Raw genomic sequence first — 71,026 nt, forward strand, 5'->3', positions numbered from 1 at the left:
TGTTGTTAGCATCGTATAGGTTGCTCACCTAGTTGCATATCTAGACAACCTATTTGTTGCTAAACTTAATTTGTTAAAGAAAAGCTTCAAATTGGTAGTTTCCTATTCACCCCCTCCCCCTCTAGTCAACAATATTGATCCTTGTTTTCTCGTAGAAGTACTCTCTGGCAGCATTAGGATCATTGGACATCTCCTCCAAATATTCAGAGTCTAAATAAGAAGCTAATGCATGGTGTAATATGTCTTTCATTGATATAGCGCCCACAAGACACCGTCTTATGAACCTTATATCCCTCAGAGTTTACAACATAACAATATTGGGTCCAAATCGTCATTATATTATAAACTTTATTGAAACAAGATTCAACGTTCGAATGAGTCAAACTATTGGTACCGGAAAGAAGGGAATCCATCATGGAGGCCATCTTCATCAACCTTGTTGCCTCCCACAGGATGTGTGAGTAGTTCCTATAGGACCTACGGGTCCATAGTTGTAGCTAGATGTCTCTCTCTCTCTATCTCTCTATCTCTCTCATGTTTCATGTTCAATAGAATGATCTCTTTGAGGACCTATTCCATGTAATCTTTGCAGTGTGTTTATTGGGATCTGATGAATTACGAGTTTATGTTCAAATTATTCATCAAAAGTAATTCATCCAATTTGAGATTTATTAGATGTGATTTTCATATAGCTATATATGATTTCCGATCTATAAATTTGCTTTGGACAAGTAGATGAGTAGATCATCACAGGGAATGGTGCATAGTAGTAGTTTGAATCTTGCGGTGTCCTCACTCCATGACACGAGGAGTAGCGAGGCATGTATTTGTATTGTTTCTACTAAGGATAAAATGACGAGGTATGTACATATTATTTGGTCCTATTTTGTCTACATTATGTCATGTTGCTTAAGGTGTTACTCTGTTGTCATGAACTTAATAGCATAGATGCAAGTGGGAATCAGTCGATTGGTGGAGTAATAGTAGTAGATGCACGCAATAGTCGGTCTACTTGTCATATACGTAATGCCTATATATTGATCATGCCATGAATAATGACATAATTATTTGCTTTTCTATACATTGCCCAATAGTAATTTATGCACCCACCTCTACTATGCTTATGAGAGAGATGCCTTTAGTGAACGATATGGCCCCTAGTTTCATCTTTATATTTTATATATCAAAAACATACAAAAATATTTGTTGTTATATATTTACTTTTTATTTGCATGTATTTATCCTTTACTATAAGATCCAATCCTTGCAATTAACGAGTACAAGGGGCTTGACAACCCTCTTGCTCGCGTTGGGTGCAAGTATTTGCTCTTGTGTGTGCAGGAATATTGTACCAAACGAAGTCCAAATACGCCAAAATGTTTTCTACATGTTTTTGACTTTTCAGGAATACTGTACCAAACGAAGTCCAAATACCCCAAAATGTTTTGATGGTTTTTTCTGGACAAAAATAAGACCTGGAAACTTTGGAGGAAGACTGGAGGGCACACAAGGCGCCCCCAAGCCAACAAGGAATGCCGAGGGGGTGGCTGCACCCTGATGGCTTGGGGCCACCTCCCAGCTCTCCTGGCCTCGTTCTCTTTTATATAAATTCACATATATCCCCAAAACCCTAGAGATCCCTGAAATACTTTTTGTCCTGCCGCAAGTCTCTGTTCCGTCGTGTGCCCATCTAGGCCATGTTCTGGTGCCCTACCAGAGGGGGGATCGATCACGGAGGACCTCTACATCAACCTTGTTGCTCTCATGGTGATGTGTGAGTAGTTCACCGCATACCTATGGATTTGTAGTTAGTACCTAGATGGATATATCTCTCTCTATGTTCTTCATTTCCAAGATCATCGTGATTCCCGTGGCGATCTATCTTATGTAATCACTTTTGCGGTGTTTTTGTTGGAATCCGATGAATTGTGGGTTTATGTTCAGATTATTCTTGTATGAATATTTGAGTCTTCTCTGAATTCTTATATGCATGATTGTTATAGCTTTGTAATTCTCTCTGATCTATCGGTTTGGTTTGGCCAACTAGATTGGTTTATCTTCAATCGGAGACGTGCATTGTAGTGCGTTCAATCTCGCGGTGCTCAATCCTAGTGACAGAAAGGGACATGACACGTATTATATTGTTGCCATTGAGGGTAAAACGATGGGTTTCATTCATATTAATTGGATTTACTTTGTCTATATCATGTCATCATCATCCAAGCATTACTCTGTTTTTACTTAATACTCTATATGCATGCTGGATAGTGGTTGATGGGTGGATTAATAGTAGTAGATGCACGCAGGATTGAGTCTACTTTCTTATGGACATTATGCCTATATACATGATCATTACTGTGAATAAATATGGCTTGACTACTGATGTCCCACAAGCGTATGGGATCGCAGCAGTTTTCGAGGGTAGAGCATTCAACCCAAATTTATTGATTCGACTCAAGGGGAAGCGAAAGAATATTCTCAAGTATTAGCAGTTGAGTTGTCAATTCAACCACACCTGAAAGATTAGTGTCTTCAAGCAAAGTATCAGTAGCAAGGTAGTATGATAGCAACGGTGCCAGAAAAAGACTTGTTGACGGGATGTGAGTGTCGCTCACCTATCCCCGGCAACGACACCAGAAAAGAGCCTTGGAACGAGTAACAGCGGAGTAGTAAGGAACAGTAATAGTAGCAGCAGCCAAGTAACAGCAGTAGCAATAGTAGCAGCAAAGTGACAGCAGTAGCAACAGTAGCAGCAAAGTGGCCCAATCCCTCTTGTAGCAAGGGACAAGCCTAGGAAAGGAACGTAGCGAGAATCAGTAGTAAAAGACTCGTAGGCAATGGATCGGTGATGGATGAGTATGACAGATGTGATTCATCATGTAACAGCTATAATACGGAGTGATATGTGGCTAGCTCCCGTTCATCAATCTAATGTAGGCATGTATTCCGTATGTAGTCATACGTGCTTAGGGAAAAGAACTTGCATGACATCTATTGTCCATCCCTCCCGTGGCAGCGGGGTCCTAATGGAAACTACGGGATATTAAGGTTCTACTTTTAATAAAGAACCGGACCAACGCATTAACACGTGGTGAATACATGAACTCCTCATACTATGGTCATATCCGGGAGTGGTTCCGGCTATTGTCACTCTGGGGTTGTCGGGTCATAACACATAGTAGGTGACTACAACTTGCAAGATAGGATCTAAAACACACATATATTGGTGACAACATAATAGGTTCAGATCTGAAATCATGGCACTCGGGCCCTAGTGACAAGCATTAAGCATAGCCAAGTAGTAGCAACATCAATCTAGAACATAGTGGATACTAGGGATCAATCCCCGTCAAGAACTAACTCGATTACATGATAGATCTCATCCAACTCATCACCGTCCAGCAAGCCTACGATGAGATTACTCACGAACGATGAAGAGCATCATGGAATTGTCGATGGAGAAAGGTTGATGATGACGATGGCGATGATTTCCCCTTTCCGGAGCCGGAAACGGACTCCAGATCTGCCCTCCAGATGAAGAACAGGATGTGGCGGCACCTCCGTATCACAAAACGCGATGAAACCTTCTCTCTGATTTTTTTCCAGGCGAAACGGAAGATATAGAGCTGAGATTGGGGGCGGTGGTGCCACGTGGGCCCCACAAGCCTGCATGGCGTGGCCTAGCGGGGTGGCCGTGCCGTGTGGGCTTGTGGCCCACTGGCACACGCCCTCTGGTGGATCTTTGCGCAGGTATTTTTCTTTTATTCCAGAAAAAATCTCCATAAATTTTCAGGATGTTCCGAGAACTTTCATTTCTGCACAAAAACAACACCATGGCAATTTTGCTGAAAACACCGTCAGTCCGGGTTAGTTCCATTCAAATCATGCAAATTAGAGTCCAAAACAAGGGCAAAAGAGTTCGGAAAAGTAGATACGATGGGGACGTATCAACTCCCCCAAGCTTAAAGCCTTGCTTGTCCTCAAGCAACTCAGTTGACAAACTGAGAGAGACAAAAGAAAAACTTTGACAAACTCTGTTTGATCTTGTTGTTGCAACTATGTCTAACTCACAACCACAATTTCAGCAACATCACAAGCAAACCACAGAAGCAAATGACATCTAGGTCTCACGGTAAACTCATATCAATGGCATAATCAACTAGCGAGCAAATAATAACAAGCCTCAAATGTCAACACTTCAATCAAAACAACATGAAGCAGTACGAATAGATGGCATCTCGCTAGCTCTTTCTGAGACTGCAAAACATAAATGCAGAGCACCTTAAAAGACCAAGGGCTGACTAAACATTGTAATTCAAGGCAATGAAGATCCAGTCATAGTCATACTCAACACAGTTAAAAGCAAAGCATAAAAATGATAGAGGTGCTCTCTAACTGGTGCTTTTGTAAGAAGAGGATGACTCAACAGGAACATAAATAGACAGACCCTTCGTAGAGGGAAGCATTGATTTGCAGAGGTGCCAAAGCTCAAGCTTTTAAAACAGAGATGATAATTTTGGGTGGCATGCTCTCATTGTCAACGTAATGACTAAGAGTTCTCAATATCTTCCATGCTACACATGCTATAGGCGGTTCCCAAACAGAAAAGTAAAGTTTTGACTCCCCCACCACCAATCAATCACACTCCACGGCTAGCTGAATCCTCGGGTACCGTCCATACCAACATTAATCCTGGGGAGTTTTGTTTGCAATTATCTTTTCGATTTGAGTATGGAACTGGGAATTCCAATTACCGGCCCCTTTCTCGTGAATGATAGTGAATAAACACATATCGAGGATAACACGCCTAGCATGGAAGATACCAATAGCCCCATGTCACCACATGAGCGGTTCAGGCATGCAAAACAGATTATTTCTTGAAGATTTAGAGAGTGGCACATGCAAATTTACTTGGAACGGCAGGTAGATACCGCACATAGGTAGGTATGGTGGACTCATATGGAACAACTTTGGGTTTATGGGAGTGGATGTACAAGCAGTATTCCCACTTAGTACAAGTGAAGGCTAGCAAAAGACTGGGGAGCGACCAACTAGAGAGCGACAACAGTCATCAAAATGCATTGAAATTAACTAAGCATTGAGTGCAAGCATGAGTAGGACATAAATCACCATGAACATGAACATCATAGAGGCTATGTTGATTTTGTTTCAATTACATGCGTGAACATGCACCAAGTCAAGCCACTTCAAACATTCAAAGGAGGATACCATCCTACCATACTACATCACAGTCATCTCAACATTCACGTGGGCATCCAAGACAAACCATTATAAGATCCTAGCTAAGTAAGCATGGCATAAGCAACTATGATCTCTAAGTTGTCATTGCAAACATGTTTCTCTCGCAACAAAGCTGAATCAGGCATGATGAGCTAGTCATATTTACAAAAACAAAATAGATCGAGTTCATACCAGCTTTTCCAGGCCCAGTCACTTCCTCATATATCGTCATTATTGCCATTCACTTGGACGACCGAACGATGTGAACAATAAGATGAGTGCTCATACATTGGACTATGCTGGAATCTGCAGGCAAACACAAAGGAGAAGACAAAGTAATATGGCTCTTTGAAAGCTAAACAGGTATGCATGCAAGGGCCACTAAACATTGTAACCAATATCTTCTACCTTGACCCAAAGAAAAAGAAAACTATCTACACGGGAAAGCTCCCAACAAGCAAAAATAAGAAAAAGAAAATCTTTTTGGGTTTTCTCAAAGTAGACAGACACACGAAAAGAAAACGAGAAAAAGAAAATAAACTAGGATGGATGATACAGTGGCAAAGTGTGAACACCGGCTAACAAAGTGAAAGCATAAGCAAGAATGTAAAGTCGGTGAGAACACGTACTCCCCCAAGCTTAGGCTTTTGGCCTAACATGGTCTACTCCCAAGGAGGGAAATAACCAGCTCCGGGGTACTCCAGAGTGGACTGTGGATGCCAGTGTTGTGTGAGCTCCTCTAGCTCCCACTGATAAACTGGCGTTTGGTACTAGACTGGCGGCTCGGGCACAGGCACCTGTGGTTGGGCCAAGCCCCAATATGCGTAGATGTCCGAGGGCATAATAGTGTACCTGCATGCATGAAGATTGAACAAAGAAGGAGCAGGCAAAGTAATAGTCTCACGAGTACCCTGACTAAATACCAGGTTATAAATCATCCTACCACCCATATCTCTATCAAGAAAGTCATGGCGAACCATGCTATCGTAATCTAGATATTTCTCGGGAAGAAGCATCTCTTCTTCCTCCTCGAGTCTAATGGGTATTTCAAAGTGTGTGGTAAGATGGGTAGCATAGATACCTCCATAGACAACACCTTTAGAACGGTTCAGGTTCAACCGTTGAGCTACTATAGCGCCCAAGCTATAAGTTTTATCGTTATAAAGGGCATCACGCAAGACCGCAAGATCTAGGGAACTAAGTGACCCAGCTTTCCCACGGCCAATCAAACATTTTCCCACAAATAGTGAGAAGTACCGAAGCACGGGAAAATGAATGCTAGCAGCTCTAGCACAAGACACTCCTCTCTCTTCTCCTACAGCAATTGTACCGATAAAAGCTTCCAAGTCCCATGGACGAGGTTCATGAATATCCCCAACGTAAGGTAATTTGCAAACATTGCAAATGTCCTAGAGTGACATGCGCTGGGGGACATCATAAAGTTTAAACTCAACCATAGGAGGATTCTTCCTCGGATAGAAGTTAAAGCTTTGAACGAAGATATTAGTGAGGAGGAGGTATTGCGAACACTTATCTTCAACGAAGGCGGTGAGGCCTGCGTTCTCCACCAAATGATTAAAGTCCTCATAAATTCCAGCGGCGCGTAAGAACACGTCGCTTGTCCACTCCACGCTCGAACTTCCGCGACTCGAGGGACCGGATACTTGGGCTTCTTCTCACTCCCATCATCCTTGGGGTCACGGCTTAACGAGCCTCTCAAGAACCTCCTCATCTTTTCCCTTTTCTATCTCTGAAAATTTCTGAAATTTTTAGTGATTCTAAGGAAAAGTGAATAAGGCTCAACGAAACTCATAGCAACTACTCCCACAAGTGCCTAGAGACCATATTACGCATCAAAACTACTTGGGATCAGCTAGAATCAGCATGCAAAGCTCAAGAACATGGTCACCAAGGCAGCAAAAATACGCGGAGTATAAGGCACTAGAGCAAAAACTAATTGGACCAATGGAGGAATCACTTACCAAGGAATAATTTCCCCAAAACAGTTCGGAGAACGGTGATTTGAGCAAAGAGATCGAAAATCCCAGCAAGAGGAGCAAGAACACGGGTTTAAGCTGCGAAACGATCTTTTCTGGAGGAACGAGAAGTGGATGGGAGCAAGAATGAGTGGAGGGGGTGCCTGTGGGCCCCACAAGCCTAGGTGGCGCGGCCAGGGGGTGTCCGCGCCCCTAGGGCTTGTGGCCCACTGGTGTGGCCCCCATACAGACTCTTTGTCCCGGTATTTTTCAAATAATCCAGAAAAAATCATACTAGATTTTCACAGCGTACGGAGAACTTTTATTTTCGGGGTACTTTTCTACCGGACACTAAAACAGAAAACAGGGAAAACTAAACTAAATCTATCATTTTTCTTCTAAGAAACCTAAAGTGAAAGCTTGGAACAGAGGTTTGTGACTCCTCAATTCATCCATCTCATGGTCATCGAAAGAAATCCGTCAACGGGGTTGATCAAATCCCCTTGACAAAACTTTCTCGAATCGCAAAAGAGAACGGAGAATTTTTGAATAGTCACTAGGTCACCTCAATGGGGATGTGTATCTCCCCAACAAGCAAATCATACTTCATCTTGACACGAGGAATGGGGCATTCAAAGCTCCCAATAAGAATCGATGAAGTTTTTTCGATAGCATTGATGCAATGTACTCGATATTGTTTCTTCAGAAAGTGCACCGTATGCTCATTACCGTTGACATGGAAAGTGACATTGCATTTGTTGCAATCTATAACAGCCCATGCAGTGTTTAAAAAGGGTCTTCCGAGGATGACAGCCATGGCATCGTCCTTGGGAATATCCAAGATAACAAAGTCTGTTAAGATAGTGGTGTTAGCAACCACAACAGGCACATCCTCACAAATGCCGATAGGGAAACAGTTGATTTGCCGGCCATTTGCAGAGAGATTTCAGTGGGTGTCAACTTATCTAGTTCAAGCCTACGATAAAGAGAGAGAGGCATAACACTAACACCGGCTCCAAGGTCGCATAACGCAGTTCTAACATAGTTACCTTTAATGGAGCAAGATATAGTGCGCACACCGAGATCACCTAGTTTCTTAGAAGTTCCACCCTTGAAGGTATAGTTAGCAAGCATGGCAGAAATCTCAACCTCATGTATCCTCCTCTTATTAGTCACAATATCTTTCATGTACTTAGCATACGGAGACATTTTGAGCATATCTGTCAAACGCATCTGCAGAAAGACAGGTCTGATCATTTCAACGAATCGCTCAAAATCCTCATCATCCTTTTTCTTGGATGGTTTGGGATGAAAGGGCATAGGTTTCTGAACCCATGGTTCCCTTTGTTTACCATGCTTCCTAGAAGTGAAGTCATTCTTATCATATCTCTTAGTCTTAGGTTGTGGGTTATCAAGATCAACACTAGGTTCAATCTCCACATCCTTTTCATTGCTAGGTTGAGCATCAACATGAACATCACTATTGATATTATCATTAGGCTCATGTTCATCACCAGATTGTGTTTCAGCATCAGAAACAGAGGCATCGTTTGGACTCTCAGGTGTAGCAGCAACAGGATTGCTAGCGTGCAGGTTCCTATCATCTTTGTTCTTCTTTCTAGGATGACTAGGTGCATCAGCGCTAACTCCTTGAGAATCTTGTTCAACTCTCTTCGGATGACCCTCAGGATACAGAGGTTCCTGGGTCATTCTACCGCCTCTAGTAACGACTCTAACGGCATTGTCATTCAACTCATAGAGCAAGTCATTCTGAGCTTTAAGTACTTGTTCTACCTGAGTAGTAACCATAGAGGCATGTTTACTCAGAAGCTTAAGATCATTGGCATTTCTGTCCACACAAGCACTTAAATGACTAAACATACGAGCATTCTGTTCCAATTGTCTGCTAACATAATCATTGAAACTCTGTTGTTTGGCAACAAAGTTATCAAATTCATCCATGCATAAGCTAGCAGGTTTATCAAAAGGAATATCACTGTCATCAAACCTACGCAGAGAATTTACTTCTACTACCTGTATTGGGTTATCGAGACCATGGATCTCTTCGACAGGTGGTAGATTTTTGACATCATCAGATTTAATGCCTTTCTCTTGCATAGATTTCTTGGCTTCTTGCATATCTTCAGGACTGAGGAATAGAATACCTCTTTTCTTCGGAGTTGGCTTAGGAGGTAGTTCGGGAATAGTCCAAGCATTCTCATTGCACAAGATGTTGTTCAGTAGAATCTCAGCTTGTTCTACGGTTCGTTCCCTAAAAACACTACCGGCACAACTATCTAGATGGTCTTTGGAAGCATCCGTAAGTCCATTATAGAAGATATCAAGTATCTCGTTCTTCTCAAGAGGGTGATCAGGCAAAGCATTCAGTAGCTGGATGAGCCTCCCCCAAGCTTGTGGGAGACTCTCTTCTTCAGCTTGAGCGAAGTTGTATATTTTCTACAAGGCAGGTTGCTTCTTATGGGCAGGGAAATATTTTTTCAGAGAAGTAGTAGACCATGTCCTGGGGGCTACGCACACATCCAGGAGCAAGAGAAGTGAACCAGGTCTTAGCATCATCCTTTAGCGAGAAAGGAGACAGCTTGAGCATATAGTAGTGGCGGATCTATTCCTCACTAGTGAATAGGGTGGCTATATCGTGCAGTTTGGTAAGATGGGCTACAACCGTTTCGGATTCATAACCGTGAAAAGGATCAGATTCGACCAGAGTGATTAACTCAGGGTCGACAAAGAATTCATAATCCTTATCGGTCACAAAGATAGGCGAAGTAGCAAACTTCGGATCGTATTTTATCCTAGCGTTCAGAGATTTTTCTTTCCACTTGCGCAGAAGTTTCTCAACATCATAGCTATCCTTACACGCAAGAAAATCCTCAGCTATCTCTCCCTCCATAACATAGCGCGTATCAGGCAATTCAGGCATAGTAGCAGCTTCTACTTCAACAGTATCAGCAGTTTCGAAAATATCATCACATCTAGCAGCAGCTCTAGCAAGTTGTGCATCAAGGAATGCACCTAGTGGCAAAGCAGTATCAGGCATAGCAGGCATAGTATCAAGCATAGCATCATCAGGCATAGTATCAAGCATAGCATCATCAGGCATAGTATCAAGCATAGCATCATCAAGCCTAGTATCAAGCATAGCATCATCACGCACAGTATCAAGCATAGAATCATAAGCATCATGGGCAGCAAGAGTAGCATCATCAAGCACAGGTGACATATCAAGATTTCTAGCAGGAGGTGATGTTGCAAACTTACTCAAAACTGAAGGTGAATCAAGTGCAGGGCTAGATGGCAATTCCTTACCTCTCATCGTAGTGGAAGGTAGGATTTTAGTTCTTGAATCTTTCGGATTGCTCATAGTGATCAGCAGACGTCAATCCCAAGTGACTCAGATAATATAGTTGTGCCTCCCCAGCAACGGTGCCAGAAAAAGCCTTGATGTCCCACAAGCGTATGAGATCGCAGCAGTTTTCGAGGGTAGAGTATTCAACCCAAATTTATTGATTCGACTCGAGGGGAAGCAAAAGAATATTCTCAAGTATTAGCAGTTGAGTTGTCAATTCAACCACACCTGAAAGATTAGTGTCTGCAAGCAAAGTATCAATAGCAAGGTAGTATGATAGCAACGGTGCCAGACAATGACTTGTTGACGGGATGTCAGTGTCGCTCACCTATCCCTGGCAACGACACCAGAAAAGAGCCTTGCAACGAGTAACAGCGGAGTAGTAAGGAACAGTAGTAGCAGCAGTAGCAACAGTAGCAACAAAGTGACAATAGTAGCAACAGTAGCAGCAAAGTGGCTCAATCCCTCTTGTAGCAAGGGACAAGCCTAGGCAAAGTAACATAGCGAGAACCAGTAGTAAAAGACTCGTAGGCAGTGGATCGGTGATGGATGAGTATGACGGATGTGATTCATCATGTAACAGCTATAACACGGAGAGATATGTGGCTAGCTCCCGTTCATCAATCTAATGTAGGCATGTATTCCGTATGTAGTCATACGTGCTTAGGGAAAAGAACTTGCATGACATCTATTGTCCATCCTTCCCGTGGCAGCGGGGTCCTAATGGAAACTACGCGATATTAAGGTTCTCCTTTTAATAAAGAACCGTACCAACGCATTAACACGCGGTGAATACATGAACTCCTCATACTATGGTCATCTCCGGGAGTGGTTCCGGCTATTGTCACTCCAGGGTTGCCGGGTCATAACACATAGTAGGTGACTACAACTTGCAAGATAGGATCTAAAACACACATATATTGGTGACAACATAATAGGTTCAGATCTGAAATCATGGCACTCGGGCCCTAGTGACAAGCATTAAGCATAGCCAAGTAGTAGCAACATCAATCTAGAACATAGTGGATACTAGGGATCAATCCCCGTCAAGAACTAACTCGATTACATGATAGATCTCATCCAACTCATCACCGTCCAACAAGCCTACGATGAGATTACTCACGAAAGATTAAGAGCATCATGGAATTGTCGATGGAGAAAGGTTGATGATGACGATGGCGACGATTTCCCCTTTCCGGAGCCCAAAACGGACTCCAGATCTGCCCTCCAGATGAAGAACACGTTGTGGCGGCGCCTCCGTATCGCAAAACGCGATGAAACCTTCTCTCTAATTTTTTTCCATGCGAAACGAAAGATATAGAGCTGAGATTGGGGGCGGTGGTGCCACGTGGGCCCCACAAGCCTGCATGGCGCGGCCTAGCGGGGTGGCCGCGCCGTGTGGGCTTGTGGCCCACTGGCACACCCCCTCCAGTGGATCTTTGCGCAGGTATTTTTCTTTTATTCCAGAAAAATTCTCCGTAAATTTTCAGGATGTTCCGAGAACTTTCATTTCTGCACAAAAATAACACCATGGCAATTCTGCTGAAAACAGCGTCAGTCCGGGTTAGTTCCATTCAAATCATGCAAATTGGAGTCCAAAACAAAGGCAAAAGAGTTCGGAAAAGTAGATACGACGGAGACGTATCAACTATCCGTTTTTCTATCAACTGCCCAACACTAATTTGTTTTCCCACCGTATGCTTTCTTTGAGAGAGAAGCCTCTAGCGAAAACCATGCGCCATGGTTCTCTTCACAAATATATTTAAAAAAAATCTAAATACCTCGCTGCCTTTTATTATTTGTATTTACTTTTTATATTTATATTATCTATTTATTAGTACTTATCGCTTGCAAATAACGAGTTCTAGGGGATTGACAACCCTCTGCCTGCATTTGTGCAATTGTGTGCTCTTTTGTGTGTAGGCGTTGAAGACGGGTATTTGTGTGGTCCTCCTATTGGTTTGATAACCTTGGTTCTCACTGAGGGAAATACTTACCTTTACTGTGTAGCAGCAACCCCTCCTCTTCAAGGAAAATCACAACGCAGTTCAAAAGTATCATCTATGTCGACAACAACATTAGTACCAAGGGTAGGGGAAGAAGAGAACCATTTTCCTACTCATTAAAGTGAGGCGGACCAATAGGCAAAGTTCTCGTCCATCGGTGGTTACCGGAACATTACCATAAATAGTAATAGGGTCTTACTGATAGAGTTGTACACCAAGGTGTTTACATGAGCAGGGAACTAATAATGCTTAGATCATATTTTTTAAGAAAGGTTGAAAAGAGACCAATGGAAAGGAAAATGTGACTACACACAAGTATTAGGGGTTTATCCTTCCCAATGTAAAGGAGAGAATGGTATACATGACAAGACAATAAGTATGTAACCATTTAGACGAAGGGGCAAGGAAATTTATGATGTTTACCCACACAACAGTGTTTGGATAATTTATCAAGACTCATTTAGCATGGCATGTGTGGTGTTCTTGTTGATGTTCGGAGTACCACAGTCATACCTCGGGGTAGCATCGACATGCTCATCTGGTAAAGATCTGACTTCCGGAACAAAAAGAATCCAACAAGATCAGCTTCTAGAATAGGTCATACAATTTTTTCACATGAGAATGGATAATCTTGTTTAACAAGATACTATAACATTAGATTCTTCGACCAAGTGTGCTAGCCATGACATCATCTTACCGCGTAACATAGAGACCAAGGTTACAATTCTTTAATAAATTTTCCAACCATCATATCTGCTTGAGATTCAAGTCTATTTGGTGTTAAGATACTTCAGACTCAGCATGCGTGAGAAGAACAAGGGTGCAACACAAATCGATGAGATGATGTTGCAAGATTCTAGGGAAATGAACTACGGAAGTAAGCTCCAAAACATGAGCTGGAATGCAAAACACACATGAACACATTGTCCAAGACAATCATGGCCACATGCAAGTTTTACAACGAAATGCAACCGAGTTCTAGTTGGGAACCATCATCGAGGATATCAAAGTCCTTGTGTAAGTCTGTACTAGCTCTTATGAAGGAACTTTCCTACAATAATTCAACAATCAATGGCATGGTGTGCTAGGAAATACATATGGAGTGAAGGTAGCAAATCTATCAAGCCATAGAACACTTCGCACATGCATTAATGAGTTGGGATGGTTCTAGAGGAAGCAAAACAAACTTTTCTCATACTCACGATGGCAACTTGCATCAAATGCACGTGAACGTTTAGGGAAGACACTTCTTTCATCCAACATATACTTCCTGGTCTAGGCACAAAGATAGTGCTTTCAGAAGTTACCAATGCTAGCTTAAATGTTCATCATGAACCATGGATAAGATGAGGATGTGGCTGATGGGATCAACAACAATTCATCGAGATTTCCACAAAGATGGAGTTACACAATTATGTGAACAAGCTGATAGAATTGGTTAGACCAGATGATATAATGTCGTATGCTCGAGGAAAACATCCACAATTAAATACTGATCGAAAAGTGCAGTCGAAAATATGGACTAAGCAGCATGATGAATATTAGGATGGAAATTCAACAACCAACAGACTACGAATAAATTACCATTCATTAACTACATAGTATTAGGGTTGCTTGAAGTATTGGATTCACACAACATAGTTCACTTGTCGGTACTCAGGGTCAAAACAACACGGGGACCAAGAAATGAATGGTACGGTGAGAAGTATCACTGCATCAAGAATTCATAATATGTGGTGCGATTCTCATGACATTCTTTGCATAAAAGATGGTAGTACTCCAAGATAGAACATAACACAACTTGGATAGTACGGAACTGAAGGGACAAACAAAACAAGACCAAGTCTATGTCTGGAAGGAAGGTAAGGATGTTGTCAATGACAACACAAATTATTTAGGGGCAAGGATGGTACTTCTCATTATGAATTCGATTCAAAACTTGGAAGAAGGTAAAATTTTGACGATGATCATGACACGGTTTCACGGGGATGTAATCGATTGGTGACGGCATCAAACAAAAGGGATGGTTAAGCGAAAGGTTATTGAAACCACGAATAGGATGCAAGCTCGGAATCAAAGTTGCCTTTGAAGACAAACAATATGATGTTGAATGCTCGATGTAAGCTTAGTGCACTATCGAAATTATGTGTGGACCTGTAATCTATCTCTCCATCGTCGGAGGAGAATATCATAGTCCTTGAACTATCGAGCACCATTGTATACTTTTCTCGTATACCGGTAAGTTACCTTTATGATCACCCATCTATGATGTGACGTTTGGCAACCCCAAATTAGCCATTCGGTGTGCAGGACTACGATGTTCACATGGTCTAAGGTTTTAAGTAAACATGAACACTTCATAAAAAAAATACTGACAATAGTTTAGATTATGTGACCTTGCAATATTTCATAAGTTGGGTCTATCCAACACCATTGTTCTGTTCACAATGTGTTCTCATTGTTGTTATCATCCTTATTACTCTAATAATGCTCGTGATTAGGAAAACAGGACCATCATCAATACATAAGCTAGTCCTAGAGACAAGACTAGGGATGTGTTTGGTGTTTATATTTTTCACACGTGTTTTCCTCTAAATCGCATATTTATGAATCCTCGCAATTATAGCACATAAATATAAAATTAATTATGTACATGGGAATAAGATAATAATCACTTTATTATTTCTTTTAAGGCATATTTTTAAGAACATCGTTGGGTGTGAAAAATGGATGAATAAAATAAGTAGGATATATACCATATGGAGCTTTTATCATCATGGGCGTGAAGAAACTGCTCCCAGATCGTGGGATGCGCACAAAGCGTCATCATCGGGCATCAAAAACTAACGTCGGTGGCATATGTTCCCATCACCAAAAAGCCCCTCTTGTTTACATCTATCATTGGGTACTCGGCTTCAATCAAATGCGCATATGTTTTATATCGAGTTTTTCTGAGATATAACAAATGGTGGATAATATCTACTCAAATCATATGGGAGAAATAAGATAAAAGATAATTATTCATAGAAACATTATCACATACAAGCATGCATGATACTTCCTCCGTCTCAAAATAAGTGTCTTAACTTAGTATAAATTTATATTAGAGTTAGTACAAAGTTTAGACGGTTATTTTAGAACGAAGGAAGTATATGATATCTTCTAACATATTCGTTACCACATTGTCACGTATAGCATGCATTAAACACACTAATGTGCCCGTGTAGGCCGGCCAACCAACATGTCCATGTGGCGCGTGTTGGTTGGTCATGGGAAGAAACTTTTTTGATTTTTTGAGTTTTTTAAAGATGAAAGTGAGACCTTTTTGTTTATTTTGAGAAAAAGAATTTAGATTTTTTTATGAAAGATGGATTAAACACAATAACATGCGCGTGAAAAGCGGCCAACCAGCATGTCCATGTGTCGCGTGCTGTTTGGCCATGAGGAGAAACTTTCTGAATTTTTTTGAGTTTTTTAAAATGAAATTGAGACCTCCTCATTTCTTTTTTTAAAATGAAGACTTTTTTTAAAAGATGGAAGTGGTAATTTTCTTTTTTATTATTCTGAGAATACCACCCTCCAAGAGCGAACTCGTGGGAGCCCTCTCAACCATGCCATGTCGCGGCAAATTTTCGTGTTTTGACTTTTTTAAGTAAGTTCAGCCGAATTTGACCCCGGCTGAGATTTTTTTCGGATCTGATTATTTTGCTACCGCCGGAGCCCTTGACGGTATGGTATAACAACCTACCGTCAAGACCCCTGACGATAGGGTTGCACGCCTACCGTAAAAGTATTTTTAAGTTACGGATCCGGTACGCACGAGTGCCTACCGCCAGCATGTGACCCTTGACGGTAGGGTCACATGCGCTACCGCCAGCCTCTCCGGCGGTTGACCATTTTCCTACCGTTAGGGGTCTTGATGGTAGGTTTTTATACCCTACCATCAAGATCTTCAACGATAGCAAAATGTTCAGATTAAAAAAAATCAACCAGGGTTAAATCCGATTAAACTTATCAAAAAGATCAAAACAGTGAAATTTGCCCCGTGTCTCAATGCTACTACTAGACAAAACGTCGAGCCCTTGCTCTGTCCACGCACGCGGCCCCTTTCCTCTCCCAAAATTCTCTCTCGTTTCCTTCCTCGGATGGATTTCTTGGTCGCGGCCGCCGCCCCGCCTTCTTCCCCGTCTACCTCATCTCCCCGTTGCAAGCCGTTGCTGCTGGACCTCCTCCCCCAGCCCTGGTCGGCATCCTACCCCCTCCAGCCCATCTGCACCGGCGGAGAAGGAGGCGCGATAGCAGCGCCGCCAGGAGGTAGGCGGCGAGGGTGTGGCCGACGAAAATAGATACCAGACCGCGAGCACAAACAAGCACCTCATCATAGGGTCCGTCGTGGGCCACCTTCAGCGAGCGCAGCGGTGGACTGCTGAAGGAGGCGCATGAGCTCGTCGTGCTGTGCGAGGCGGAAGTCGGCGCGTCTTCGACAGCGATGGCAGGCAGTTGGACTACTGCAGCCCCCGCATAAGGTCCGTCGGTTCCGTCGTCGATCTTCTTCTCCCAATGTCGATTCATTCCAGTTGTACACTGACACTGATTACTGATATTCTGTCTCACCCATTTGCGATTTGATCCTACAATGCGCTTGTTAACTTTATACTCTTGTGTAAATGTGTGTGGTCATTCGTTCTGGACAAGCAAAATTCTGCACTATGTTTTGATGAACTTGCCAATTACTGAATCTACATTCCTTGCAAGTGTCAACCAATCTTGCCGTGTACAATTGATTTGTGTGAAATAGAAGATGAGAACGAATTTTGCATGCCATCGTAGCTACAAGCATACAATACTGGGATGTTCTCATCGTGTTTCATGCGCAATTTAGTCAGATGATATGAGTGTGGCATAATCAGATCAGGATTCATGGTCAGATTCAGATATAATTGTACCCACGTCAGTATAAACGAAGCACCTATACGGTGACACTGGTACGGCGATACGGTATACGGCGATTTTTTAAAACAACAATACAGCAATATGGCAAGCATATATAAATAATGATAAAATGACATATACTAAAAAAACTAACAATATAAAATGTATGAGATGAAATCAAAATACCACCCTGGTTGCCTAATTGCTTCCATGCCTACTTGTTTCTTATTTTAAAGATCTCACTATCATCAAGAGGTAACACAACCATAGATTGCCCCAATCCAATTTAGACTGTAATACCTATTAACATGACAACATAAAATTCACAAGCCTTTTAAAATTTAAAACTTGAGATTATTAAATGACAAACATATATAAACAGCAACCTTGAATTTCACGAGTGAGCCAAATAATGAAGGGGGTACTACTCTTTTTCCAACGTTTTAAAAGTTTTTTCTTAATAACGATATAGAGAACGCAATCTTCATTGAGCTCCTTATTCTCATAACGATAAATAGGAACTTTCACCTATGAACATGACGATGATTAAAATTAAAAAACAATACACATCGATAATGCTCAAATAATGACAAAGAAAGCTAAAAGATGCCATGATTTATAGTTGTATCTTCTTCCATAGCAATAGGAGACAGCAGCAAAATCAGCAAGTAATTTTACGTCATAAAAATCAACAAGCAGCAAGCCAACAACATCAACAAGTAATTTTATCCAACAAGCAGCATCCTTAGCAAGCATTTTTATCCAACTACTACTTCAGTACAGTACACGTCCAATACCTATATGAACAGATCAACGATACATCAAGCCATGAGCAATACTGAACTGCGATACTTCGGGGATACCCGTATCGAAGGCGTATCTGGCGCATCAGAGTATCGGCGAAGTACTGAACGGTGATACACAGATTTTTGAAGTATCGGTGCTTCGTAATAAACACCTAAAAATCACACATGTCATGGATCAATAATAAATAATTAGCCGTTGATTCGTTCTTATGCAATCACGCACATCCTTGAAATGTAGTTTTGATTAGCTGAAGCAGAACGCAACCAAGGTCAAGATACCTTTTTACGGAGGGTACCTTACATTAACAGAATTACTCATATATGCATTAAAAGCTTCTCCCCAAGATCTGTGCTAAATAAAATGTCAGCCTTTGCAACAACATGGAATCCGAGATACTGTGAAGAAGATTTCCGTTGAGGGCCTGAAAAGGTTCGGGGAAGTGAAATATTGGCCCTGTTTGGATCCTAGGGTTAGAGTTAGATTGGGTTAGAGTTGAGCTATCTAACCCTCAAAAATCCAAACAGGTAGGGTTAGATTGGGTTAGATGCATCTAACCCACCCAAAAACTCTAACCCTCCCAAGAGGTGCTTTTTTGGGTTAGAGTTAGGTGAGGACAAAAAAAAAGAAAAAGAAAATCACTTCTACTGCATCCAGCCCGCACCAGATCCCACCAACCCCGTCCCTCCCGTCGCCCTCCCTCCCGCAGCCCCAGCCGCCGGCCGCTGCGCCCTGCCGCGGCCAGCCCCGCCCCGCCGCCGGGCCGCCCTGCCCCGCCCCGCCGCGCACCGCCGCCGGGCCGCCCCGCTCCGCCCCGCCGCGCCCTGCCCCGGGCCGCCCCGCCCCGCCCCGCCCCGCCGCGCCCTGCCGCCGGGCCGCCCCGCAGCGCCCCGCCGCGCACCGCCGCCGGGCCGTCGCGCCCCGCCGCGCCCTGCCGCCGGGCCGCCCCGCAGCGCCCCGCCGCGCACCGCCGCCGGGCCGCCCCGCAGCGCTCCACCGCGCACCGCCGCCGGCCACACAACGATCGGCCACACCAAATCCGGCAGTGAATATGGACAAAAGTTACCAAATGATTGAGAAAGGCCAATCTAACCCTCTCATCCAAACACCTCTTGGGTTAGAGTTAGTTTAGGGTTAGTTGAGGGTTAGAATCTAACTCTAACCTCTAACCCGGTTAGAGTATCCAAACAGGGCCAAGATCTCATTCTCATCATTGTCGACACGAGTGGGCACCATAAGCAGGACGCTGCGCTTTTCAAGGAAATGCGTCAAGTTGCTGAAGCAATGATATCTACACTATCATAGTCTTCCACTGTTATTGTTATCCTCTTTTATTGAAATTTTCACTGACCTTTTTATGGTTTTTCCACAGTTATGAGATCTGGTGATATTTGTGATGGATGGCAGCATTGGTCAGGCTGCTTTCGATTAGGCACAAGCATTCAAGCAAAGTGCTTCAGTTGGTGTTGTGATTGTCATGAAATTGTATGATCATGCGAAGGGAGGCGGTGCACTGAGCGTGTTAGTATTACTCTTTACTTTCTTGCTCCTATATCTTTAGGGAACTGCTAATCACAAGGATTCATTTGGAACCGTTATCTTGTACTCCCTCCGTCTCAAAATAAGTGTCGTTGACTTGGTATTAAATTTATACTAGTTTAGTTATAAATTTGTGACACTTATTTTGGGACGGAGGGAGTATTAGTTATCTCATATTTTTTTAACTATCCCATGTGCATATGGTACAGATGAAACTTATCCGTGCAGCTTATGATAGGAGTAGGCCCTTAAATTTAGAAGTATGATGACAACACTCTGAGGTAGAACAAAGATGTTGGAAGTGAGGTGGTTATAAATTCTTGTTTTGATTCTGTTATGACCGATACAACGTACCAACGGAGGAGGCCCAATGGGCAGGGTTAATTACGGGCTTAGCCCAAGTTATCTTACCTATCTTAGAGTCCAAGTTATATTAGAGTCCAAGTTATATTAGAGTCCAAGTTAGAGTCCAAGTTATCTAGGGTTTAGTGGAGGCTGTCCTCCTATATAAAAACATGTACCCCTTCGATATTAAGCAGACAATAAACAGTATATTCTGTTGTCGTCTCCCTCAGGAGACGAGAGCCCCAAACCGTCCCCAACCTCGCAGCCCGCACTTCCACCCCTACAACCTACGCCCGAGACCTGGTAGAACCCTAGCCTCTACCAATTTGGTATCAGGTAGCTTGGGTTCGATGAGTTTGTCGGACCTTCCCACCACCACCGCCGCCGTCACCACCGCCTTCCCCGCCACCCGCAGCAGCAGCAGCCGCTGCACCACTCTAAGCAGACAATAAACAGTATATTCTGTTGTCGTCTCCCTCAGGAGACGAGAGCCCCAAACCGTCCCCAACCTCGCAGCCCGCACTTCCACCCCTACAACCTACGTCCGAGACCTGGTAGAACCCTAGCCTCTACCAATTTGGTATCAGGTAGCTTGGGTTCGATGAGTTTGTCGGACCTTCCCACCACCACCGCCGCCGCCACCACCGCCTTCCCCGCCACCCGCAGCAGCAGCAGCCGCTGCACCACTCGCCGCCGCCGGCCACCTCAGGTCCGGCCGCCTCCGGTCCCGCGGCCCTGGCGGCCGAACCCGCCCCCGTCCTCTCCCCGGCGGAGATGTCCTCGGCGATCCGCGACCTCAACCTGGCGGTTTCGAACCTCCGGACTTTCCTCCAGGCTCCATACGCAACCCGGCCACCACCGCCTCCGCCGGCAGCGCCCTTCGCGCCACCGCCCCCGGCCACTGTCGCGCCCCAGGGCCTGCCGATCACCCAGGTCCGGTGGCCGCCGTCGCCGTCCCCGCTACCGACGTGGATTGACACGCCGACCTACACGACGGCGCCACTACAGCCGACGGTGTTGCAGCCACCCGCCCCCACCTTCGGGGGGTTCGATGGGTACACTGATCCGTACGCCGGGAGCTCTGTGGTGCCACAGCACTCTCCTTCCGTCGCGCTGGGTCGTCACGAGGGCACCTACGCGGCCTCGCCACACGTGCAGCAGCCACCCCGCTTCACCAAGCTGGAGTTCGCCACCTACGACGGCACCGTCGACCCCTTGAACTGGCTCAATCAGTGCGACCAGTTTTTCAGGGGGCAGCGGACCATGGCGTCCGACCGCACGTGGATCGCCTCCTACCACCTCCGTGGCGCTGCCCAGACTTGGTACTACGCCCTCGAGCAGGACGAGGGCGGGATGCCTCCGTGGGAGCGCTTTCGCGACCTGTGTCTCCTCCGGTTCGGCCCCCCCATACGTGGGAGCCGCTTGGCCGAGCTCGGTCGCCTTCCCTTCACCACCTCAGTGCAGGACTTCGTCGACCGCTTCCAGACGTTGGCCTGCCATGCGCCTGACGTCACGGCTCGCCAACGCGCCGAGCTCTTCGTCGGCGGCCTTCCCGACCACATCCGCATCGACGTCGAGATGCGCGACCCCCAGGACCTGCAGACGGCCATGTATTACGCACGCGCTTACGAGCAGCGCGCCAACGCCCTGCAGCAGGCGTTCCCGGGCCGCGGCACGCGTCCCCCGACCCGCCCCGCCCCAGCGGCCGCCACCCCGACACGCCCCGCCTTGCCGGCCGCTACTGCGGCTGCCCCCGCGCCGACATGCACCTTCCGGCGCTTGACGTCGGCCGAGCAGCTCGAGCGGCGCCGCAAGGGCCTGTGCTTCAACTGCAACGAGCCGTATGCGTCGGGTCATACGTGCGCCCGCCTGTTCTACTTGGAGACCGTCGACGACGCGGAGGTGGAGGCCCTCACCGCGGAGCTCGACGCCACCACACTCTCCGAGGCCGGCGTCACGACCTACGGGCCGGTCGACGCGACCGCCTTCGTCGTCTCCCTTCATGCCATGGCTGGCATCAAGATGGCAAAGACGATGCTGCTTCCGGTGACGATCAACGGGGAGCGTCTCACCGCGCTCGTGGACACGGGTTCGACGTACAACTTCCTGTCCGGGGACGCCATGCGCCGCCTCGCACTCCAACCGGCGGGCTCGGAGAAGTTCAACGTCACCGTCGCCAACGGGGACCGCCTTGCTTGCCAGGGGGTGGCGCGGCAGGTTCCCGTCCTCATCGGCGACGAGCCGTTCTCCATCGACTGCGTCGGCATCGACCTGGGCTGCTACGACTTCATCCTCGGCATCGACTTCCTGTCCACTCTCGGCCCCATCCTTTGGGACCTCGATGTGTTGTCCCTCATCTTCTGGCGCGAGGGCGGCCGTCGCGTTCAATGGACAGGCATCGGCGGCTCCGGCGCCGTGACTCCACAGCTCCAGTTGATGGCGGCCGCACTGGACGAGGCGCATCCCCTCTTGGACGACCTCCTACAGCAGCACAGCGACATCTTCGACGAGCCATAGGGGCTCCCTCCCGCGCGGCCCTGTGACCACCGCATCCACCTGCTGCCGGACACGGCACCTGTAGTCGTGCGTCCGTACCGGTACCCTCAGCTGCAGAAAGACGAGCTCGAGCGTCAGGTGGCGGTCATGCTCGCGCAGGGCATCATCCGGATTTTGACATCGCTGTTCTCCGCCCCGGTGCTCCTTGTGCGCAAGCCCGACGGCACATGGCGCTTCTGCATCGACTACCGCGCCCCCAACGCCCTGACGTCCAAGGACAAGTTCCCCATCCCCGTCGTGGATGAGCTCTTGGACGAGCTACACGGAGCGCGCTTCTTCACCAAGCTCGACCTTCGCTCGGGCTACCATCAGGTGCGCATGCACCCTGACGACATCGAGAAGACGGCGTTCCGCACTCACCATGGCCACTTCGAGTTCCTGGTGATGCCGTTCGGCCTCTCCAACGCGCCGGCGACCTTCCAGGCCCTGATGAACGACGTGCTCAGCCCATACTTGCGCCGCTTTGTGCTTGTTTTCTTTGATGACATTCTCATCTACAGTGCATCTTGGGCGGAGCACCTACAACACGTGGCCATCATCTTCAACGAGCTTCGAGCGCATCGTCTTCACCTCAAGCGCTCGAAGTGCTCGTTCGGCACGACCTCCGTCACGTACCTGGGGCACGTCATCTCGGCGGACGGGGTAGCGATGGACGCGGACAAGGTCGCCGCCGTCGCCGCGTGGCCGATCCCGCGGTCACCGCGGGCGCTCCGTGGCTTCTTGGGCCTCGCCGGCTACTACCGGAAGTACATTCGGGACTTCGGCCTCATCGCCGCGCCACTGACGCGACGCCTTCTCCTGGGACGAGGAGGCGACTACGGCATTCGAGGCTCTCCAGCGGGCGCTCACGACGGGACCCGTCCTCCAGATGCCGGACTTTGATATGCCATTCATGGTGGACTGCGACGCCTCTGGCATCGGCTTCGGCGTCGTCCTCCACCAGGGCGAGGGACCGCTCGCCTTCTTCAGCCGCCCCCTCGCCGCTCGCCATCACAAGCTCGCGGCCTACGAGCGCGAGCTTATTGGGCTGGTTCAGGCGGTGCGCCACTGGCGGCCTTATCTTTGGGGCCGGTCATTCTGTGTGCGCACGGACCACTACAGCCTCAAGTTCTTGCTGGACCAACGCCTCTCTACAGTTCCGCAACACCAGTGGATCAGCAAGCTCTTTGGCTTCGACTTCACCGTTGAGTACCGCCCCGGCCGTCTCAACACGGTCGTCGACGCCTTGTCCCGCCACGACACTGAGGATGTCGCGGACGACGTCGCCATGGCTGGCACTATCATGTGCATTCGCTCCGGGCCATCTTTCGCCTTCATCGACGACATTCACCGGGCAACTTCGACGGCCGCGGACGCCCAGGGCCTGCGCCAGCGCCTTGACGCCGGCGAGCTGGACGCGCCCTGGCGCTTGGACGAGGGGCTGCTCCTACATGGCCGCCGCATCTTTGTGCCCGACCATGGCGACCTGCGCCACCAGGTCCTGACATTGGCGCACTCTGCAGGGCACGAGGGCGTGCAGAAGACTCTCCATCGTCTCCATGCTGATTTTTACATCCCCGGTGATGGCGCGATGGTCCGCGACTGGGTGCGGTCATGCGTGACGTGCCAGCGGAACAAGACGGAGACACTACAACCCGCGGGTCTACTGCAGCCGCTGGACGTACCCTCCCAGGTGTGGGCGGATATTTCCATGGACTTCATCGAGGGCCTTCCCAAGGTGGGCGGCAAGTCCGTCATCCTCATGGTGGTTGACCGCTTCTCCAAGTACGCGCACTTCATCGCCCTGGGTCATCCATATACAGCCGCCTCCGTGGCGCGGGCCTTCTTCGACGGCATCATCCGCCTCCACGGTTTTCCGTCGTCCATCGTCAGCGATCATGATCCCGTGTTCACGAGACATGTCTGGCGAGATCTCTTTCGACTAGCGGGCGTGAAGCTCCGCATGAGCACCGCGTTCCACCCTCAGACAGACGGCCAATCCGAGGTGGTCAACAAGGTGATCGCCATGTACCTGCGCTGTGTTACTGGTGATCCTCCACGAGCTTGGGTGGACTGGTTGGTGTGGGTGGAGTACTGCTACAACACCTCCTATCACTCCGCCCTGCGCACCACGCCTTTCGAGGTGGTCTACGGGCGCCCACCTACGGCGATGCTCCCTTACGAGCCTGGGACGGCTCGGTCCGAGACGGCGGGAGACTTACTCCGCACCCGCGACGACATTCTGGCTGAGCCACGCCAGCGTCTTCTCCAAGCACAGCAGCTGGCTCGGAAGTACTACGATGCTCATCATCGCGAGGCGGAGTTCGCGGTGGGCGATTGGGTGTGGCTGCGCCTCCTCCACAGGACCACGCAGTCTCTGGACCCGCGCTCCAAGCGCAAATTGGGACCTCGTTACGCCGGTCCCTTTCGTGTGCTGGAGCGTGTCGGCACACTCGCATACCGCTTGGAGCTGCCAGCTGGTTCTCGCCTCCACGATGTCTTCCATGCCGGCTTACTGAAGGGCTACCGCGGGGACCCTCCTGCAGCGACGCTGGCCCTTCCTCCTACTTCGGATGGCCGCCTCCTTCCAGCTTTCGCACAGGTGGCGAAGGTGCTGCAGGCGCAGGCGCGTCGCGGCGTCTGGCATGTCTTGGTACAGTGGACCGGCCTGCCAGAGGAGGAAGCGACTTGGGAGAAGCTCGACAATTTCCGCCAGCAGTTTCCAGATGTTCAGCTCGAGGACGAGCTGTTTGAGAAGGCGGGGAGAGATGTTATGACCGGTACAACGTACCAACGGAGGAGGCCCAATGGGCAGGGTTAATTACGGGCTTAGCCCAAGTTATCTTACATATCTTAGCGTCCAAGTTATATTAGACTCCAAGTTATATTAGAGTCCAAGTTAGAGTCCAAGTTATCTAGGGTTTAGTGGAGGCTGTCCTCCTATATAAACACATGTAACCCTTCGATATTAAGCAGACAATAAACAGTATATTATGTTGTCGTCTCCCTCGGGAGACGAGAGCCCCAAACCCTAGCCGCCTCTCTCTCTCTCTCACGCCGCGACGGCGCCCAACCGCCGGCGCCGGTGTCCCCAACCTCGCAGCCCGCACTTCCACCCCTACAACCTACGTCCGAGACCTGGTACCCTAGCCTCTACCAGATTCTCTTTTGCTTTAGTGAATGAAAAAATTGGGAAGCTATTTGATGTTTAAAGCTTATAAGAAGTTGCAGCCCTTTTAAATTATATTTATTCATTTTATTGACTACAAACATCGTGTAGATGCTTCAAAATATTTAGCCATCTCTGTCTAGCTCGGATCTGATCGTACAGGCTTCTTTTTTCGATGGTGACTCTATCATGTTGGGTTAGGCTAGGGTAGCGTTGCACCGGTGCCGATTGCCCTGTGCAACTAGCGATGAAATTACAAAATAATGTTAGGTACCAATTAAGGAACGTCGAGAAAGGTTCGTTTTGTTAGCTCCAAGAATGAGATGTTAAAGAATAATTGAGTTCTCATCTTCGGTAGAAAACTACAGGATGATAACAAAAGATGAGTGATAGAATATGAGCTCGTTGGTTCGTTAAGTTTGCCCCTCATGTGAATAATTCAGCATCTACACAGTCTTTTAAGGAAAGGGCCCTCCGTATCTCTCATAGGGCTGCACATGTGAACTATGCAAGATGTGTTGGACCATATTTTGTCAAATGGGAGCATCTACACAATCTTTTAAGGAAAGGGTCATCCGTATCTGTCATAAGACTGCACATGTGAACTATGTAAAGATGTGTTGGACCATATTTTGTCAAATGGGAATAATCAATGTATATCAACTACAGCCTCTAAAGAAGCTAAACTGATATGATTTCTTTTTTGGTGAATTCTTTCAGAAGGTTTGTTAGGAAATTTAGTGAGCTTGCTTTTGTGCTAAAAGTCTGTGCAACTAGGAAACAATGGTGTACTCAAAAATTTGTATTCAGTGCAGACAATGTACAGCTTGTAGATTTTTAGAATGGTATCCTGAATTCTTTAAGTACAGGTTCAGAAAGTTCATGGTGCATAGTTTTAACATACTCCCTCCGTCCCATAATATAAGAGCGTTTTTGACATTATACTAGTATAAAAAACGCTCTTATATTATGGGATGGAGGGAGTATATTCTGTCTTTAGTGCACATAATAAGAGAAGAATATGACCATCCATCATATTTATATTTGACACCGCCATGCTTGAGGATATATACTATTTTACATGTTAGATACATTCAGGACATAACTGTTATATGATTGTGATATATTTGCTTTGTTTTGTATTATCGACAGCCCCAAATTTCTCACTTGCGGGTTCATTACCATGAAAAGCTCGGTGAATTGTCGGTACATCAGGATTTAGATGGCTGGCCCAATCTTCTCAATTGTCGGTACATCAGGATTTAGATGGCTGGCCCAATCTTCTCCTCTTGGACCCATGCTCCTGGATACGCGAGTTCTGATGTTTGGATCTCCCATTAAAGATTTAGGTAATGTGTTAAGATATGCTACATTACCGAAAAAGGGTTTCTCCCTTCTTTGTATACAAAGCAACCAACACCGTACAGAGATCATTGCCGCTGGGGCGAACAGCACATCAAGCCCAAAAAAACAAAAAAGAAACAAATGCCAACAGCGTCAGCTCGACAAAGAGCGGATGATCCGCCATCGCTGTGCCTCCCGGAGACAAACCACCACAGCCCGAGGCTCCGATCCGCCGCGTGCCAAGCAGCACCTCCAAGAAGGGATGCGACGTCGACGACGCTGCTGCCCGGACGAGTCCTAGGGTTCCCCCCGACACGTGAAAGGACGTAGGGGATGGCTACACCGACACCCTCCAGGAAGTAATGGTGGCACCCGCCGGTGTCACCGCATCGGAGCCGGACGAACCGGCAAGGATTTCTCCCGCACTCCACACCCCACCGCCCAACCGGTACCGACGAGCCAAACCACTGCCAAACCCCACGCGCCAGCACGATTGCGCCACCATCCATGCAGTCTCAGCGCGAACACCAACATGAGGCCAAGGAGACCGAAGAGCTGCGCCAAACGATGGAGCAGCAGCCCGAAAACCGAGCGGGAGGAGATCCACCTCCACCGCCGACGTGCGGGAGACCCACACCTCCGGCGCCGCCACGGTCACCGACCGGACACGGCAGTAGGGCATGCTAGGCCACCCCTGGCCCATCCAGGCCCGAAACGGGCCCGCTAAGCCTTGCCGGCCATGCTGCAGCGGGCTGGCAACGGGGCCGCCAGCACCCAGCCGCTCGTCGCTGCTCCCCCGTCTCCCGGAAGTTCCGCCGCAGACCCGCTCCGTCGTTGGCCCGCCCAAGCCCAGATGGGCCCTAGAGGGCCCAGATCTGGGCCGAGAGGCCGCCGCCAGATCTCGCTGCAGTGTCATCCCATCGCCAACAACTCGAGCAATGTAGGTGTGAAGGCTACATGCTGCACATACGCTATTTCTTTCAGATCGGATATGTTACATTCACAATGCTGCACATATTCCTATTTCTTTTCATTAATTTAGAGCAAGGTAGGTGTGTAGGCTATCGATTCAAGGCTCAACTCGAGCAAATCTTGATTTCTTGATTGTTTTTTTCGATGTAGCATCTGAGACTGACTGACTTCTCAAGCCAGTTCTGCTCTGTAATTTTAGAAATATGTTGTCATGTGCTTGCTTCAGCTTTCTGTGTCCGTATGACTATATGAACAAGACTGACCAGGTCCTGCATTATCAATTAACAACCAACTTCTCTGTTTCATTGTTCGTGTGTGCCTTCTCGTCCATCAGGTATAGTTGTGCTTCACCTACCTTCCGTTGACAATCATCTGTCTATTGCATACTATTGGTTGGATGTTGCTAACTACGTTTGGCTTATAAACAAGCAATGTTCTATCTAGTGTTTTCTTCTTGCTTTTGGAATAGCTGCATGTGTTTCCAAATACCAAATGATTTCTTCTCGCTTTTGCAAAGTTTTAGTTCGACCAAGTACTCCTTTCAGCATATACCAAATTCTGAACTCAACCAAAAGATAAGAAGATGGTGGAAAAGACCAAGGGAAAAACATCACCACAGGGGCAAACCATTGCTCAAAGGTTGAAGATCTGCGCTGGCCAGCTGCGCTTCTGGCCATCTGAGCTGATTCCCATGGTTTCGATTGATATGTCTATGCTGCGGGCCGGTGTCGAACCACGAGACAATGCCATAGCACCAGGTTACTTCTGGTACAGCAGCTGCACCACTTTCAGAAATCCTTAACTCCAAGCTCACGGTGAAATCCATTTCACTTTCCTTCATAGCTGCCAGATCAAAAGACTGCATAAAGAAGAAATCAAAACCAACATGTCAGAATACAGATACCTGCATCGTAACGATATATGAGGACACAGGATGGAATGTTGTAAATCTTGACTCTTCAGCACATTTATTTTTACATTGAATCTACAGAGAATTGAATACATGCTACTATATTGCTATGTTCCTTTTAGGGACACGCAGATGAGACACAGGATGGAATGTTGTAAATCTTGACTCTTCAGCACATTTATTTTTACATTGAATCTACAGAGAATTGAATACATGCTACTATATTGCTATGTTCCTTTTAGGGACACGCAGATGAGAAGGTAATTGCCTTCTCCCCTCTCAACAAGGTGCTCCGTGACACAGTATGCACATTTCTTGAATATCTCGTCCAGCAAGGATTCGCCGAAATGGCTTGCGAGTAGGGGTCCTAACACCGCCCTCAAGCTCTTTGCGATGTTAATCCCGCTCTGAACGGTATTATGGGCATCATCCCCTTGTGAGTCATCATGAGGATCCCAGTTGGACTCGAACAATTTGATGTGGCTGATGTTGAACAACTCGCTTTGCGCAACTACTTCCTTCACTTCGTTGATCGATGGCGTGTAAATGGGAAGATTGAAGGAGTCAAGCTTTTCCTTCTCCACCAGGCCCTGTTAAGTACATTAACAAATGGTTTAGAGTCTTGCATTTTTCAAAAATCAGTCCAATATTTGAGGTAAATTAAGCTAAAGGCTTACACACTTCTTCGACAAGAGATTGCAGAGATTGTGCAAGTAATCCGCAAGGATGGTTCAGATATCCTTTGTTGTATATGTCCTCATATTTCCTCCCAAGAAACGTCAGCACCATTTGCCCACCAACCACTAGCTCTTCATACCTCAACTTGAGGAACAATAACATGTCATTCTGAAATTGCCGTCGGTACAGTTCCGCAACACCTGCTGGCGTAGTCCTAGCAATGTAAATGTTTCCCTCGTTTAGGTATTTTCTTCCTCCTCCTTCTAATCCAGCAGGAACCTGAATGAAAACATTGATAATTAAGGAACGCTTACAAAGACATACTACATGAATGTAAATGTTTTCTGCATAATTTTGCTACCCGAGAGCGCCAATGGAGGCAAAATGACGAGTGAAATAGGTGACAACTCTGGCGAGGGAAAAGCCTGGTGTAGTAGGAGCCCGGCAACCCGGCGATATAGAAAGACGGTACCAGCGTATTTTCTTTATGTTCTGCTGCTGTCAACTCCTTGAACCGTTCAAGTGAACCGAAGACATGGTTGAAGTCATTTCCCGGTAGATCATTGAGAAAGAACTGGAGCTCCACGGGATTGCGCCCTGATTCTCCGCCAATGTCACGGCCTATCACTTGGATCACCTTGGATACGAAGGTGAGTGTGTTCTGACCAGAAGAGCACCCTAAATCAACAGCAGTCATTGTTGGGTGGTGGAGATACTTGAACACTTCTCTCACGGCCTTCTCAAGCACCGCCTCGGTCTCAAGCAAAGCTTTGTGCTAGCATAAATCAACAAATGGAAGGGAAATTCTGGTTAAAATTACAGTGCAATCTACCCGAGCAAAGATCGTAGCTGCAATGGAGAGTTTAACTAATACTTTCATGAAAGATGTACTCCTTCCGTCCCATATTATAAGAGCATTTTTTACACTACACTAGTTTCAGAAACGCTCTTATATTATGGGACGGAGGGAGTAGATCTTTTCAAAAGTAAATGAAAGAAGTACATGTTGATGTTCAAATATTGTTTACGAACCTGAATCCTTGAGTTATTGACGTAGCTTGTCTCTCCTTCCCCTTTGGCCATGTGGAAACGGTCAATATTCATGGCTACAATCTACTAGATCTTTGGTTGCCCTAATAATGCCTGATGTAGCACTCGCCCTTGTGCAGAACTATTTACAGGGAAAAGATTGCCCAAAAGTGTGACTTGTTTCTCTCGATCCAAAGGGTTTATGAAGTTAGAAGATAAGCAGCAAGACAGCCAAATAGTTAGGTGCCACACAAAATCTATCCACCTTTATGGAAGCAACCTAGGAAGGACCGGACTAGGGAGCGGCCCCGCAGGAAAGCCTTGCCGTGCGGCAGCTCCAACAGACTAAGCACGACCTGCCATATGCAAGATTCACTTTGATGTTTGAAATTCAAAAAGTTTTATCTACAAAACCGTTAATTCAATCGATGATCCGTTTTCACCATTGACTTTCTCGCGACGAGTTCTTCGAAACTAGATCCCATGTCGACATGTTCCGTCAACTATTTTTTTCGTTCATACTTGCCACATTTTTTGACTCACTTGCCATATTATTAATCACTTACTTGTCTAAAAAAATAACTTGATTGTCACTTTTTAATATTGTTTTGTACAAAGCCTTGTAGTAGTTTTCATCATACATGATATAAAAAGCATGTAGTAGGTTGTGTTTGTCAAATTAAATATGTCAACTTGTCATATTTACATATAAATTTGCCAGAAAACTATTTTGTGTGCTTCTTAGTTTTACTGTGCCAAGTTGTCATATTTACAAACGATGACCAAAAAAGATTTCTTGTGGTCATCGGTTTTAAATATGTTGAGTTGTCATATTTTTACGCGCGATCGCCTAAAAAAAGTTGTTTGTGCTTGCTCGTTTGATTATGTCGAGATGTCATATTTATACGCAATTTCCAAATAATATGACGATTAAGTTATTTTTATCACACAAGTAAGTACTTACTAATATGACAAGTAAGTGCAACAAATGTGGTAAGTACGAGAAACAAAAAAGTTGTCGAAACATGTCGACATGGGATCTAGTTTTGAAGATCTCGTCGCGATAAAATCAGTGGCGAAAACGGATCATCGATCGAATTAACGATTTGAAAGATAAATTTTTTTAAATTTCAGTCATTCAAAACAAATCTGCATGCATGCATGCATGACGAAGAGTGTGCCAGCCGCCGCACGCTAATAACAATATGCAGCGCGGTTAGTTAGATTTTCCCAAGAGAAAGAGTAATTGTAAAAGTACAAGTAAGAGTATAGTCTGGCTTTGTGCATCATGTCGCCGGGGTAATCCCTTTTTCGAAGAAAAAAAGACTGGTAATTAAAACAGAGAAATAAGAAACAACAATAGCAATAATAATAATCATAATCATACCCATCAGTAGGGAGATACTGTTCATTTTAAAAAAAGGTGATTGCACTATGACGACATTTATTCGTAAAAATCTGTACTGGAAACAATTGATTTTTATACTGATTCAAATTTTCATTGTTCCCAACTTAAAGTTATGATATTTTAAAATATTATAGTACTTGAAACATTTGCAAGTATAAAAATGATAAAATATTCTCAAAGTTTAAATTAAAATATCGAAACGTCATATATTTAGGAACGGAGGGAGTACTGTGCTCCTGCAAATTCGCAAGCTGACCCTAAGCAATCCTAGCTGTCCACTGGATTCCTCCGGAGAAATTTGGTTCGGATTGCAGAACTGTTGCACTGCAATTCTTCCTGGTTCATGATGACGTGGTTGTATTCTCTTCAAACACATTTACAGTGTAAAACTCATTGTTCCGCCATCACAGATACAAATAAATCCAAACTTATCGTATGATGCAGAAAAAGACACGGTACGTACGACCGCATTACGTTGTTCTACTACTCCTTTCGTTTCAAAATAAATATCTCAAGTGTGTACTAGTCTTAACACAAACTACAAAATTGTACTCCCTCCGTTCCTAAATATAAGACCTTTTAGATATTTCATTATGAACTACATACGGATGTATATAAACATATCTAAAGTATAGATTCACTCATTATGCTTTCTATGTAGTCCATAGTAATAAAATATCTAAAAGGTCTTATATTTAGAAACGGAGGGAGTATTAAACTGAAGACACTTATTTTGAACGAAGTGAGTATGATTTTGACCTTTGAAGCTAAACAACGACCCGCCATCCTAGCTAATCTCAATGAGAGAGAGAGGTGAAATCGTGCACATGCTTCTCATGCGCTCCTAGATGACATGGACAATCTGGTCTTCACATTGGCCATCTAGGTTTACGTGTCATCAGCGCTAAATAATGGTGGGTTTACATATGCTGGCACATTTTTATATGATACCGACGTATTGGGAACAGAGTTACATTTGGCATTGGCAGCGACGACCTACCTAACCTGACCAGCTAGCAGTGGCGGAGGCGGGGTGGCCAGCAGGGGCGTAACAGCAGAGTTGTAGTGCTAATTTGCTGATAAATAGTGCAAAAACATAGTTATCGTTTGCTGTTAAAAGCCTATTTTCCAATGGCTTTGGCTCACCCCAAGCTGTTTTTAACAGCATTCGACCCCGCTGATACGGTTTTCCTGTCTACGCCACTGCCAGCTAGGGAGACCAACAAAATCAAATTCGATCGTCCCTGGCCCCACTTATACTGCTAGCCATGGCCACGGGGGGTTCAGTCGGGGGGCATCGATGACGATGGCCACACCCGCAAGGAAAAATGACGATGGCCACTGCCGATGCTCATCCGGGACCGGGAAGATTGTGCTAACAGCACCTCTGTCCTCTGGCCCTCGATCGAGCAACCTCTTTAAAAAAAAAAATCGTCTGAAAAAATTCAATTCCAAAAGAAAATCCATTTTAAAAGCTCATCACAAAAACAAGTTGCACATAACGCTGTTAAACTCTACGTTTTGCAGTTCACTATGCAGCTAAGGAAGGAACAACGATGATATTGTACTGCTACTGAGAAGAGGAAAAATTTCCACTCATATCATGTGATGAACTTCTTACATTGTTGGATCGACATCCAAATTCGCCCGGGTTCATTTCACAGGTACACACATCTCACAGGACACCAACTCACACTGGCCACTAAAACGCTTACCTTCAGTTCATGTGTCTTTCATCTTCACCACAACTTCAGTCGGACCAAGTGCTTCCTTCAGCACAGAAAGTTTTCAATCAAATCCACCAAAAGATAAGAAGAATCGCTGTAGGCAACCAAACAGCTAAAACAGTGGAAAAGGGCACCGGCAAAATTTCATCACAAGGGCAGATCATCGCTCAAAGATTGAAGATCTGAGCTGGCCAGCTGCGCTTCCGGCCATCTGAGCTGACCCCCGTGGTTTCGATCGATATGTCTATGCTGCGGTGCTCGGAGGCCCTCACGATGCTGATGCGGGACCTGATCGTCACAGCTGGGCATTCAGCCGTGCCAATAGATGCTGATGAGCCAACGACCGACCCATCCTTTACCATCGCGATGGGCTCTTCGAAGGTGAAGATTGTCTGCGACCAGTGAGTTGGCGTGGAGAAAGGAGAGGTGGAGAGGACCACGGGCTTGTCCTTGCAGAACCTGCTGGTGAAGCCCGTGTCAAACCACAAGACAATGCCATAGCACCAGGTTACTCCTGGCACAGCCACACCACTTTCATGAAGCCTTAGCTCCAAGCTCGCGGTGAAATCCATTTCACTTTCCTTCATAGTTGCCAGATCAAAGGACTGCATAAAAGAAACATGTCAGAGTACAGATACCTGCATCGGAAGGATATATGACGACACAGGGTGGAATGTTGTAAATCTTAAGTGCATTTATTAAATCAGGAATACTGAGTATGTTGATTCCACAGAGAATACCATATATTACACTTGGGTAGCGAAATATCAAATTATATATCGAACTATTCGAACAAAGTTTTTTCCAGCTCTGTATAAGCATTAAACAATTTCAGCAAAAACAAGGATGCTTGAGAAGTGAAATAGCCCAAGTATGCAGAGTTCCTAGGACTTACATGGAGTACCGCGGTATCTGTCACAACATCCTGAGAAGCCAGTATATCAACAACAGGAAATCGAGCTGAACTTTCTGTTACTTCTTTCCCAACAGATGACATATCAAAGCCATACACATTTTCCCAAAATGGCAAGCTTGTTCCACCTCTTCCGAAACCAGCACCAAGCTATGGATCAGAAGGAAAAAAGTTATCAAATGCAGAAACAAAGACAGATAATACATGCAGGCATTGCTAAAAAACTTACAATTGTTGCAGTATCCGGGAGAACAGCACCGCCGGGTTTTAGGAAATGGTCACGTGCATATATAACTGAACTGAGCATGGATTCATACAGCAGGCAATATCCCATCCATTCACTCACTAACACATCAAAGCCATTTGGCGGAATTACTATTTTATGGTTTAGCTCTTCAGCCTTGGTATGCACAACAGTTATCACTTCAGAACTATGCTTTTGTTCCATTTTCATATTTTCATCATATAATAGACCATTGTTTTTTGCTACCTGCATTCGTATTTTAACTGTGAGATAAAAAACATCGTAAAAAGAGGCCATAGTTTGGTATTATGGTTCAGAAAAGGCATACTTGGGTAGCCACAGAAGACATCTTTGCACTCCCATCAACAGCAATAACTCTTGATGCACCAGCCTTCGCTGCAAAAAGACTATGATAAGCATCTGTCAGAAACAGCCCAAGAGGCATTGATAAGTGACTGTTAAAAGATATTTATTTTAGCGACAAGCCTTGCACTTGATGATATCAAAAACCAAACCACATGCAATTAGCTCCAATCAAATATCACACTAAGAGAGGCATTTTAAACTAGGCCATGTTTGAACCAGTGCTCAACCTACCTAAGCCAAGTCAGGATTCACCTTAACAAGCTACTCAGCGCATTGAACCTAGCCCAGCGAAGCCTTATTTTATTTAAAATTATTCAAATCGGAATTATAGCCATCTTACTTATTTAGTTCCAAGTAATAGTCTATTTACTTGTGATGACCCCAAGACTGCCAGCAAGCATGAGGTGTCATGGTAAGACAAAGTAACCCAGCAGTGCAAAAACATTTAGCATCCTACACTACATACCTTAGAATTCCTGTACCACAACCAACATCCAGTACAGTTGCTCCATTCATGAGGCTAGGATTATCCAAAAGAGCATCTCTGTAAGCATCTGTTCTTACCTGAAAAGGTTGGGAACAGTATGGGAGTTAAATGATCTTGTGAATCATAATAGCTCATATATGAAATTAAACCAACACACATATGTTGAAGGAACCTATTCTTAATCACATACGACAAGATTTCACGTACTTTGTCGCCCAGCATCTCTCTATGAATGCCAAATGAACTATAAGACCCAAAGTAGTTGTCATCCACTTTTTTAATTTCCTTGGCAGTAACACTTGCCCGTGTAATCTTTAGCTGCCTATCAGTCGGTTCCTCCGAAAGAGACCCATTGTTATCTCCACCATTACTTTCAGTAGTAACTGCTTTCTCGAACCTAGCACTGATGTCAGAACAATCGTCGATAATGGTGTTTAGACAATTCCCCTGCAGTTCACCTGACCTCCCATTGCCCGCTGAACACTCCCCTGTTTCCACTGGCATCCCACAGTCCTCGTCATCTTCATCGTCAAAGATGGACAAACTGTGCAGCAGCGAGTCATCTTCCATGAATGGTTTCAAGTACGAGTCATCCGCCCATGGAACCTTCCCCTCAAGTTGGGAAATCTCTGCACAGCTCCAACTTTTGTTCTCTGCAACCTACATATCAAAGGACCCATAAATCAAGGGATGCAGCAAACAAGCACAAAATTCAACAAAACTACTATCGACACAACCTACATATCAATCATAAGGTCCGTAAGTCACAGAATGCAGCAAACAGGCACAAAATTCGCTAAAATTGCTATCTAAGTCAATCATGAAATGGAATTAGTGGATTGGTTCATAACACTCTTGAGTAGCTTCATACGGCCATAAAAGTTTTAGCGCAGCAGATAACTTCCTACTGTGCGTACTCGACTGCAAACCAACCGAGCTGAGAAGCTCAGCGCGGCCATGGAAGCAAGGGGGGAGAGGAGACGCACCTTGGAGCGCACAAAATTGATGAGCTTGATGCATCCGTAGAAATCCAGCCCGAGCTCCCTCACGAGCTTGTGGAAATCGAACCCGTGCTCGTTGCCGCAGTGCGCGAATAGGGAGGTATCAGAGTCGAACCACGCGCTGCAGAAGAGGCAGAGGAGGCCGCCGCCGCCCCCCGCCGCGTCGTCGCCGTCCGACTCCCAGTCGTCCCACCCCTCCTCCCCCTCCTCCTCCTCATCCTCGTCGTCCTCGTAGTCGTCGCCGTCGTCCCGGGGCAGCTCAGGCTTGGGAGGGAGCTCGCGTGCCTGGGTCGCCATGGCCAATTTGCTTCTTCGTGGAGGGAGGAGCAGCGGCGAGCGGCGAGCGGCTCGGTTAAACCCTAGACGAAACCTTAAGCCCTGAGAATGAGGCTAGTGAATGGGCCGGACCAGGCCTCGAATATCCTAAAGAGGCTGGAAGGTGGGCCCGGCCCATAAGACGCAGAGAAGACCCGACACCCGAGTTGCGTTTCCGGTCTCCACCAACCCGTCCTTCGTCTCGCCCCTTCCTCTCGCCGTCGGCGCCGCCGCCGCCATCCACCGGAGACAGCCGTCCGCCGCTACCCGTTCCAGGTAAGATCTCCTTTCTTCGTTTCCTCTTTCTCGCCGTGGCCCTTGTAAGAGCAAAGCGTTGAGGTGAGGAACAGCACTGATAGAGGGCAACGCCGTAGGTATACTCGCCTGTGCATGACTGCGTTGGTTCGGCTCGCCGGGAGAGCAGCTTCTTGGAGCGGGTGAGGCTCCCAAGACTCCAAGACTGACGTTGCCCTCCACCAAAGTCCGCGTGCATACAACCCTTGAGGCTTGAGCTCACTGTGCGTGCGATCTTCCTCGCAGGGGCGCCGGCATCGCGGCTCCGCGTGGCCTCGGCTTGCTCCCTCAGCGCAGGACCGCGTTCCAGGGTGCGAGGATGGATAACGGCGGCGGCAAGGGCGGCCGCGGCGCGCTCATAGTCCTGGAGGGGCTGGACAGGAGCGGCAAGTCGTCGCAGTGCGCCCGGCTGCTGTCCTTTCTGCAAGGGAAAGGCTGCGCAACCGAAGGGTGGCGCTTCCCGGACAGAGACACCAGCGTCGGGAAGATGATCTCCGCGTACCTGGCCAACGAGTCGCAGCTCGATGACCGGACCATCCATCTGCTCTTCAGCGCAAATCGCTGGGAGAAAAGGTCTGTTCCTGTTGTGAAATCCCAGTGTGTACAATCTGATAGTGGTTCATGTCGAAAAGAATTCTTGGGTAATGACTGCATGATCTGTAGTGTGCACACTATGTGCAATAGTTTCAGTCTTTCAGATGTGTGTATGGTTCTGAACATGGAGCTGTTTGTTGGGTTTGTCATGTACAGAAGTTTGATGGAAAGCAAGCTACTAGGTGGAACTACACTCGTTGTTGACCGCTATTCTTATTCTGGAGTCGCATTTTCAGCTGCTAAAGGACTTGACATTGGGTGGTGCAAGGTCAGGCACATGCCTGTTTAACAAGCTTGAGGTGTGCACCTTCTTATGTGTGAAATGCTGACAAGTATGGCCTGCTTCTTTATTATCGCAGGCCCCTGAGGTTGGACTGCTAGCTCCAGATCTTGTAATATACCTTGATGTACAACCAGAGGTACTCCCTCGGTCCCAATTCTGCCTATGGATTCAGAGCAACCGTTTATAGGTCATTCATTGTGTTGTAAGGCTTGTTTCATGCTTTTGTGCATTTGAATCGTTTCAGTCCTCATATACTGGGCGATGTTGACACCATACGACATAGTCCTACTCCTATCAAATATCTTACAGATTAAACTCAGTGATGCTGATGCACCTAAAATGTTCCTCTATTGATTTTGGTGTTGAAACACAGAAACGATCTATTTCGATTCCATGCCATCCCGCTTAAAGCAGAAGACATGAAAATCTGTATTCCCTCTGTTCACAAATACTCCCTCCGTCCGGAATTACTTGTCACAAAAGTGAATAATAATGGATGTATCTAGAAATAAAATACATCTAGATACATTCATTCCTCCGACAAGTATTCCCACTCGTTTCAGTCTGTATGTAGTCCACATCCATATTGAGATATCCAAAACATCTTATTTTTGTGAACTGAGGGAGTACTTCAGAGCAAAATTGCACACCCAAAATGTGTCAGCAAAGGTTACCTTCCTCTGCAGTTTTCTACGGTTATCCAATTTTCTTAATGGTCGATGTGAGTTTACTCTTTCAGAAAGCGGCCGAAAGAGGAGGCTATGGGGGTGAAAGATATGAAAGAGTTGAGTTCCAAAAGAGTGTTGCTGGGCATTACCATTCCCTCCGTGATTCGACATGGAAGGTAACTTATTTGGCGAAAAAGTTGCTGACATAGGCCCGTATTTGATTCGCCTCATTTGCTCGCAACTCAAGTCCTTACAGTCTATGTGAGGTATAAGGTCAAGGAGACGAAAATTAAAATTAAACAATATACATGTCTAGAATTTAGATAAGAACAAAGGGACCACATGATAGATTATGTTGCAACCATTTCTTGTGTGAAATTCGATGGCTTACTGCATTTTGTTTTCCTTCTTCAAGGTTGTTGATGGTTCCCTTCCCATGGAGACTGTGGAAGAACAGCTAAGAGAACTAGCCATGAATTGCATTTCCGAATGCCAAGACAAGCAACTTACCAATCTGGCCTGGTAGAGTTCGGCGACGAAATGCAAGACCACATACGCACATCAGCAGCAAGATCTCTCTTTAGTGTGTGATTGACTGTTACTCTGTTAGATCTCAAGTGATTGACTGTTACTCTGTTAGATCTCAAGTGATTGATTGACTGTTGCTCTTTTATTTACCATTACTCTGGATGTGACTCAGGCATAGAATTTCTTTGCCTGTTTATGTGTGTGATCGACTGATACTCTGGATGAGATTCAGCCGCTGAATTTATTTGCCCATTTATCTTTGTGTGGTTGACGATGAGATTATCAGGCACATAATTAATTTGCCCATTTGTACTACAACACCATTTGCAGAAATTGAATACATCTCTTAACTGAAGGTTTAACAGCTTGTTCTTGTGACATGTTTACTCAAGTTCTCATGATCTTGCACTGATTTTGGCTTTTTTATGTTCTTTATGGAATTGAAAATAAAAACCCTGCCCAAATCTAAGGTTTTCGTTCTGAACATGTTTTATGTAACAGAGCAAGACTTTTTTTTTATGTGAAAAACAATGGACAAAACATAGGTGTTGTAGCCAAAGTTGCTCCAGAGCTCAAACATAAAACCCAAATACTATCAGGCTAAGATACTAATATCACATAGCGTAAGTGCACACCTTCAAATACCGTAAGCTTTACCAGGACAAAGCACAAGTTTGTAATTCCAAATTCAGAAGACGAAGGTACACCAGAAGTAAGAGCTTAGACAGGCATGTTTTTTTGCTACTGTCAACCAAAAGTACCGTTCAAGAACCACACCCCATGCCCTTTGATCATTTAGACGTAGCTGTCAATCAGCGACTTCCTCATGTCATCGACGATCGCCGTGGGCTGGCCTTCTCTCAACTTGAAGACGCTCTCGATGACGGAGAGCTCGGTAGCGGTTGTGTCTGAGCCACAGAAGGCAGTCCAGTCGTTCACCGTCATGCCCGCAGCAATGACCTCGCTACCACGGTTCACGGTTCCAGCGACAAGAGGGACTTGGAGGAGTGTGGACAGCTCATCAAGATCTTCAATGGATGTGTGAGGATGGACCTGTACCACAAAGGAATTGTACATTTAAGATTTTGAAGATTTTTTGCAGAAACAGGTTAGAGAATGCAGAAACACCATACCAGTCCACCCCTGTTAGAGAATGCACAGTAGCTCCCAACAAGGATATTTCCTGCAATTGTCTGACGGAATACCTCAACCCCAAGCACATCTGCAATAAGCTCCTCAGTTGCCTGGGAAACCGAACAAGAGATATTTTAGTTGAGGTAAGCTAGGAAAGGCACAGGGGGTCAGCAAACAAACATCACTAGGGATGTACAGGCATACCTTGTCAAGGTCAGGGTGTGTGAGCGCAACATGGTCATTGCAGGATATGCAATTGCCAAGGGCAGACAGCCTTTCATCGATGCGCTGAACAACCACTTGATCAGGTATGCAGTTCCTCAGATGCTGAAGCTCTAGAAATTGTTTGAGAACCCATACAAATAATGAGCATCATGAAAATCATAATATCACTTAACTACAGAAGACATGACTCTGTAGATGCAAGATCTCTAAGAACTGAGACGTTATAATTGCCTGAAGAAACCAGCCTCTATAGACATAACAAATCTCTAAGCAACTTCCATGTAAAAGACATGCCTCTCTAGATGCAAGATCTCTAAGAACTGAGACATTATAATTGCCTGAAGAAACCAGCCTCTATAGACATAACAAATCTCTAAGCAACTTCCATGTAATTCCAAGAGTATCAACAGTCTTGGAAGTACTAAAATCAACTTGAAAGTGAATGCTCGTAGAACGCAACATCGCATTGAAAAGCATTTTAAACCATAAGAGTACAGTGCAGTACACAACAACACACAACATATAACAGAATTATGCAAACAATTACATCGTAGATAGAGGTGCTGAAATAGAGTACCTTGATCAGTGGTTGTGTGTGGCAAGAGAAGTCCATTCTTGTTTCCTGGGGTCATCAAGGTGGTAAGTACAATACAAGTGGGTGGATAGCTCAAATGAATGAATAGAAGTTCAAAGGCTAACCAACACAGAGGCGGCCAATTATTCTAGTGCCACCGATAGAGGTCTTGACCACAGGAATGACATCTGCAAGCTCAGACTCAAATGTACTGCACAAGTATTCAAAAGAACAAACAGTTAAGAGTTGGTTATTCCTCTGCTTCGACCAGAAGTCCAAAAAATCTAAAGCAAGGGAAACATGCATTGCTAACCTGTAGAAATTCTCTGATCCTCCAATTGCAACCAGACAGTAGGCATTTGTGAGCTTGGAGAAAACACCAACTTCACAGTTGTTCTCAAACTGGATACCTACAGAAACCACATAGCAAAAAACAGGGTCAAAACCCAAAGGCTACCAGGAGCAGAGTTGCCACAAACTGTACAGCAACCAAGACTAGAATGGTAATAACTTATACTGAAAATCGCACATGAACTTCTAACAGTTATCACAGGCATAAGAACATCTAGTTAGAGGTGTACCACATGATTAAACATCACGATTTCATAATCTCAGAGTACGGCCGCACCACTTGTATAGGACATGGTTATTAACTCAACTGCAATCGCTCACTACAGTGTGGAACAACAGCTGCTTATCACAAACTCAAAGCTCATCTAAAGTTCTAGGAGTACACATTAATTCCAATTCTAAATCCTAGATACCGAAGAATAAATCATATCCCAGACAGTCAACTACCATTTCGGTAAGAACCAACCTACAACATCTCTAATCCGCTGCCTAAATAACAACTGTTCTCAACATCTAGCCACGAAACGCGCATCGCAGCCGTCACGACCAATCAATCAATCAGTCCGAACAGTGAAAAACACGAGAGGATTCGACAACCACAGCCGCCAATTCCGACGCTACCGAATTCGAGATGGACAAAACCCGCGCTGGAAAAGGGACGGGAGGCTTACGGGTCGCCATGGTCGATTCCTCTTCTTCGCCTCAGCCGCTTCTCGTCTGCAGCAACAAGTACTCACCTGCAGATCAAACGCGCGGATGATTCAGCGAGCAACCGGATAGAGGAGGGGGATCTCTGGTACGGGAGAGGGAACCAGGCGGCGAACCGGGAGGGGAGGGATGCGGTGGCCGCTGCGGTGGGAGCTAGGGTTTGGGAGCGCGACTTCCGAGAGAACGGGGAACGAGGGGAGAGCCGTGGCAGCGTGGTATATGAGCACGGGCCGATCGGAGAGATGGCGGCGGAATTGTGTGGGCCGGACGGCCTGGGTTCTATTAGGTCTGAGCGAGACGTGCCCATGTTGAGGTAATGGGCCGAGGCGGCTCTGTCTCACTCATTTGTACGGACAGGCGGGCACAGCCTCTCTCTATCTCTACGGATAAAATGTTTACTTCCGCTAAAAAAAAAGATAAAATGTTTACCTAAAAAAATGTAGGTAAAACGTTTTTTAATGATTCAGATATATTCTGAAGGTTAACAGGAAGTACAAAGTACTTCAAATATAATAAAAATTAGATTCCAAGACCACCGAACAACCATTATTACCGTCAAAACAGGATATCGGAGCTGTGAGTGGCAGCCGGGAGTACGGATAAAATGTTTGAACGAAGAAACTATTAGAATTTAATTATGACCTTGAGTCACCTCTCTGGAAATCCTCAATTCATTAAAGCCAAAAATTATAAGTTATTTATTTTAGTAACTGCTGATATTTCATCTTTCACAGAGAAAAACTATTAAATTTCACATTTAAATACAAATTTGCAAGCTATGTAACAATATGAGTTAAGATGGTAAATTTTGACCTACTTCGTTCGAACCACTAAGTGTAGTTTTATACTTCCTTTGTCCCAAAATAAATGTCTCAAGCTTAGCATAATTTTACATTAAAGCTAATATAAAGTTAAGACACTTATTTTAGGATGGAGAAAGTACTTATTCATCCAAGGTCGTGGGAAAATATTGTACATTCATTTAATCACTCATATGCATTAGATTTTTAGTGCAGTTTTAAATTATCAACCAAAAGGCTGTGAGGAAATGGTTTGCCTTTATCTAATCAGTCACATGTTTGTAGCCTCATAATTGTACTCATTGCCTCTTAAGTACCTTGATAGGTTGCGGTGATGAATCTAGAAGAGGGCTTCGACAGGCTCGATCCCTCCCCCCCCCCCCCCCCCCCTCTTAAAAGTGCAAAAGAAAATTTACTATTATACTATAATTATTTTTAATCTTATTTAGACAAAAAAATCGAGAGTCTTTGACTTTTTATACACATATTCAACTTTGAACCATTCATTCATTTTCTTTTAAAATTCGCCACTGCCCAATGGTGGTCGGCAACTACGAAATGAATCACCAAGAGGACTCGGAAAAGATTTGACACGTTCATTATGCTCATGTGTTGGTGTCTTTGGAAACAACGCAATGATAGGGTTTTTGGCAGATGTCAGATTCTGAACGAATGGAGCATGACAGATTTCATCTTCGACGAGCTGAGGAATTGGACCAAGACAGGAGCCTTTGAAGATCCACTAGTAAGAGCGTTGAACATATGGGATGTGTAGGCTGGGTTAGGATCGAACTGTGATGCCTAACTAACAATTTTGTATTCTCTTATACATATTTTTTATTTTCGTTAAAGCAATGGCATGCCTTTGACGTACCCTAAAAGATGACAAGAATTGTTGTGTTTTCTGTCCATATATTACATGGTATTTTGTGCAATTTTTATACAGATAAATCTAAATATGTCTATTTTCAAATAATGTTTTTTTTATTTTTGTATGGAATTATATGATGATTGATATGTATGAGCTTACAAAATTATTGTGCCTACGATACACGCAAGACATTTTTATTTCGTGTCACCCGTGTTCAAGCAAACAAAACTATTAGGAAACAGTGCTTGCAAATATCTTTCAACCATGATTTTTAAAAGTGTGACTAAGGATGGGAATGGGTCGACCCGCTCTAGCCCGAAACTGGTACCCGTTGGTGCCACCGCTTTCTTCAGGGACATGGTGTCGGCCTGGTGGTTTACAGGTGACTCGCATCATGTCCCATGAAGTAACATGTGTCGATCCATTTTGATACTAGATTTATACAAAAAGGGAGTAGTAGCACAAGAACATTTTTTTCAAGTAACATCATTTATTAGTAGGGATTTTAGCATGTTAACATGCCTAAAACACATGTCATATATGCAGCCTCATTTCTGTTTTTACCGCGAACATAGTTAGAGCAACTCTAGCAAACCCCGCATCCCGTCCTGATTCAAAAAATAACCGTCAAAATACGGGTCGGGGCGGAAAAACCTGCCCGGCTAGACCCCGCATCCCGTCCCGGCCCACAAAAAATTTTGGAGGACGCATCAAAATCTAGGCCCCAACCCACGTATTCGCGGGTTTCCCCCTCGCCGCTACGGCGTCCTACATATAAGCGGAAGCGGTTGGTGGGGAGACATTTCAGCCCGCGCTTTCCCCCACCAACCACCTCCCCTCTCCCCCCTCACGCCGCCCAAGATTTCGGCGAAAGCAGCCGGCAGGAGCTCGCAGAAAGGCTGCCACACGCACGAGGCCTCCCCTCCCCCCTGCGCCGTCGGGTCACCAGATTTGCGGATTTGCGGATCTTCATCGCGGGGCCGTCGGATTTGGCTTTTGCCAGCCGCCGTTGGCTGCGTCAAGCGATGGAGTGGTTCGGAAGCATCTCTCGCACCCCCAGTAAGGGCGCATCACCGCATGCAGGGACAGGTTCGTCCTCCCGGCGCCGTCGACGATTTGCGGGCATGGATTCGTCCGACTGTCCACCGGGCTCGGCGATCGCGCAACTGCTCTGTGGCTCGCCGTTGCCGCTCATACAGTGCGACGACTGCACGCAGACAGTGCTGCGGCTTACTTTGGCCACGCCGAAGCACCCCGGATGGATGTTTTAGCAAATATGTGGTGATGTCTTATGTATCCAATATTGTTGAAAAAGCAAAGAAATGCATTATGTTGGATCAAATTAAGGTGCAAATTTAGGTTTTTTGGATCGGGAGGAGCTGCGCCAGATCAGACCCCGCAAATACGACTCGTAAAAAGCATATTCCGTGAATATGCTTTTTTACGGATCCGTTATGCGGGGTCTGCATCCGCGGCCGTGCGCGCCAGCCCGCAAAAGCGTTTTTCCGCGAACTGCAAACACGTTTTGCGGGCCAGACGGATGCGTGGTCTGCTAGGGTTGCTCTTAGCATCGCAAGTAAGCATATTTGTAACTCTATAATGGTGGCAATTTGGATCAATACTCTAAAAGTTCTATAAACACAATGTTAACAAAACTTATAAAAGCGTATGCTATCCTAACGACATACTACAAGCTTGGGCGATTACATTTGTGGCAACCCAGTTGCCCACAATGGGCCAGTGGAGGCCGGCTCCCTTGGCGAGTTTTCATATGAAACCGGCCCAAAAGACCCATCGGCCTTGACATTTTGATCCAGGCCCATCTTCAAAAGGATAACTTTGGTCCATTCGCATCTTGAAGTGACTTGTAGAAAAAAAAAATCTCTCTCGGTGTAATCTTTTTTTTTGCTTCATCGTGTTGAATATACGAGCAATTTACCTGCAAGTTTAATACAAAATAATAATAGATCAAATTTGATGAGCATAATAAACATGATTGTCGACTAGAAAAAATAATACTCAAAGTAAACATGTGATCTATTATGTAAGGTAAAAGCAACATTTCCATGTTGATTGCAAGTAGAAATGGTCTAAATATAATCCTAACAGAAAGGATGGTAGTACGTACGGAGCCGTGGAAGAAGAAGTGTTTTATCGAAATCCATGTCCTCCAAGGAAAAGCATAAGAAAAGAGGAAGGGGGCGGTCCATGACCAATTGGTTTCATTTCCATTAGTGAAAAATGGTTTGCTTTCTACTTCCTCCGTTCCAAAATATAAGACATTTTAGAGATTTCACTAGAAGACTACATACGAAACAAAATGAGTGAATGTATACTTTAAAATATGTCTATATACATCCGTACGTAGTTTATAATGCAATCTCTAAAAAGTCTTATATTTAGGAACGGAGGAAGTATTAAGCATGGTAAAAATAAGAACGACATAAACGTGTGGTTGAGTACCTTCAAGAGACTAAGACGACATATCATCTTTAAGATTTACGAAGTCAGCGTAGGCGCCTCATCATCGACGAAAACGTCTCCTTCCACTGAATGCGCATCACCAGAAATCCTGAAATAAATCCAGGAATAATGTGAGCATCGGGATTTGAACCATGATGAACTGGAATATACAACTATTCCTCTAATCATCCAATCACATGCAAAAAATCATCTATAAAAGTGCATTCCCTAACAAGAAACTACTCCCTCCATTCCTAAATAAAATTCATTTTAGAGATTCCACCAAAAATTACATACGAATGTATATAGATATTTTTTATAGTGTAAATTCATTTATTTCATGTAGTCTATAGTAAAATCTTAAAAAAACAACGATAATAATATAGAAGTTCAGAAAACCATGTACATAAAACGTGACCATAGTGTAGAGTTTACTTCATGCACGGAGAGCAACCTCCGACGACCATTCATTCACACCTCGGCTATCCATATCATGCACGTTTGGTTGGTCGCACTGTTTTTAGGTTTTTGAGTTGTTGAAAATATGAGCAATTTACCATAGGATCTTATTGACAGAAAAGGTAGATAAAACATGACCATCATAATAAAGATGAAACAAATCATGTAATACAAAAATGAGACAGCAAAAGGCATGTGCACATATGAACTAAAAGAGAACATATGTAAAACAGAGGCTAGAACCAGAAACGGTAGAACAAGATACTGAGGTAAGACATTAAACAGAGAGAACAGGAAGACAGACGGAATAGCGGCGGAAGCACTTGTCTTGGGGTCGGTGTTCTCGCGAGCCATGTCGTCTAAGAGGTTTTTGACGTCGGGGAAGAAGTTGTCGTCGGAGAAGTAGTCATCGGAATCCGTGATGAAGAAGTCAGTAGTCGCGTGGAGCGCTCTCCAAAAACCTTATCACCCTTCGCCCGTACATGACTCAAAGAGGTGCAGTTTCGGAGGCCTACTGTCCCGACCTACGGTGCGCGCCGCAAGTCGGGATGGGGAAGAACGTAGCAGTAGCACAGAGAATGGAACCGGTGGCAAGAGGAAGTTCTGATGCGTCTCTCTGCAGAGGAGTGACCTACCTTTTATAGACGCAAGAGAAGGAGGCAAGAGGCCAACGTCAGGAGTCGAAGAGAACGAGGGAGATGAAACGAACACACAACAGCTGAAAGGTGCAGCGCTCGTGTTCAATCTCCACTGCAGCCAAAACGTTCGGCTTCCGAGTGACCTTTCGTATACCAGTCGTGCACGACAAAAATCCCAACTAGACACCTTTCTGAAATAGCATGATTGGAGTATGGCTCCCATATAACTTGACCCTCGTGCAAACTATCAAACTGCGCCGTGAAGGAGGGGTAGCAGCCTGTAGTGCCCCAAGTGTAAGACTTTCCCTTTTTGTAACCTTCCATGTGGGACCACCTTGACTTTGTCATGAGAGTTATCTATGCATGCATGATTTCATGTGTCACCTTGTATTCTTCTTTTGCATGCATGCATCCATGTCATACCATCCTTGCCATACCTTATGATGCTATGTCTTGATATGGTTGCATGTGATCTTGCTAGGTGTGATGTTGTGGTCTTGTAATTTCTTGTGTTGATGCACATGTGATGATGGTGTGTGGAGTGTAGGAGTGAGTGCTATGTAATTTCAAATCTCCTTGCTATTGCAAACCCTTTTCCTTTCCTTTTATCTCATGTTCAAAATTCCATCTTCCCAAAAGCTGTTTTAAAATGTCTTGTGTTTAGAGGTTATTGTGGAGATGATGATGTGATGATGTGGAGTTTTATTTTGGTCTTGAGGGTGAATATAAATCACAAAACAGTATAACTAATTGTTGTTTTGTATTTATTTAATTGCCCCATAAAATTCCTTTTGCATTTTATTTAAAAAGCTTAGGTATTTTTAGGCCCAGGGGCATTTTTGTTTTGATTTTATAATCAGTAGTAGTCCTGTGGGTTTTTTCTTTCTCTGTAATTTATCTAATTAGAAATAAATCTCCACGGTTGTTTCTCTATTTTCTTCTCTGGTGGGCTTCCTCCCACTCAGAGAGGCCCACTGTCTCCTCTCCCCCTCGCGCAGCACAGCCCACCCGCGTCTCTCTTCCTCCTCTCGACGTCATCTCTGTACGACCGCAGCTCCACCTCCCGATCGCCTCCCCTTCGATCCTGTGGCCTTAGCGCCTCCCCCAAGGTGATATAAGGTGGAGGGAACGTTCCTCCTTCCCTAGGGTTCCCCTCCTTCCTCCAGCGCCGCCTCCACCTTCCTCTCCATCTCTTCTTTCTCCCTGGTAAGCCCTCTGTAGAGTAGGAGCAGAGAGAGAGAGTCCGGCCGCCGCGTCTACCCCGCCGTCTACGTCGAGCAGCGCCGGCCATGTCCAGGAGCACGGAGTAGGAGCCCGCGCTCCATTCCCGTCCTCGGGAAGGCCTCGGAACGCCCACGCCGACGGCCAGCACCACGTCAACGGCGAGTTCCCGGCGTTCTCCCCCCCCCCCCCCGCGTCGTCAGCTTCTTCGGGTCGTCGTCTTCACCGACGTCATCCCCGAGCGGCTCCTCCTTCTTCCCCGAGGTGAGCCGGTCCCCTTCCTCCCCTTTCCCGCGAGTGGATACGTTGCAGGGCAGTAGCTGAAAGGATCGATATGGTTGGCTAGAGGGGGGGTGAATAGACAACGACCACTTTTTAATTAATCTTAACAAGTTAAGGTAAACACTATACGGGTTCACAAATAATATGACAATGAGGTGAACCCTATATAAGCTAACAACAAGAGCTATTAATACAAGTAAGATATAGTCACAAGCATTAGCAAATACAAAGTAAAGGGTAGAGATAACCACAAGTGGAACCGATGGAGACGAGGATGTGTTACCGAAGTTCCTTCCCTTTGACAGGAAGTACGTCTCCGTTGGAGCGGTGTGGAGGCACAATGCTCCCCAAAAAGCCACTAAGGCCACCGTATTCTCCTCACGCCCTCGCACGATGCAAGGTACCGTGATTCCACTATAGGTGCCCTTGAAGGCGGCGACCGAACCTTTACAAACAAGGTTGGGGCAACTCCACACAAAGCTTGGAGGCTCCCAACTAAACCACGAAGCTTCACCACGATGGAATATGGCTTCGAGGTGACATCAACCGTCTAGGATGCTCAAACACCCAAGAGTAACAAGATCCGCAAGGGATTGGTGGGGGAATCAACTTTTCTCTTGGTGGAAGTGTGGATCTAGGCCTTCTCAACCAATCCCTAAAGAATCAACAAGTTTGATTGGCTAGGAAGAGAGATCGGGCACTTTAGAGCTTGTGGAGCAACAATGGAGCTTAGAGAGGTAAGAGATAGGGTTCCTCAGCTAGAAGAACCCTTTATATAGTGGGGGGGGGAAATCAGACCGTTTTCCCACTCTTTGCCCGAGTACCAGCGGTACTACCGCTGTGCCGGAGCGGTACTACCGCTGTGCCGGAGCGGTACTACCGCTGGCTGTAGCGGTACTACCGTTGGGCCTCCGGCGGTACTACCGCTGGGCCTCCCGCGGTACTACCGTTGACACCAGCGGTACTACCGCTGGCCCCTTGGTAGTGCACAAGCACTACTACCGCCGGGAAAGTCTTCGCAAAAGGGTCCGTCCACGAACTACCGCTAGGTAGGTGGAACAAAGCACCTGGAGCGGTACTACCGCTGACCAGGGGCGGTACTACCGCTTGCTGGCGGTACTACCGCTGGCTGCAGCGGTACTACCGCTAGCAGTCCAGCGGTACTACCGCTGGCACGAGCGGTACTACCGCTGGGGACCATTTTGCAGAGATAATCGAGATGAATAGGAGAGGGCTGCTCCAAAAGATAAGGAAAGGGAGAATGTGAAGTGAGCGTGTGTAAAGATAGATTCCACCCAAACCTTTCCACTACGGATCCCCTCTTAATAGTACAGCTATCCTAAGACTCAAATAAAGAGAATCGTAGAGAGCGCCGTGCTTCCGTTCCAGAAGAGATGAGACGTGTCGTCTTGTGCCGTTGACGAGTGTTACCTGAAACCTTGACACACACGATTAGTCATGTACGGTACTGTCATCAATCACCAAAATTACTTAGGCATAAACTATGCCTGAACAATCTCCCCCTTTTTGGTGGATTGATGACAATACCGGATTTGCACAGAGAATAATATGAGAACAAAAAGATAGAGATATATGACAATACGGGACATATGACTCACAGCATATGATGGAAATAAATCTCACATAAGATCATGTCTCACAAAAGATAGCAAACGAGAATCAAACCAAGTTCGAAGCAAACCATACGAGATAAAGCAAAGCAATGCAAAGTTCGAAATGAAAGCAAATCCTAGACTCTCTCCCCCTTTGGCACAAGACACCAAAAAGGGGCACACCTAATGCCACAGGTAACTACTCCTCGTCTTCAGGATCACCAGACTCGTCTGTCCCCTCCTGGTCGGTCTGCTCCTCCTCTTCTGCCTCATCGCCAGACCACTGGTACCCCTGAGCCTGCATCCAAGTGGCCTCAGGAGTGATGTCGTCCTCTGAGCCGCTGGAGATGTCCACATCCAAGGTCCTGAGAACACGCTTATGCCTCTGGCGGCTCTGCTTCTGAGCCACATGTGTCTGGTACTGACCCTTGGCCTGCATACAGAAAAGTGTCTTCATCTTGTCCTGCAGTTTGATAGCCCAAGATGGCATGGCAGACGAGCGGGACTGAGAGGCAGTTCCTCTGTCAGCAACGGTCTCTGTATCAGTATCCATGTGCTGAGAGGATGTAGATGGGTTGGCCCACTTGTCCTTGACGCGAAGCCTGATCGGGTCATGCACAATGTAATCAGACTGTGCGTAGAGCACCTCATCCAGAAAAGCATGTTCCCACTTATGGCAAATGTATGCGAACAGGTAAGGCCCATAGATAGGAACCTTACGATTGATGGTGCAGTTCCAGAGCTCTGTGAACATCACATCTGAAATATCCAGCTGAACAGACTCCTGAGACATAGCCTCCTCACACAGTAACAACATCTCAGCCAAGTAGCCATGGACCTCATCAAAGTTACCACTCCGAGGGAAGAGGGTGTTGCGAAAGATCCGATGCATGATGTCCAGGTGCTTGGGAAGCACCCACTTCCTCAGATACAGTGACTGCAGTCTGTCCTTTGCGGGGGCCCTATCGATGGGGGCTGCAGCATGAGGACGCAGCCCAAGAGGAGTGTCAGCACCCTGAAAGCCAATGTGAAGGAACTGCATGAACTCAGTCCAGGAACCGGTCATCTTCTTCGACCCAGTCATCCAGATCATGGAACGCTGTGCATCAGGAGAGAAAATGGACTGTGACATAAAACTGAGCCACTGCAGTGGGATCAAAGTCCGTCTTGAAGGTGATGATGTCTTTGATGCCCAGTTTGTCAACCAGAGAGAGGGCATCACCAAAGTAGTCAATGTTCCACTAAAGATGTGCCAGATCAATCCACTGAACAGAGACATGGTTCTTCTTGAAGGAAGCAATAACATCCCGATAGATCCTGCACTGGTCCCTTGCCCAGACATTTTCAACCCCATCGATCACTTCCCTCTCCTTGAGATAGGGGTTCTTGGTGCGAAATTGCAGAAAGTCCTTGGGGGACATTGTACGGATATTGACCCTCTTGTCCTTGTGAGCGACCTTCTTGAAGGACTTCTTCTTGGGAGGCAGACCAGACGTGGCAGACCCCTCGGGCGCCTCTGTGTTGCGAAACTGTTTGGACGCCGTGTCCCGTGGGGGGTTCGAATGGCGAGCAGAGCCACCTGTGCCACAGACCACAAAGCGAAAAAGAGGCGACAAGAAAAGTCAAGGCAATGAATCTTGAAAACGCAGAAAAAGTAAACACGCATTGCTAAGCACAAAACAAAAAATACACCGTGAATGCTCCTGGCGGTAGTACCGCCACCCCTGGCGGTAGTACCGCTGGGGCCTAGCGGTAGTACCGCCAGCCCTGGCGGTAGTACCGCTGGGGGTCATAGCGGTAGTACCGCCAGCCCTGGCGGTAGTACCGCTGGGGTCCTAGCGGTAGTACCGCTACCCCGTGGCGGTAGTACCGCTGGGGGTTTGACTTTCAGATCTGACATATAAAACTCGTTTTCGAGGGCATGGACTGAATATGAACACTAAGACGTACACCCCAGCCCTACTGTCATGAGTAACACTTAGTAACAAGAGGTACAAACATGCCTAGGCAAGAGAGAGCACGTTTTTAGATCTAATCCAAAAGTTCAAGTATTCGATCTAAGACGATGAAATCCTAGAGCATGGCAGCAAACACAACAACAAAACATCGGACCTATACTCCCCTCAAATATTTCCTTCATGCCATCCAAGAACTAGCCATAGGATCAAAATATGAGTCCAATCCCCAATGCTCCTAACCCTAGAACACGACCAACAACAAAATAGAAGAAGGGAGGAGCCTTTTTACCAGGATTCATGGCTTTGGAGGAGGAAAAAGAGATGAAGCAACCCTTCCACACCAACGGGGAGAAGGAGCTCCACGAAGTGAGATCCAATCAGGGGGTTTTCGGGCTAGGGAGGGAGGAGCCGCGAGGAAGAAGAAACAGATTGAAAATCGGGCTCCCCCTCCCTTTATATAGCCCAAGGGGTACGGGCCAGCGGTAGTACCGCTGGGGTGCAGCGGTAGTACCGTTGGGGTGCAGCGGTAGTACCGCTGGGGTCCTGGCAGTAGTACCGCTCCCCCTCGAAACCCTAGAAATATTCTAGCCGCTCGTATTAGATTTTGAATCCTGGCGGTAGTACCGCCATACGTGGCGGTAGTACCGCTTGGGTCCTGGCGGTAGTACCGCTACCCTGGCGGTAGTACCGCTACCCTGGCGGTAGTATCGCTGTACATGTTTCAACACGGCTAAGGAAAATGGGAAACTTGGGCACATGACAAGTGAGTAAAAAGGGATGACTTCCAAGAAAATGTACTGACTTGTCATTGTATATCCTCTCCTTTATACGCAAAAGAGGATGGAGAGGCGGTGGCCGAGGCCACCTATGTTTGAGACAATGGTATGACACCGCGAAGAATTATCCTTGGGTTCATGACCAATGCTCGTCTTTGAAGCACAAGTGCCATTTGACAATGGCTAAAGTGAAAGACTAGATTGATTTACGCATAATGGGGGGAGGGAGAGTTCATTGAGAGAACAACACTCCCCCTATGTCCATGCCTACATCTAGACCAAGATGAAATGTAAAGTGAGGTGCAACATGCCTAGTTTCAATCCACATTACTTGAATCAATGATATTTAGCTCATGCCTTAACTCCCGGAACCTTGCTTCATCTAGTAGCTTGGTGAAAATATCTGCAAGTTGCTCTTCAGTGTGGATGAAGTGAACCTCAATATCACCTAGCTTGATATGTTCACGGATGAAGTGATGACGAATATCAATATGTTTGGTTTTGCTATGTTGCACTGGGTTGAGGGAAATCTTGATGGCGCTTTGATTGTCACATAGAAGAGGCACTTTGTCACAAGTGACACCATAATCCTTTAAAGTTTGCCTCATCCATAGCAATTGTGCACAACAACTTGCAGCTGCCACATACTCAGCTTCGGTGGATGATAAGGAGACACAGTTCTGCTTCTTTGAAGACCAACTTACCAAAGAGCGACCAAGGAATTGGCACCCTCCAGATGTTGACTTCCTCTCCACACAATCTCCAGCCCAATCTGAGTCAGAATAGCCAACTAGATTGAAGTTTGCTCCTTTGGGATACCAGAGGCCAAAGTTTGGGGTATGAGCCAAATATCGAAAGATTCGTTTGACAGCCATGTAATGACTTTCTTTTGGTGCGGATTGAAACCGTGCACATATCCCTACACTCAACATAATATCCGGTCTAGATGCACAGAGGTAAAGGAGGGATCCAATCATGGAGCGGTATACCTTTTAATCCACTGCTTTACCATTGGGATCACTGTCAAGCTTGCATCTGGTTGGCATGGGGAACTTGACCGGTTTGACATCTTCGAGCTCGAACCGTTTGAGCATGTCTTGAGTGTACTTGGCTTGTTTGATGAATGTCCCTTCTAGACCTTATTTAATCTCGAACCCGAGGAAAAACTTCAACTCTCCCATCATGGACATCTCAAACTTCTCAGTCATTAGCGCAGCAAATTCTTCATTGAATGAAATGTTAGGAGAGCCAAAGATAATATCATCAACGTATAGTTGGCATATGAACAAATCCCCTTTAACCCTCTTAGTAAAAAAGAGTGGGATCAATCTTCCCAATTTCAAACCCACGATCTTGTAACAACTCAGTAAGGTACTCATACCACGCGCGTGGGGCTTGTTTAAGGCCATAGAGTGCCTTATTGAGTTTGTACACATGATTGGGGAGCTTGGGATGTTCGAATCCCAGAGGTTGTTTGACATATACCAACTCATTCAAAGGAGCATTAAGAAATGCACTTTTCACATCCATTTGCTGTAATTTGAAGTTATGATGAGAAGCAAATGCAAGTAACATGCGAATAGATTCTAGACGAGCAACAGGGGCAAAGGTTTCACCATAGTCGATACCCTCGACTTGGGAGTAGCCTTGAGCCACCAATCTTGCCTTGTTTCGAATCACAATTCCATTTGCATCTTGCTTGTTCTTAAATATCCATTTGGTCCCAATGACATTATGTTCCTTCGTTGGTCGAGGCAGTAAATCCCAGACTTGGTTGCGCTCGAAGTTGTTAAGTTCTTCGTGCATGGCCGTAAGCCAATCCTCATCATCGAGCGCTTCTTGTACCTGTTGAGGTTCACAATACGAGACAAACGCGTGATGCTCACAATAATTCCAAAGCTGTTGACGGGTAGATACTCCCCTTTTTAAACTACCAAGAACATTCTTCATAAGATGTGACTTGGCTCTCAGCTTGTTCGCATTCTTGGCTGCTCGACGCTCCAAGAGTTCTTCATTAGATAACAGAGGAGCATCGACTTGTATCTTTTGTTTGCCCTTGCGTCTTGAGCCGGTTGTTGGAGCTCCAGACGGGAATTGTGAGACAGTCTCCTGATCATCTTGTCCTTCGACTTGAACAGGTTCACTAGTTTGATCTTGTATTAGTGGTTGCTCTTGATCTTGATCTTGTGCTGGTTCAGGGTCTTGTAGTAGTGCTTGAATATCATGGGGCATATCACCATTGTTAGGCAATTGATCTTGACCGTGAGCTTGATCAACTTGTTGAGAGTCTTCTCTTTGTTCATCGGAAGCGTGTGGGGCTTGTGGGGGTGATGGCTCCACTTGAGTAGAGCATTGTCCTTCTCCTTCGGCCACAAGGGGTTCCTCAATGGGGAGTATTTGACCAATCCCCATTCTTCTTATGGCTTCGGGAGGAATTTCATCACCTATATCACAAAGACCACTTTGCTCCACTTGGGAGCCATTATTTTCGTCAAACTCTACGTTACACGTCTCCTCAATTAGTCCGGTGGACTTGTTGAGGACACGGTAAGCATGAGAGTTTGTAGCATAACCAACAAAGATACCCTCATGTGCTCTAGAATCAAATTTAGCTAACCGAGCTCCCTTTTTAAGAATGAAACACTTACAACCGAATACCCGGAAGTACTTGAGATTGGATTTGTTTCCAGTTAGAATCTCATACGGAGTCTTGTTCAAGCCTTTGCGGATGTAGAGTCGATTGGACGCATGACATGCTGTGTTGATGGCCTCTGCCCAGAAGTTGTATGGAGATTTGAATTCTGCCATCATTGTTCTTGCAGCGTCTATCAAGGTCCGGTTCTTCCTTTCTGCCACGCCGTTTTGTTGAGGGGTATATGGTGCAGAATATTGGTGCTTTATTCCCTCATCACCTAGAAACTTATCTAGGGTGTAGTTCTTGAACTCGGTGCCGTTGTCACTCCTAATCATCAAGATCTTTGCTTCATGTTGACGTTGCGCTTCATTAGCAAAGTTGATGACCGTTTGTTGAGTTTCACTCTTCCTTTTGAAGAAATATACCCAGGTATATCTTGAGTAGTCGTCAACAATCACTAAGCAATATTTTCTGCCTCCAAGACTATCAAATGTTGGAGGACCAAACAGATCCATATGGAGAAGTTCCAATGGCCTCTTAGTGTAGATAAGAGTCATTGGACGATGAGCAGTTTCATGAATCTTTCCTTCAATGCAAGCACTGCAAACACGATCTTTAGCAAAGCTCACATTTGTTAGTCCACGAACATGGTCCCCTGTCAGAAGACTTTGCAAAGATCTCATATTGACATGAGCTAAACGGCGATGCCAAAGCCAGCCCACGTCAACTTTAGCCATTAAACATGTCGCAGTCTTAGTGGGTCGCTTCGAGAAGTTCACCACATAGAGACCATTTTCGACATGTCCAACATAGGCTACTTTAAGAGTCTTGCTCCTTAGGAGGACCACGGTGTCGATATTAAAGAAAGTGGAAAAACCCATGATTGCAAGTTGACGAACCGAAAGTAAATTGTAGGCAAGTGACTCAACAAGCATGACCTTCTCAATAGATAAATCTTGAGAGACGACCACCTTACCAAATCCCAATACCTTTGACGAGGATGCATCAGCGAATTGGACATGGGTGGGCATAGATGGAGAAGGATGCACATCCACCACTAAGTCCTTGCTTCCGGTCATATGATTTGTTGCTCCACTATCGAACAACCATGACACCCCACCGGAAGCAAACTCCTGCAATAGATCAAGGCTTGGTTTTAGGTACCCATTTTTTAATGGGTCCTTTCATGTTAGAGACAAGGGTCTTAGGAACCCAGATAGCCCATTCAATATCTTCATCGTAGGAACCAACAAATCTGGCATAAACATGCCCATCACTAGCACAACATAACACATAAGAGGAATTGAGTTTGTCGGCTGTGTTAGTAGGAGCGGTTTTGCCCTTCTTGGGGTTCCCATAGTCCACCTTGTTCCTGTTCACCTTCTGAGTCCCCTCGCCCTCTTTGACAAAGATGTCCATGAGGGTGAGAGATCGTTCCTTGTTCTTCCTTTTACCTTTTGACTTGGAGGTAAGTCCAAGTCCTTCCTTCCCTACAACACCCTTTTGAGTGCTCAAGAGATCGTTCAGACTCTTGTCACCTTGTCTGCATGCCACAAGGCCCTTCTCAAGTTTCTCCTTTAACTTGGCATTTTCCTCCACAAGATGAACATGCTCACAACAAGTGTTAGTTGCACAAGTATTATCAATTAACACAAAGGGAGGACAAGTAGAGATCTCCTTGGTAAGCTTTGCTTGGAGTTGATCATGAGACTCTTTCAGAGAGAAATGAACACCTTTCAAGGCTTTGTGGGCCTTGTCAAGTATGTCAAACTCTTCCTTGAGTCTGTCACGGCCAACTTCAAGAGCATACTTTTCAGATTTAAGCATGCGAGTAAGAACAACATCATGATCTAGTTTCTTTTGCATTTTAGCGCAGTCATCATTATATGACTCCTCAAGAGCCAAACGAAGAGTGCGCTCTTCTTCTAGAGCACTAGATAATTCGGCAATTTCATCGGCATAGTCACGGCTATGTCCCTGAAGCTCGGAGATGGTCTCCTCATGAGACTCAATGAGGTCAGTGGCCTCACCCAGTTGTTCCAAGAGAGCAACAAAGTGCTTCTTGGGTTCTCCCTTAATAGTGCATAGAAACTTATCAAGATCATGCTCATTAAGTTTTCCAACATCACTACCTTCTACACAATTTAACAATGAAGGAGCAGAAGTAATGTTGGTCTTAATGATGGGAGTTACCTGATTGGTACCTTTTGCCATGAGGCACTTGGTGATGTGGTTCTCGTTGGGGGCGTTGAAGAGAGACACCTTCTGGGAAGAGGTAGTGGCGATAGCAACAGTTGCCGTTGCCACTGTATCATCATCATCGCCATCATCATCAGAAGGATACTCCTCCAGGGCCACCATCCCTTTTGGGTGAGGTTTCTTCACAAAGTTGTTCTTGATTGGAAATGATTTGGTTTTGTCTTTGCGAATGAGCTTGCCTCCGTTGTCTTCCCTCTTCTCATAGGGACATTCTGCCACGAAGTGACTCACGTTGCCACAGTTATAACATGTCCTCACTCGTTGTTTGGGTTTGAATCCACTCGAGTTGTTCTTGTTGAAGGTGGGTCTTGAGTTCCTTTTATTTCCCCAGAATTGCCTTGATGCAAGAGCCATGTGCTCATGATAAGCATACTTTGTGTCTTCAGGGCAGCTCTCCTCTTCCTCATCTTCTTCTTCTTCTTCAAGCATTGCTCTTGCTTTCAACGCAAGGTTGGGTGAAGTGGTTTTTGATCGGACACGAGCAAGTGCATTGTCGGCTGTTTCGTTCATGATTGACATTGCAATGAACTCATCCAACACTTCACTGGAAGCCAAGGAGTGGAAGTCTGGTCGCTGACGAATGACAGATGACATGGCTTTATTGAAAGGCATGATGGCTTTGAGAAACTTGCGCTTGACCCATGTATCATCCACATCCTTACTCCCATGATCCTTTAGTGCCACAGCAATAGCAGTCACCCTCCGATAGAGATCACGAGGGTCCTCGTCTTCCTTCATCACAAACTCATCGGCCTTATCAAGTATCACTTCATAGTTGGATCGTTGAATACTTGAGCTTCCCTTGTACAGTACCATAATATGGTCCCAACAATCCTTGGCCAATGTGAAGGGTCGCAAGTGGGGAAGATCTTCAGGTGGCACAGCAGACTGGTGAATAAACAACGCAGAGTGATTATATTGATTGTCTGCATCTTCTCTTGGAGTGAGGTTGCTTGGGTCATGGGGATAATATCCTTGCTCGATAATTCTCCACAAGTTTGTTGAGCTGTGATTCAAATGAGACTTAATAGAAAATACCCAGTTAGCAAAGTCACCTTTCACAAGTTTAGGAGGAGGACCAACAGGATTAAGACGAGGTGCGAGAACGGGTCCTCCATAAGTCATGGGAGGTGGAACCAAAGCATATGTTCCAGTCCCATCCTTTTCGTGAGGTGAAGCAGGTTGCATACCTTTAGCCGCTTCCTTAGAGGAGTTGGCCTCCAAATCGGAAATGGTGGGTTTAACCACTAAAGCCGGTTCGGGTGAACTTTTAAGACCATCAATTAATTCTTTAAGCATGGTTTTGACTTCGCTCGTCAAGGACGTCTTGAGGGCTGCCATAGCCGTATTCAAGTCGTCCCTTGTGACCGAAGTCAAGTCCATGTACTCGGGTTGCCCACGGTTAACTTCCTCTCCGCCTTCCATACTCTTCGGGTGGTTAAATCCTTAATAAAGAGACGTGGCTCTGATACCAATTGAAAGGATCGATATGGTTGGCTAGAGGGGGGGGGGTGAATAGACAACGACCACTTTTTTAATTAATCTTAACAAGTTAAGGTAAACACTATACGGGTTCACAAATAATATGACAATGAGGTGAACCCTATAGAAGCTAACAACAAGAGCTATTAAGACAAGTAAGATATAGTCACAAGCATAAGCAAATACAAAGTAAAGGGTAGAGATAACCACAAGTGGAACCGATGGAGACGAGGATGTGTTATCGAAGTTCCTTCCCTTTGACAGGAAGTACGTCTCCGTTGGAGCGGTGTGGAGGCACAATGCTCCCCAAAAAGCCACTAAGGCCACCGTATTCTCCTCACGCCCTCGCACGATGCAAGGTACCGTGATTCCACTATAGGTGCCCTTGAAGGCGGCGACCGAACCTTTACAAACAAGGTTGGGGCAACTCCACACAAAGCTTGGAGGCTCCCAACTAAACCACGAAGCTTCACCACGATGGAATATGGCTTCGAGGTGACATCAACCGTCTAGGATGCTCAAACACCCAAGAGTAACAAGATCCGCAAGGGATTGGTGGGGGAATCAACTTTTCTCTTGGTGGAAGTGTGGATCTAGGCCTTCTCAACCAATCCCTAAAGAATCAACAAGTTTGATTGGCTAGGGAGAGAGATCGGGCACTTTAGAGCTTGTGGAGCAACAATGGAGCTTAGCGAGGTAAGAGATAGGGTTCCTCAGCTAGAAGAACCCTTTATATAGTGGGGGGGAAAATCAGACCGTTTTCCCACTCTTTGCCCGAGTACCAGCGGTACTACCGCTGTGCCGGAGCGGTACTACCGCTGCCTGGCGGTACTACCGCTGGGCCTCCGGTGGTACTACCGCTGGCTGCAGCGGTACTACCGCTGGGCCTCCAGCGGTACTACCGCTGGCCCCTTGGTAGTGCACAAGCACTACTACCGCCGGGAAAGTCTTCGCAAAAGGGTCCGTCCACGAACTACCGCTAGGTAGGTGGAACAAAGCACCTGGAGCGGTACTACCGCTGACCAGGGGCGGTACTACCGCTTGCTGGCGGTACTACCGCTGGCTGCAGCGGTACTACCGCTAGCAGTCCAGCGGTACTACCGCTGGCACGAGCGGTACTACCGCTGGGGACCATTTTGCAGAGATAATCGAGATGAATAGGCGAGGGCCGCTCCAAAAGATAAGGAAAGGGAGAATGTGAAGTGAGCGTGTGTAAAGATAGATTCCACCCAAACCTTTCCACTACGGATCCCCTCGTAATAGTACGGCTATCCTAAGACTCAAATAAAGAGAATCGTAGAGAGCGTCGTGCTTCCGTTCCAGAAGAAAGGAGACGTGTCGTCTTGTGCCGTTGACGAGTGTTACCTGAAACCTTGACACACACGATTAGTACTGTACGGTACTGTCATCAATCACCAAAATTACTTAGGCATAAACTATGCCTCAACAGTAGCCGCAGCAGTAGCAGCCGTGGTGCATGCGTATGTGTGTGCCAGTTTGTCGATTGGGTGCTCGGGCAGTGCCATGCAGTAGTTTTGGGCGCTCATCAGGCTGGTGTGTAGCAGTCTCGGCCGAGAGTAGCAGCAGCAGCAGATCGAGTAGAAGTCGTGGTGGTTTCGGTGTTGCAGGTAGCAGGGCTCCCTCCCTGCGTAGCTGTCGGCTAGTAGCAGGCGTGCGTTTCTCCTCCGGTAGCGCAGCGCAGCAGCAGCAGTACGGCGAGGAAACCCGGTAACCTCTGTGTCACTGGTGCGTCTCGGAGAAGAGCCTAGATCGGCTGCTTGTAGTAGCTAGTTGGTTAGTTTCCCCGTTCTGACAGTAGCCGTGTCGTAGCGCGTTGGTGTATGTCTCTGCTTGTTTCCTTGAGGTGCAGGATTCGATCCCTAGCTGATGCACTCCCCCCTTTTTTTTGCTGATATCTCGACAGTGCCTAGTGCAGCAGAGCAGGGTTTCTTCCTGTGTAGCCCTGTTCTAGCAAAGTCTGATCCTTAGCAGAGTGGTAGTGATGTTGCTGTTTACTAGGGGAGGTGCCGAGTTCGAACTCTCTTCCCCCCATTTTATTTTTTTTGTTGTGTGTTTCTTCCATGTGCTGTTCCTGGGCATGTATATGTACTATGTGCACTAGGTAGAATGGAAGCATTATTTTTTCTACTATCACAGCTTGTGGTTTCTGTTCCTTTTGCTCCAAGTCACATATCTTGAGGTTGAGCTTGTGGATTCATGGGCATGTGTAGGGAAGTGTTGCATGCAAGTGTGTGTTTACTTGTGTGCCTTGCTAGGCTAGAGCATGTGGGTGCTAGTCATCCTCATGATGGTGGCCTTGTGCAAGTTTGTGTGAGTGAAGGGGTTCCCTCCCTCACCACATATATCTTGTGTGGGTGAGCTTGTTCTAGTGTTTATTGCAATCATAACATGTGTAGGTATGTGCTTAATCTAGAGCATGATGTGATTGTGGGTGATGTGGATTAGACGTGTGTGTGAGTAGAATCCCACCTTTGCAAGCAAGCTTTGCACCTTCACATGACCATATGTGAGAGGGCATGGTATGTTGTTTGTGTGTGGGGATAGTTTGGTAGATGTGCTTGTGATGTTGATGTGCATGACACAAACATGGGGTTCAAACCCCCATGTCACTTTGTCATTGTGCACATGAACCCAACCTTTGTAGTTGTTGCCTTAGTAGGATACCTTATGGAGTTGACAAATTCAGCTTTGTTGCAAGTTTGAGCCTTGATTCCATGGAATAGGTGGAGCCCACGGGCATGAGTTTTTGTGTGTTAGTAGTAGGGGTTTTTCTCTACACTATAGTGGTGTCAATTATCACTTGGTGTAATGTGTGTGCAAACTATTCCTAGACAAAGTGGGCATGTGGCTGAAAAATTCCAGTTTAGTGAAATCTGAAATTTCACTAAGTCTGGGATTCTGGAAACATTTTCTTCCCCTATAGATGAGGATGTGCTGGTCATTCTGTTGAGAACTAGCCTTAGTTCAGTGCTAGGGTTTTGAACCTGGTATGTTTGTGAAGCTTCCTGTCAATTTTAAAATCATTTGGAGTCCAGTAGGTTGTGTTTTTATTGCTGTCAAAAAGCTTCAGAACAGAGATAGAAACTCAGGTGCAGGAATTTTCACTAAGTCCCTGAGATCTGATGGTTTTGGGAAAGTTTGTGACCTTGTATCTTCTAGAGTTTAATTCCTTTTGCTGTGATTCTTGCTGGTGCTTGTAGTGTTCTTGGTTGGCAACAGCCACATATATTATTTGTCATGTTTGAAGACCTGTAGCTATGTTGCATGCAGCTCCCAAAGAGCTAAGATGCAGATAATGGCAGATTATGTAGTTTTGTCATTTTGGGCAATGTGTGTGCTTAGTTGATGTTGTGGTGTCCTTCCTTGCTCCAATCCATTCATGTTGGGTTGTTATTTGTCTTGGCAACCTGGGAATACCAGATTTGTGCCAAATGTGAGTGTGGTGTTGAATCTTCCACGTAGAGCTTCATATCTTGTTTCGTTGATTCCCGTTGATCCGTAGCTCCGTTTGCAATGTTCTTTATATGATTTTGCACCGTTTTCACGAGCCGCATCTGTTCATGTCATTATCATGCATGTCAAAATAGCTTAGTGTACAGTTCTGTCCAGAAACTTGCAGTAGCTTATTTTTGCTTGTGCTAGTGATAGAGATAGTGGTGCATGCTCAATTTTCATCTCATGCATCATGTGATTGTTGCATCTTGTGGTGCTGCTGTTCATTGGCTGTTATTCTTATGTTGGGTAGCACCGGGATCAGAGAACGAATATGTGGAGTCAGGAGAGTACGTGCAGGACGAACTAGAGCCATTCCAAGCTGAGGATATCACAGGCAAGATGATATGACCTTGATTCCATCTCTAGACTTGTTATGTTAGTCTCGTTTCCATGTCATATTGCTCGCTGCCTACCACTGAAATTAAATTGCCTCTTTAAATGCCATGAGCCCAAACATCGTTCTCCTTCCTAGCAAACTTGTGTGGCTAAGTAGGCTTGCCCAGCTACTAATGTTAGCATTGCTAGTTGCAGGTGTTTTAAACTCATGTGATGACATGAGCTTGATATCATTATATTGAATTCTGTTATTTAATTAATGCACCTATATATTTGGTAAATGACAGGAGGCCTAGCCTTTTGCCGGGTGCTTTGTTCCGTTATTGCCACCTTAGTTACTGGTAACCGGTGTTTGATTCCATAATGATCGCTCCTAACACGTTCGGGGTTGTTATGGGGACCCCCTCGATAAATCGCGTAGTGCTAAGGCTTGTCTGGCAGGACCCAACATTGGTGTTAATTTGCTAATCATTTAATAATAAACTGCATAGGGAATAGCTACCCCGAGGATTTAATCAACAACCCGGGCCAGTGCTCCTCATGAGTGTTGGTCCAAACTGGGCAGACTATGGGGCCACCACAGGGTAACCTGAGGTTTGGTATACCTGTAGTGTGACTCATCCGGCGTGTCCTGAGACTGAGATACGCGGCTCTTATCAGGGTCGTCGACACGTCGGGAGGTCCTGCTAGCCTTGCCTTACCTTAGCGGTATATCTTGCGTATAGGAATCCAGTGAAGCTTTGGTTCCCCCAGAGTTGAGGTTTTCCTCTAAGGAATCCGACGAGATCACGAGATTCGTGATAGAGGATGCCTTTGCGGCCTGTGTTCGTTTGTGATGGACTAGTTGGAGCACCCCTGCAGGGTTTAATCTTTCGGAAAGCCGTGCCCGCGGTTATGTGGCAACTTGGAATATTTTGTTAACATCCGGTATTAGAGAACTTAAACATAAACTAATAAAACTGCCAACTGTGTGCGTAATCGTGACTGTCCCTTCGAAGATCTCTCTTCGATCGGGAACACGGTGGGGTTATGAATGCCGTAGGTAGGTGTTCAGGATCACTTACTGATCAAGTAATCCCGACCGTTAGCGTAGACCACCTTCACTTCTATTTTGCGCAGGTTAGCCACTTAATCAAGCATAGGATGCTGGAGCCTGGTACACTTTACCCCTACCTTACCCAAATAACATGACTAGTTCTGGCACCAAGGTCTTAGATTGCTGAGTCCCCGTGGCTCACGGATTCCTCCAAAACTCCCAGCAGGTACAGGTAACGCAGAGACCAATGACCCCGACGGCACCCAGCTGGCGTGGCAGTACGACGAGGAGACAGACCGCCTCTACGTGAACTATCCATAGGACTGAGGCGTGGTCGTGATCGTGGGCCTGCAGGCAGGGTAGCATAGCATTTCCATGTTTTGTAGTCCGTAGCGGAACTACCTTGATTGTATCTGTGATGTACTCTGAGTTATTAATAAGAAGGCAGTTGAATCCCGAATTGTCTACTTTTATTATTGTTTGTGCTATGTTACTTGCTTGCGAAACTCTTAGATGCGCTTCTTTCCTATTCGGGGCCTCGACCCCCAGATCAGAAAGGACCGCATCTTTGGTCGTTACACAGCCCCTCACCTGGCTATACGCAAAATTGTCTCTGTGCATGACAACAAACATTAGTAAATACTAACATTACTAATTCATATTGTTAGTAGTTATGAAAATACCTCTCTCCGTGCCCAAACAGATCCCATAGTAGGCAAGTCGTCTATAGAAGGCACATAAGTTCCAACCATGTCCTCATATCCAAAAGGTTTTTCAACATTGACATAGGGTCGACCAATAGGGAATCTCTCATATGACGAGAGTTGCAACAATAGTGGACATCCAACTGTTAGAGCATATATCTCCATATGTGGTTTTGGTAATTGATGACAATTCCTATGGACTAATGGTTGTCTTAAGTTACATTTATAGGATTTGTCCGTAGGCACTTCTTGAAGTCCATCTGTTGGGTTCAAGGAGTTTATATGATGACCAAGATGGTATTCAAGGTATTATCCAAAGAATGTTCATAGAGACACATGGTTGATCAAGATATCACACAAAGAGCAAATCAAGATGATCAACACACAAAGCGTACAAGATGTACCGAGAGGGATCAAGTGATCCCATGGTATGGTAAGCATTGTCCATTACGTATTTGTGTACTAACCCATGGTCTTCGTGAGAGTTCTATGTGGGGGTTAGGTGTGTTTCCATGGGCTTGCGTCAAAGGGAAGATCTCATACAACCCATGAAGTATGACGTCAATGACCAAGATGGTATTCAAGGTATTATCCAAAGAATGGTCATAGAGACACATGGTTGATCAAGATCTCAGACAAAGAGCAAATCAAGATGATCAACACACAAAGCGTACAAGATGTACCGAGAGGGATCAAGTGATCCCATGGTATGGTGTGTTTCCATGGGCTTGCGTCAAAGGGAAGATCTCATACAACCCATGAAGTATGACGTCAAGTTGTGATAGTCATCAAGATTGCGATGTGCAAGTTCAAGTGGATCAGCACGAAGATATGATGCTTGAAGCTTGTTGTCCATTGTGGTGGCAATGGACTTGTGAAGATATGCTGAACAGTGGCTCACCCATAGTGAGTATGGGGGAGCAATCAACTAGTCTTCATCAAGCCAACACAATCAAGAAAGGTGGTCCATCTTGAGGAAGCCAAGATCATCATCATCTAGCTCAAGAGGACGAGGTGCAAGGTATAGGTTTGCCCTTGATAGGTTTTCTGTTTAGGATAGATTGTTGTACTATCAAGGGGGCTCTCAAGTGAGTAGCTTGATCGTATCATTCGTTGAGAGCTCAAACCATTTGCATCCTTGCATCATACTTCTTGGTTCTTGTTTGGTGTTTCTCTTTGTGAGTTTTAGAGCTTATGGTCATCTTTGTGACAAGCTCGAGTTCATCGAAAACGGAGTCCATATGCATCTACTATGATGTTTTCGATGTTGGAGTTTTTGCCGGTTCTTCGTTCATAGAGGACTCACATCTCTATATCTTTGGCATTTTCATAACTGCATGGTCTAAAGATTTCCTTGGATAGCCCTTGTCGTCCTGAATCCAACAAGCTTGGGTTTGCTCGATTCGAATCTCGTATGCGAAAGTTATGGCTGTTTCAGTGGCGAGCGGTAGTACCGCTGGACCTAGCGGTAGTACCGCTAGAGTTGGCGGTAGTACCGCTGGCCCTAGAGGTAGTACCGCTAGCTGGCGGTAGTACCGCCCCTGGTCAGCGGTAGTACCGCTCCAGGAGCTTAGTACCGCCTGCCTAGCGGTTGTTCGTGGACGGACCTTTTTGCGAAGACTTTCTTGGCGGTGGTAGTGCCGTTGCACTACCAGGGGCCCAGCGGTAGTACCGCTGGGGCCAGCGGTAGTACCGCTAGCTGGCGGTAGTACCGCTGGAGTGCCAGCGGTAGTACCACTGGAGCTCGGGCAGAAAGTGGGGGTAACGGTCTGATTCCTTCCCCCACTATATAAAGGGGGTCTTCTTCCCCCTTGGTCTTATCTATCCGTTGAGCTCTTGTTCTACCTCCATTGTTGACATTCTTAGAGCTTGCTTACTCTCAATCCCTCCAATGATTCTTGCTTGTTCTTGAGGGAAAAGAGAGAGGAGATCTAGATCCACATCTCCACCAATCACTTTCTCCTCTATGTGAGGGGAACCCCTTGGATCTTGATCTTGGAGTTCTTTGTGAGCTCCTTGTTCTTCCTCTCATATTTCTCCATAGCTTTCGTTGTTGTGGAGGGATTTGAGTGTGAGGGACTTGACCACTTCGTGTGTTCTTGCCATTGCATTGGTTGCATCGGTTTGAGTTCTCCACGGTGATACGTGGAAGTGAGAAGTTGAGAAGCTTACTACCTTTGGTACTTAGTACCCTAGATATTGTTCTCCGTGGATGCTTTGGCGTCCTAGAAGCTTGGTGGTGTCTCGGAGCTCAATCATTGTGGTGTGAAGCTCCGGGCAAGCGTCGGGGTCTCCAAATAGGTTGTGGAGATTGCCCCGAGCAATTTGTACGGGTACCGGTAACCGTCCCCAAGGGTTGCCACGTGTACGGGTTCGGTGACCGCCCCCAAGGTTTGCCATTTGTACGGGTTCGGTGACCGCCCTCAAGGGTCCCTTAGTGGAATCACGGCATCTTGCATTGTGCGAGGGCGTGAGGAGATTACGGTGGCCTTAGTGGCATCTTGGGGAGCATTGTGCCTCCACACCGCTCTAACGGAGATTAGCATCCGCAAGGGTGTGAACTTTGGGATACATCATCGTCTCCCCGTGCCTCGGTTATCTCTTACCCGAACCCTTTACTTATGCACTTTACTTTGTGATAGACATATTGTTTATTGTAATATATCTTGCTATCTCTTAGTTGTTTATCTTGCTTAGCATAAGTTGTTGGTGCACATAGGTGAGCCTAGTTGTTTTTAGGTTTTGTGCTTGACATATTAAACGTTAGTTTTATTTCGCATTTGTTCTAGCCTAAACCTTAATTATTTTAAAGCGCCTATTCACCCCCCCCCTCCTCTAGGCGACATCCACGTCCTTTTCACCAACAAGACCAGATTTTCTAGACTTCAACTGGCAAGCTTTGCACAGGCCTCTATACGTAGTTGCTAACACAGCAGAACCAAAACTCCTCTACACAATGTTTTCCGGACAACGTGCGTCAGCTATCTCTCGTGCAATACCGATGAGTCATGCATCGACAGTGGTCACGTGGCTCTTCGTGAACATCGTCTTGCCGAACAACCTCACAATATATGCCTCTAGGGATCGGTCAATCTGTGCCTCTGACAACTGGACGTTGGGATATCCTAAGGAGACAATCTGAAACTGGCTCAACCACCTAAAGAGAGGCCCGTGACGATCGTTGCTTAGCATCGTAGTAGTTGGCACCGCAGCTAGAAAACGGGCCTGCATCGATGCTAGCCAACTAGTTTCTGCCTCTAAAGGACCTATGGCAGCACCGGCCAGAGGTAATCCCAACAAATAAGACACATCCTTTAAAGTTGGCGCCATCTCTCCCCAGAAAAAGTGAAATGTATGTGTCTCTAGTCTCCATCTATCTACTAAGCAGGTAAGGAGTGACCTGTCGTAAGAGAAACGTGTAACTTGCCTCTTGTGTAACTCCATTGGTTCACCTGCCTCATCCAATTCCGGATAATGAACCCACTCATCCAATGTACCATCAACCAGTCGTGCCAAGGGTAAAAGTCCAGCCCAACTTAACCTACAAAATAAATAGAATGTAGCATACAGTTAGCGGCTATCAAAAGGATGTCAAACATAGTAAGTCATTATACCGACACATACCTATCAATCCATGCAGGGTGTATCATCCAATTAGACTTTGGGGTGCAAGCGATCAACACGTCTAAGTTCGTGCCAGATTCCATAAGTGCGCCTTGGTGCCCTCTATTGATATTACCATTACGAAACGGATACGAAGCCATATCTGGAATTACACCATTTTCACGTGTCAAACATTGTCAGTTTCTCATTATACGCAACGAACAAATTTATACTAAAATAAACCTGCATTAAAATAAACTTACGTACTCTAAATAAACACACACTAAAAAGAACCTAGACTAAAACAAACCTACGAACACTAAAATGAACTTACGTACATAAAATAAATATACACTAAAAATGACTACACTAAGTAAACTAAATAAACTTACACTACCAACACGTACACTAAAATGACTACACTACATAAACTAATTTTATGTACAATAAAAAAACTAACCTGAATTAAAAAAATTGGTATACCTTCGACGTGTGTGTCCCCTTCTTCTTCCTCTCCACCACACCTCCATCACACCACCATGGCTCCTCCAAACGAACAAAAAACTATCCCATGACACAAAATGAGACCGTAGGCCGGTGGAGATGGGTATGATCTATCTTTTCAGCGGATTGAATAGGAAAATGGATGAAGGATGGAGGAGATCGGAGGACGGGAGGAATCGGTTTTGCAAAGGAGAGAGAGAGGATGAGCCAGAGGAGGAAGAAGGTCCCGGGCGGTCGGCCTTATACAGGGGCTCTTCGGTCTCCTGAAGGCCGACAGGTCCTCTTCGACCAACCGTGAGCCGACGGCAGGCTCTTTCGCCACCAGTGGGCCGATCGGCCCTTTTCGGTCTCCCACCGGCCGACAGGCCCTCCTTCGCCCCACTATAGGCCGACGGGTGCTAGTTTTGGTTTTTTTAAATTTCGGTATATGTTTTTTTATTTTGATATAAAATAGACAGTACTTCTAAAAAATCTTATTCCCGGGCCTTCGGGGGAGAAACACGCTGGGCGGAGCGATGCACACGGCGAGAAGAAGAAAACGAGAGTCCATGCAGAGCTGGGCGGTGGGTTGAACACCGTCCGTGAGCACGTGCGTTTTTTCTTCTCCCCAGGATAAGCAAGGGGAGGGGACCGGCTCGATTTGGATTTCGACACCCATGGCCCGAATCTGGCTGGCATTGATGCGAAAAGAGAAAAACCAATCTGCTGAGCTGGGCTCGCCCATATCCGTATCATCCTGGTAATATTCCGGCGAGATCGACCCCGGGAGCTGGAGCCCTGTCCCTGTGGATGACTGACTGAGCTGAACTTTTGACACTCACGGTAAGTTCTACTAGTATACTTGTACATTATTTTTCAGCTGGTCTGGCCTCACAAGCTATGTGACACCACCATGCAGAGGAGAGCTGCACGTGAAATCCTATACAAGAAGAGAACAAATACCCCCACTGTTTAAAGAGCAACGAGCAACATTAACCGGCCGATCCAAACGAACCGTTATTTTATGCGTTTTTTGTTCATTTGGCTCGGTCCAACAAATAATAATGTCCGCTTTCCCGTTTAAGTCGACACATCCGTTTAACGCTGGCTTGATTCATTTTTTACCGACATGCGAAAAAATATAAAGCATTTACGAAAATAATAAACAGGTATAATTAAACATTAAAAGCCGGCCATGAAGGCCGACGAGAGTCCACGCGTCCG

The 71,026-nt window shown here is 46.0% G+C and overlaps 4 protein-coding genes across 6 annotated transcripts; 1 reads left to right on the forward strand and 3 right to left on the reverse strand.

The window, feature by feature from the left end:
• Positions 1–29,367: 29,367 nt before the first annotated feature.
• LOC123425504 (anthranilate O-methyltransferase 2-like) lies at positions 29,368–30,925 on the reverse strand. Its single transcript, XM_045109198.1, has 4 exons — positions 30,851–30,925; positions 30,180–30,593; positions 29,822–30,097; positions 29,368–29,730 (listed from the first exon to the last, which is right to left on the reverse strand). The coding sequence occupies exons 1-4, from the start codon at positions 30,920–30,922 to the stop codon at positions 29,368–29,370; spliced, it is 1,125 nt and encodes a 374-aa protein (XP_044965133.1). The 5' UTR covers positions 30,923–30,925.
• A 2,901-nt stretch (positions 30,926–33,826) lies between these two features.
• LOC123425078 (probable protein arginine N-methyltransferase 3) lies at positions 33,827–37,324 on the reverse strand. The gene is made up of 7 exons (XM_045108749.1): positions 36,979–37,324; positions 36,200–36,652; positions 35,972–36,069; positions 35,468–35,546; positions 35,125–35,385; positions 34,878–35,045; positions 33,827–34,587 (listed from the first exon to the last, which is right to left on the reverse strand). Exons 1-7 carry the CDS (start codon positions 37,288–37,290, stop codon positions 34,150–34,152), a joined length of 1,809 nt encoding a protein of 602 aa, XP_044964684.1. The 5' UTR covers positions 37,291–37,324; the 3' UTR covers positions 33,827–34,149.
• Positions 37,325–37,482: 158 nt separating this feature from the next.
• LOC123425079 (thymidylate kinase) lies at positions 37,483–39,927 on the forward strand. 3 transcript variants are annotated; one of them, XR_006621787.1, is made up of 8 exons: positions 37,483–37,584; positions 37,683–37,745; positions 37,849–38,175; positions 38,353–38,464; positions 38,556–38,615; positions 39,219–39,323; positions 39,563–39,757; positions 39,788–39,927. XR_006621787.1 is itself a non-coding variant. In XM_045108750.1 (7 exons), the coding sequence occupies exons 2-7, from the start codon at positions 37,699–37,701 to the stop codon at positions 39,671–39,673; spliced, it is 762 nt and encodes a 253-aa protein (XP_044964685.1). In that variant the 5' UTR covers positions 37,487–37,584; positions 37,683–37,698; the 3' UTR covers positions 39,674–39,927. The 3 variants fall into 3 exon arrangements, 2 of the variants coding, with proteins under 2 accessions (XP_044964685.1, XP_044964687.1); XM_045108750.1 differs by having other exon boundaries at positions 37,487–37,584; positions 39,563–39,927; XM_045108752.1 differs by lacking the exon at positions 37,683–37,745 and having other exon boundaries at positions 37,501–37,584; positions 39,563–39,927.
• A 320-nt stretch (positions 39,928–40,247) lies between these two features.
• On the reverse strand, positions 40,248–42,886 carry LOC123425080 (eukaryotic translation initiation factor 6-2). Its single transcript, XM_045108753.1, has 8 exons — positions 42,784–42,886; positions 42,631–42,696; positions 41,922–42,018; positions 41,734–41,819; positions 41,612–41,656; positions 41,014–41,144; positions 40,809–40,919; positions 40,248–40,728 (listed from the first exon to the last, which is right to left on the reverse strand). Exons 2-8 carry the CDS (start codon positions 42,638–42,640, stop codon positions 40,471–40,473), a joined length of 738 nt encoding a protein of 245 aa, XP_044964688.1. The 5' UTR covers positions 42,641–42,696; positions 42,784–42,886; the 3' UTR covers positions 40,248–40,470.
• Positions 42,887–71,026: the final 28,140 nt, after the last annotated feature.

This window comes from Hordeum vulgare, chromosome 2H (genome assembly GCF_904849725.1).
Source record: "Hordeum vulgare subsp. vulgare chromosome 2H, MorexV3_pseudomolecules_assembly, whole genome shotgun sequence".
Taxonomy (NCBI): domain Eukaryota; kingdom Viridiplantae; phylum Streptophyta; class Magnoliopsida; order Poales; family Poaceae; genus Hordeum; species Hordeum vulgare.

What these genes read in the sequence shown, in the direction of transcription:
- LOC123425504 (XM_045109198.1), bottom strand. Translation starts at nt 30,922, where the DNA reads ATGAATATTGACCGTTTCCACATGGCCAAAGGGGAAGGAGAGACAAGC. An exon ending in TCAATAACTCAAGGATTCAG is followed by an intron (nt 30,594 to 30,850) that starts GTTCGTAAACAA and finishes GATTTATGCTAG; the next exon opens with CACAAAGCTTTGCTTGAGAC. An exon ending in GCCTCCATTGGCGCTCTCGG is followed by an intron (nt 30,098 to 30,179) that starts GTAGCAAAATTA and finishes GTTTTCATTCAG; the next exon opens with GTTCCTGCTGGATTAGAAGG.
- LOC123425078 (XM_045108749.1), bottom strand. Translation starts at nt 37,290, where the DNA reads ATGGCGACCCAGGCACGCGAGCTCCCTCCCAAGCCTGAGCTGCCCCGG. An exon ending in TGTGGTACAGGAATTCTAAG is followed by an intron (nt 35,547 to 35,971) that starts GTATGTAGTGTA and finishes TGCTTATCATAG; the next exon opens with TCTTTTTGCAGCGAAGGCTG. An exon ending in CAGATACCGCGGTACTCCAT is followed by an intron (nt 34,588 to 34,877) that starts GTAAGTCCTAGG and finishes TCTTTTATGCAG; the next exon opens with TCCTTTGATCTGGCAACTAT.
- LOC123425079 (XM_045108750.1), top strand. Translation starts at nt 37,699, where the DNA reads ATGACTGCGTTGGTTCGGCTCGCCGGGAGAGCAGCTTCTTGGAGCGG. An exon ending in AGAGCAGCTTCTTGGAGCGG is followed by an intron (nt 37,746 to 37,848) that starts GTGAGGCTCCCA and finishes TCTTCCTCGCAG; the next exon opens with GGGCGCCGGCATCGCGGCTC. An exon ending in TTGACATTGGGTGGTGCAAG is followed by an intron (nt 38,465 to 38,555) that starts GTCAGGCACATG and finishes TTATTATCGCAG; the next exon opens with GCCCCTGAGGTTGGACTGCT.
- LOC123425080 (XM_045108753.1), bottom strand. An exon ending in ACACACAACCACTGATCAAG is followed by an intron (nt 41,145 to 41,611) that starts GTACTCTATTTC and finishes AACAATTTCTAG; the next exon opens with AGCTTCAGCATCTGAGGAAC. An exon ending in CACACCCTGACCTTGACAAG is followed by an intron (nt 40,920 to 41,013) that starts GTATGCCTGTAC and finishes TCGGTTTCCCAG; the next exon opens with GCAACTGAGGAGCTTATTGC.